Source organism: Cannabis sativa, chromosome 6 (assembly GCF_029168945.1).
Source record: "Cannabis sativa cultivar Pink pepper isolate KNU-18-1 chromosome 6, ASM2916894v1, whole genome shotgun sequence".
NCBI lineage: Eukaryota > Viridiplantae > Streptophyta > Magnoliopsida > Rosales > Cannabaceae > Cannabis > Cannabis sativa.
In genome coordinates, this window is record NC_083606.1 from 72,587,540 (window position 1) to 72,657,226 (window position 69,687).

General features: G+C 31.7%; 11 protein-coding genes and 2 non-coding genes across 25 annotated transcripts; 5 read left to right on the forward strand and 8 right to left on the reverse strand.

Annotated features, from left to right (window-relative positions):
* Positions 1-2,842: 2,842 nt before the first annotated feature.
* Positions 2,843-2,914, reverse strand: TRNAM-CAU (transfer RNA methionine (anticodon CAU)). The gene has a single exon. It is a non-coding gene; the product is annotated as a tRNA-Met (tRNA).
* Positions 2,915-7,793: 4,879 nt separating this feature from the next.
* Positions 7,794-7,865, reverse strand: TRNAM-CAU (transfer RNA methionine (anticodon CAU)). The gene has a single exon. It is a non-coding gene; the product is annotated as a tRNA-Met (tRNA).
* Positions 7,866-8,267: 402 nt separating this feature from the next.
* Positions 8,268-11,855, reverse strand: LOC115725469 (leucine aminopeptidase). The gene is made up of 4 exons (XM_030655002.2): positions 10,694-11,855; positions 9,244-9,477; positions 8,827-9,153; positions 8,268-8,741 (listed from the first exon to the last, which is right to left on the reverse strand). Exons 1-4 carry the CDS (start codon positions 11,675-11,677, stop codon positions 8,445-8,447), a joined length of 1,842 nt encoding a protein of 613 aa, XP_030510862.2. The 5' UTR covers positions 11,678-11,855; the 3' UTR covers positions 8,268-8,444.
* A 2,706-nt stretch (positions 11,856-14,561) lies between these two features.
* LOC115725595 (glucan endo-1,3-beta-glucosidase 4) lies at positions 14,562-19,170 on the reverse strand. 6 transcript variants are annotated; one of them, XM_061117601.1, is made up of 8 exons: positions 18,998-19,127; positions 18,751-18,822; positions 18,604-18,648; positions 17,832-17,916; positions 16,658-16,804; positions 15,307-16,554; positions 15,059-15,086; positions 14,562-14,957 (listed from the first exon to the last, which is right to left on the reverse strand). In XM_061117601.1, exons 5-8 carry the CDS (start codon positions 16,719-16,721, stop codon positions 14,813-14,815), a joined length of 1,485 nt encoding a protein of 494 aa, XP_060973584.1. In that variant the 5' UTR covers positions 16,722-16,804; positions 17,832-17,916; positions 18,604-18,648; positions 18,751-18,822; positions 18,998-19,127; the 3' UTR covers positions 14,562-14,812. The 6 variants fall into 6 exon arrangements, with proteins under 6 accessions (XP_060973584.1, XP_030511036.2, XP_060973586.1 ...); XM_030655176.2 differs by lacking the exon at positions 18,751-18,822 and having other exon boundaries at positions 18,998-19,170; XM_061117603.1 differs by lacking the exon at positions 18,751-18,822 and having other exon boundaries at positions 17,837-17,916; positions 18,998-19,150.
* A 3,301-nt stretch (positions 19,171-22,471) lies between these two features.
* LOC115695692 (ent-kaurene oxidase) lies at positions 22,472-26,734 on the reverse strand. Its single transcript, XM_030622757.2, has 8 exons — positions 26,418-26,734; positions 26,166-26,326; positions 24,928-25,089; positions 24,679-24,819; positions 24,152-24,409; positions 23,636-23,797; positions 23,332-23,526; positions 22,472-22,956 (listed from the first exon to the last, which is right to left on the reverse strand). The coding sequence occupies exons 1-8, from the start codon at positions 26,575-26,577 to the stop codon at positions 22,645-22,647; spliced, it is 1,551 nt and encodes a 516-aa protein (XP_030478617.2). The 5' UTR covers positions 26,578-26,734; the 3' UTR covers positions 22,472-22,644.
* A 3,831-nt stretch (positions 26,735-30,565) lies between these two features.
* On the forward strand, positions 30,566-34,684 carry LOC115724874 (pentatricopeptide repeat-containing protein At2g26790, mitochondrial). 5 transcript variants are annotated; one of them, XM_061117617.1, is made up of 4 exons: positions 31,165-31,231; positions 31,365-31,416; positions 31,510-31,554; positions 32,203-34,684. In XM_061117617.1, the coding sequence occupies exon 4, from the start codon at positions 32,225-32,227 to the stop codon at positions 34,343-34,345; it is 2,121 nt and encodes a 706-aa protein (XP_060973600.1). In that variant the 5' UTR covers positions 31,165-31,231; positions 31,365-31,416; positions 31,510-31,554; positions 32,203-32,224; the 3' UTR covers positions 34,346-34,684. The 5 variants fall into 5 exon arrangements, with proteins under 5 accessions (XP_060973601.1, XP_060973600.1, XP_060973599.1 ...); XM_061117618.1 differs by lacking the exons at positions 31,165-31,231; positions 31,365-31,416 and adding an exon at positions 30,566-30,779; XM_061117616.1 differs by lacking the exon at positions 31,365-31,416 and having other exon boundaries at positions 31,470-31,554.
* LOC115724873 (receptor-like protein EIX1) lies at positions 34,428-38,520 on the forward strand. 3 transcript variants are annotated; one of them, XM_061117613.1, is made up of 4 exons: positions 34,441-34,562; positions 34,822-34,894; positions 35,442-38,202; positions 38,309-38,520. In XM_061117613.1, coding segments are annotated over exons 3-4 (2,430 nt in total). In that variant the 5' UTR covers positions 34,441-34,562; positions 34,822-34,894; positions 35,442-35,773; the 3' UTR covers positions 38,310-38,520. The 3 variants fall into 3 exon arrangements, with proteins under 3 accessions (XP_030510093.2, XP_060973597.1, XP_060973596.1); XM_030654233.2 differs by lacking the exon at positions 34,822-34,894 and having other exon boundaries at positions 34,428-34,562; XM_061117614.1 differs by lacking the exon at positions 34,822-34,894 and having other exon boundaries at positions 34,430-34,562; positions 35,447-38,202.
* Positions 38,521-40,788: 2,268 nt separating this feature from the next.
* On the forward strand, positions 40,789-43,122 carry LOC115724875 (uncharacterized). The gene is made up of 2 exons (XM_030654240.2): positions 40,789-41,013; positions 41,329-43,122. The coding sequence occupies exon 2, from the start codon at positions 41,349-41,351 to the stop codon at positions 42,870-42,872; it is 1,524 nt and encodes a 507-aa protein (XP_030510100.2). The 5' UTR covers positions 40,789-41,013; positions 41,329-41,348; the 3' UTR covers positions 42,873-43,122.
* A 21-nt stretch (positions 43,123-43,143) lies between these two features.
* On the forward strand, positions 43,144-46,988 carry LOC115724876 (receptor-like protein EIX2). Its single transcript, XM_030654241.2, has 2 exons — positions 43,144-46,250; positions 46,358-46,988. Coding segments are annotated over exons 1-2 (2,835 nt in total). The 5' UTR covers positions 43,144-43,416; the 3' UTR covers positions 46,359-46,988.
* A 1,332-nt stretch (positions 46,989-48,320) lies between these two features.
* LOC115695528 (receptor-like protein EIX2) lies at positions 48,321-51,745 on the forward strand. The gene is made up of 2 exons (XM_030622585.2): positions 48,321-51,174; positions 51,271-51,745. Coding segments are annotated over exons 1-2 (2,826 nt in total). The 5' UTR covers positions 48,321-48,349; the 3' UTR covers positions 51,272-51,745.
* On the reverse strand, positions 51,630-52,472 carry LOC115695529 (mitogen-activated protein kinase kinase kinase 20-like). Its single transcript, XM_030622586.2, has one exon. The coding sequence runs from the start codon at positions 52,470-52,472 to the stop codon at positions 51,630-51,632; it is 843 nt and encodes a 280-aa protein (XP_030478446.2).
* Positions 52,473-55,477: 3,005 nt separating this feature from the next.
* LOC115725578 (serine/arginine-rich SC35-like splicing factor SCL33) lies at positions 55,478-58,861 on the reverse strand. 2 transcript variants are annotated; one of them, XM_030655147.2, is made up of 6 exons: positions 58,686-58,861; positions 57,971-58,131; positions 57,733-57,810; positions 56,687-56,851; positions 56,044-56,175; positions 55,478-55,893 (listed from the first exon to the last, which is right to left on the reverse strand). In XM_030655147.2, the coding sequence occupies exons 2-6, from the start codon at positions 58,111-58,113 to the stop codon at positions 55,668-55,670; spliced, it is 744 nt and encodes a 247-aa protein (XP_030511007.1). In that variant the 5' UTR covers positions 58,114-58,131; positions 58,686-58,861; the 3' UTR covers positions 55,478-55,667. The 2 variants fall into 2 exon arrangements, with proteins under 2 accessions (XP_030511007.1, XP_030511008.1); XM_030655148.2 differs by having other exon boundaries at positions 56,044-56,172; positions 58,686-58,854.
* Positions 58,862-61,360: 2,499 nt separating this feature from the next.
* Positions 61,361-65,023, reverse strand: LOC115724683 (receptor-like protein EIX2). Its single transcript, XM_061118319.1, has 3 exons — positions 62,274-65,023; positions 61,620-62,226; positions 61,361-61,509 (listed from the first exon to the last, which is right to left on the reverse strand). The coding sequence occupies exons 1-2, from the start codon at positions 64,163-64,165 to the stop codon at positions 61,623-61,625; spliced, it is 2,496 nt and encodes an 831-aa protein (XP_060974302.1). The 5' UTR covers positions 64,166-65,023; the 3' UTR covers positions 61,361-61,509; positions 61,620-61,622.
* Positions 65,024-69,687: the final 4,664 nt, after the last annotated feature.

Consider the following 69,687-nt stretch of genomic DNA (forward strand, 5'->3'; position numbering starts at 1 on the left):
CTAATAATAATTTCTTGTTTGGTATAACTAATTTGTTCACTTATAAATATATAGTGGACAAGTCATAAATCTCAGAATAATATAATCTACATGAGGTCATAACAAAAAACAAAAATGAGTGCAGTTGAGTTATATATAAAGGTTAATTATTAGACATTTATAAGAAGACTTAATTATATATAATATAAGCTAATAATTAGTAACATGCTTTAAGATTTAAATATGACTTAATTTATAGAAATACCATGAGCCTCTGCCAAAACATATTAATTATGTATAAGTTAATCAAGTGTTAGATTTCTTTATTAATATTCTTGGCTTCCATAGAAAAAAACAAACACCTTAAATGGTTAGATTCTTATTGTGATAAGATTGAAGATTCCATATATCCAAAAATAAGTTCAAAAAAAAATTACTCAAATTCAAATTGCATAACAACAAATCTCTATGAAGCATACAATTTAATTTAACTTAAATAAAACATTAAATCCTAATAAAGATAAATTAATTTAGGTAATAATAAATCAACGCAATATGTAATTTATTTAATTTAGATTTTATTTTTCATCACACTCAATAATATCATTAAAAATAATATTAATTACAAATTATCACTCTATTAGAATCATAGACTATTAGGTGAATATCAATTCTAAGAAAATAGTAGGATTATGCAAAAACTACTATAAAAAACTGCTACTTTTAGTGACAATTTTTTAGTCACAACATAAATTTTTTGTGACTTAATGTGACTTTTAGTCACAACAAAAAATTATTTGTGACTAAAACATACCATTTAGACACAAGTTATCACTAATTTAGTTTTAACAAGTATTGTGACTAAAAACACATTTAGTCACAACAAATTGTAATTTTTGTAACTAATACCTTTAGCCACGGAATTTAGTCACAACATAAAAATAATAATTTATAATTAGTCACAACTTTTTTTACTTTTAGTCACAAATTTTGTTGTGAATAAAAGTAAATTTTTTTGTAGTGAACTTAGATACCATTTGGTAACACTTTTACTTTTTAATTTTTTAATCAGAAAATGAAAGTAAAATTTTTGTTTTTGAAAAATAAAAATACGTTCTATAAGCTCTTTTATTTTTTAATTTTAAAAACAGAAAACAAAAGTGTGTATAGTAAAGTTCATTTTCATTTTTTTAATTTTATTTAAGTCGGGTCTAGGTCCGGGATTGAATTCTGCTTCGGGTCAAAGGCCGAGTTCGGTGCCCGAGCCATAGGGGGATTTGGGTCCGGGTCTAGTCGGAGTCCAAAATATTGATTAAGAAAAAAAAAAAACTGTTTCAAAGAATATTGAAAGTGACTTTTTCTTATTTTCAAAATTTTAATTTTCAATTAAAAAATTGGAAAGTAAAAATAGTTTTATAGAACATGTTTTTAAAAAATATTTTCACTTTTTCAATTTAAAAAAAAAAAAAAAAAAAAAAAAAAACTAATTAAAAAAATGTTACCAAACGCAGGGTCGGCCCTGAAAATATATGGGCCCAAGACGAATTAAATTTTATGGCCCTCAAAAATATATTAAAAAAAATATAAAAAAAAAGTGTTATGGAATTTGAACCCATGACTTTAGACATTATGTCATCCACTTCAACCAACTAAGCTATAGATATTTGTTACTTATAATACACTTAAATTTTACTTAAATAAAAGCCTAATAATTTTTTCTATTTTTTTATTTTGGGCCCCCGGAAAATGTGGGCCATAGGCACGGGCTTAGCCCACCTATGCCTAAGACCGGCCCTGCCAAACGCCACCTTAATTAGTTGTATGCCTAACAATTAAGATATTGTTATTATATATTATTAATAGATGTTCAAATCACCAAATTAATTATCACCATAAATATTTAATTGTATTTCTCTTTATTAATTATATTGATTTAGTTTCTCATTCTTTTAGTCTTATTCTTGTATAAATAGGTATTCACCCTATGGGATTCGAACCCATAACATTATATAATATGTGATACACCTTAACCAACTAAGCTATGAATATTTATTATTTACAATATACTAGATTTTACTTAAATAAATTTTTAATAAATTTTTTTTATTTTTTTATTTTGGATCTCCGAAAGGTGTAGGCTCTAGGCACGAGCCTAGCCCATCTATACCTAGGGCCGGCCCTGCACCCATCGAATAGCTAAATAAGTGCTAGATTGTCTAGCCTAAATGTTGGTGTTTTCCAAAAAGAAGGAATAGCTCCCTTGATTCTATTCTTCCTAATTTTATGAAGTGTTCCTTGAATAAAAAAAAAAAAAACTTGTGTTTAGAAGTAACTGTGTAATTACTATAGTTTAATTATTATAATAGTAATTACATTATATCTTAAAATATAATGTGTGTTTAGACATTAATTTACTAGTAATTATTTATGGATTCCTAATTTTTTATTTAGCTAAATAATTAGTGATTAGACCAAAAAATAATAATTTTAGTACATATTATCCAAAATAAAAAGTTTTAAGTAATTACACGAGGATTAGAAGGTGCAATTGAGGTCTCTTAATTACACAATTATAGTATAATTACGTGGTCAAACAAACACACAAAATTATATAATTACTTTCAATTATCCGCAATTCCAATTCTCCCTTCACACTTTCCAAACACACTCTTAGTAATGTCACCATTAAACTGTGTCGTTACGCTTTTCAGTTAATAAATTTCAGTCATGACTCATGAGTAGCAAGTGAACTTACTTAGCCTTACAAAACGATGTCGTTACGTAACTTATCAAAGACAAAAACGACGTCGTGTGACAATGAGAAAAAAAAAGGTTAGTGGCAAGCGGATAAGCTACTCGTATATATCAGAGCCAGGTTTCGATCCTGGGACCTGTGGGTTATGGGCCCACCACGCTTCCGCTGCGCCACTCTGATTTGTTGTTCTTATATTTATCATTATTTATAAGAAACATGCCTAAAAAGTGAGTTAAATTTTCAAAAAGTAATAATCTATTTCTTTTTAAATGAAGAAGGATTAATTAAATAAATAAATAAACATGCTTAACAATAATTATTTGTGTTATTACATTTAAAACATGATATTTCTCATATTTAACAGTTCCAATCCAAGTGTTTTTACCTTTTTCATGGAAATAATTACTTTTGAAGTACTTAATAATAACCTATTTAAACGGTACTTCAAATAAATAATCTTCAAGCTAGAGATATGTTTTAACAGTTGGATAAATGTATATGACATAGTACAGCCCAAACTCTTATATAGAGTTATTAACTCTCCACTTGCACTAAGAAATAGAATCACTAATTATCCAACATGTAAACATGCATCTTCTAGAAAATAGCAACTAACCAAACCACTACTTACATAGTCATCTAATTACACGTATTAACAAAAAAAAAACATAATAAAGATAATTTTTCCAACATTCTTTCTCTTAAGCTAATGTGTTTATAAACACTCAATTGACATTCTCTTAAACTTAATCTTCCAAAGCACATACTCCTAGCATCTTTTTTAGTTTCTGAAATATATACCAAAAACTATAAATAAGTTCAATAACGCCTTCTACAGTGCGTTTCCTTAAGTAATGATACTTCACATCAATATGCTTGCTTATTATACCAAGAAGAATTAGATTTTTAAAAAATTTAATTGTTGAGCTATTGTCACAATAAATTATGGTGGCTCGCCACTAGCTTGAAGTGTAACTCTTCAAGAATCTTTCTCAGTCAAACAGCTTGACAGGCACTAACTGTTGCAGCTACAAACTCTACTAGTTGTTGATAAAGTGACAATTGCTTGCTTCTTTGAAAATCATAAAATTGCTCCTGAGCCCATCATAAAAATATAACAAGATATGCTTCTTTTATCATCCATATCTCATGCATAATCACTGTAAGTAAAACCAATTAAATCTACTTTTTCTCCTTTTTAGTAGAAGAGCCTGAAATCAGTTGTGTTGCGCATGTACCTAAGAATTCTATTTGCAACAAGAAGATGTATCTCCCTTGGATATTCTATATACCTGCTAATATGACTCACACTATGCATTATATGTGGCCTTGTTGTTGTCAAGTACATCAAACTTCTAACTATTTGCTTATATAGAGTGTTGTCAACCTTCTTTTCTTCTGGATCTTTGATAAGCTTCAAACCAACTTTAGTTGGAGTGCCCACAGGATTGTAATTCTTCATTTGGAACATGTCTAAAAAAATTCTTTCGAGAACGAAAAATACCATCATTAGTTTGCACCTCTTCTATTCTAAGAAAATAGTGCATTAATCCAAGATCAATCATTTCAAATTCAAGCATCATGGATCGTTTAAATTTTTTAATCATGGCACTATCATTTCCAGTATAAATTATATCATCCACATATAAGTAAATAATGAGCATTTTACCTCCATTTGAAAATTTGATGAAAAGTGTGTGCGATCATATGGACATTTATGAAAACCTTACTTTAAAAAATAAGTTTCAATACGACTATACCAAACCCATGGAGGTTGTTTTAGTCCATAAAGAGCCTTTTTTTAATTTATACATTTTATGCTCATTTCCAATCTTAACATAGCCATGAGGCTGATCAATAAATACATGTTCCTCTAGGTCTCCATGTAAGAACGATGATTTTACATCTAATTGGAAGATAGGCCATGAGTTATGTGCAGCCAATGTAATGACCAATCTAATTGCATCATGTCTCGCTACTCGAGCGAAAAATCCTTTGTAGTCCACACCAAACTCTTGCTTATATCCTTTAGCCACCAATTGCGCTTTTTGCTTGTTAACTTCACCATTTTCCTTCAGTTTTGTCTTTTACACCCACTTAACACCAATAGTCTTTTTCCCTTTTGGAAGCATCATCAACTCCCAAGTATATTTTCTTTCTATGGCTGAAATTTCAGCATCCATCGTCTTTCTCCACTTTTATTCTTTAGCACCTTCTTCATAAGCTACTTCATCACAATCTGAAAATAAACAAAAATGTGTGAGTAGATCCTCTTCAGAATCATCAGAACCAGATACCCCATAATCCATCATCCATGCAGGTCTTTTTCTCTCTAGTTGAGGCCTTTGTTCATGGGTGCTTCATTAGCAGGTGGACTTTGAGTGATTATTGTTGTTGGTTGTTGGATTGTCTCTATAGGTGGCCACTACTGTCTTTTCTCTTCATCACCATCAAAATCTACTGGAATTTGTTGCTGAACAATGTTCTCCTTCCATGCCCAGATTCTTTCTTCATCAAAACTTTGGTGTTAGGATTGTATAATTTGTAGGCTTTTGATTGATCACTAACACCGAGAAAAATGGATTTTTCTCCTTTGTCATCTAGCTTCTTCCTATTCTCAAATAATCTACCACTGGTCTTCGTCCACTCCATGTTTCTTCTGGTGTCATATTTTGAACAGCAAAAGTGGGGCTTCTGTTCAAAATATGAATACTCCAATTGACTGCTTCTAGCCAAAAAAAAAAAAAAATTGGAAGTCCACTCCTCAACAAAAGGCTTCACACTATATTAATAATAGTGTGATTTTTCCTCTCACATACTCCATTTTGTTGGGGTGTGTATGATGCTGTGAGCTGCCATTTGATTGCATGAATCTCACAAAAATTTGAAAATTCATGTGAGTTGTATTCTCCACCACGGCTAGTGCAAAGAACTTTGATGGGGCTGTCAACTTCTTTCTCAACGAGCACTTTAAAACTTTTAAAGGCTCCAATAGCTTCAGATTTTTCCTGCAAAAAATAAACCCTATGTTTTCTAACTAAAATCATCAATGAAGATAGTTATATATTTTTTTTACCTCCATTAGAAGATGGATTGATTGGCCCACACAAGTCTGAATAAATCAACTCCAATAGTTTGTTTGCCCTCCATGATTGTCCATGTGGAAATAGATTATGTTGTTGTTTGCCAATAACACATTCTTCCCACACTTCGGCGGGAGCTGTGATTGAAGGAAAACCAGTCACCATATTCTTCTGTTGCAAAGTTTTCAGTCCACCAAAATTCAAGTGACCATAGCGAAAATGTCATGGCCATGATGCATCTTTCAATTTTGTTGATAGGTACGAATGAATGGTATTGTAGGGATAAAGTGGGAATATTCAATTCGTCATCATGTTAACTTGAGCAATTAGGCCTAACTTTGCATCTTCAATTTGTCTATTCAAATTAGCACGACATTCATATTTATAATGTCTGTACTTATGAGATATGTAGCATTCCAAATTAAACTTGTTTGCTGACTTCGGTCTATTTGATTGGTGGCCTCCTCGTCCTCGCCCTTGTTCTCATCCATGTGAGTCATGGGAATAATTATCTTAGTTTTGGTATTGTTGCTGAGTTCCACGATCATTTTCAACTCTGCTTCTGCCTTGACTCTGCTTCCACCTCATCCTCTGTCTCCTCTTGGCTTTGAATTATTGTATGTTGAGGCTTTTGAGGGTTGCTCTTCCTTTTCCTTCTCCCACTGGTTGAGTTTGTGCTCATGAACTAACAAAGAACCTTTCAATTCATCAACGAAAAGTTCATTAATATTATGAGTGTTGGAATTAATTCCCCATATAAGTCAACCTGTAACAATTACTAAAGTCAAAACAGTTAGTTAAAATCCTAACTAACCTATCCGTATTGCAATCCCACATCAAGACAGTTAGTAGTTATTTTCTAACTAACAACATAATTAAATTTTGTCATCATTGTTCGTAGTATTTTCTTAACAACGGTTAAGTTCTCCGTCGTGTCACCGTGGATTCACATTTGTTCACAGTCGCCATTGTCCAAGTGAGATAGTATGACATTGATTCTTCCATCTTAAATTATTCGAAGTGTTTTGAACTCCATATGAAGTGATTGAAATTGCTGTATCTTTGCCTTTGTAGAGCCTTGATATTTCCTCTTTATAGAATCTCAAATATGCTTGGAAGTGTCCTTACAAAGAATGGTCTCTAAGATTGTGCGATCAATAGTTTCGAAAAGATAATTCTTTGCTTGGAGATCTTTCAACTGTTGTGCTTCTAGCTCCGCTCTTTGTGCATCTGCCACTACTATGCCAGCTACTGGTTCAATAATTCCTTCGGAGACAACTTGTCAATACTTTACATCTCAGAAAATTTCCATCAATATGCTCCAATAATCAAAGTGACCATCAAAACAGAGAATATCAATATGCTCCTATGATCAAAGTTGTCAGCCATATTTTTACTGCAAAACAGAAAAGAAAGTTAAATAAAATTAAATATAATTACTGCTATAAATATTAAATATATCATCTCACAATCACTCTCTCACATGCAGTTTTTTATTTATTGGCTCGGATACGACTATTAACTTTTGAAAAGGAAAATATTTGATAAACTTGAAACAATTTTTATTGTTTTTACTCACCACAATTCGCTTACAGCCCAAACTCTTTATATAGTTATTATCCAACATATAAAATATTTATAAACAAAATAGAAACATAATAAATATTTATTAAATGAGAAAAAACTAAAACAAGACAACATCATAAATGAATGATTGATAATTAATTATTTTTTTTTACGAAAATTAAATAAAACAAAACAGAGAAGGCTCTATCAAGTGGCAAAAGTATATATAAAAAAAAATCAGTTCAACAAAGCCCCTATCAGATGAGTTAAGTTATTAAAACGACGTCGTTTGAATAAGGAAAACGACGCCGAGCAATTGAAACGCAACTTCGATACAAAAACGGCGTCGTGTAACGTGAAAGGCAAGATGGAAAAAAAGGTTTGTGGCAAGCGGATTAGCTACTCGTATATATCAGAGCCAGGTTTCGATCCTGGGACCTGTGGGTTATGGGCCCACCACGCTTCCGCTGCGCCACTCTGATTTGGTGATAGTAACTGTTACCGTAATATATATATTCAACAAACTTGAAGTATGAGACATTCAATACCTTCTCTCCTTAATTAATTTTCTTTTTTCTAAATTTTATTTTATTAAATTCAACTTAATAATTATTAAAATTACTTAAAATACGTGATTTTATTCTCTCTTTAATATCTTTTTTTTTAAAAAAAAATTATTAGTTAATAAATTAATATCCAACCATATACCTTCAATATTTCATCTTTCTTAGCAAAAAAAAAAATATTGGGTTGATGGGATACATAATATTCCCAACACATTACAGAATAGATATGATGAGGTAAACCGAAAAGAAAAGAAAGGGATCAGTGTACAGAATTTCATTTTGTCTTGAGCTGTTTTTCAAGTTACATTAGCTTTGCAATTGGAAGACAACAAAGTATTCTGATTGATAATTTGGTGAACATTTTCAACTAGAGTGAGAAAACAAGTCTTATCTAAACGAAAAGCTCCACAACTATGGAGATGAACACTACCAGAGAAGCAAAACATAACAGTTAGCTTCAGTTCATAATTTATTTACAGTCTATCATACACTGTTCTACAAGTGCTTGCTGAGGATGGATTCGACAACACCTTGTGCAATAGGATGATAACAATCGCGAGCCTCTGCAAACACCCTTTTCGAGAAAATCTTCTCTTCTTCCTTCCCGTTCCCTTGGACGAGCGCAGTGTAGAGTGGACGAAGGTATTTCATCCTCCCAACTTCTTTGAGAGTTTTCTCCACCTCGCCGTAGTAGTCTCTGCACTTGGCGGTAATGGCTAGCTGCAGAAACCCCACCTTCACCTCGTAATCTTTTGATTCTGAGAGCCTGTAGCGCTGGTCCAAAGCTATGATCTGCAAATCCAAACCAATTATAATGATAAGCTAACCGAAAAGGATAATCAGGTCAGTAAAAGGCAAAGAAGAAATGATACAGTACCTGTGAAGCTTCAACAGATTTGGGCAAGTTTTCCAAGTATAGCTCCCACTCTTGTCCTCGCCAATCAGCAACTTCATCCTCCCTCGGCATCCTACCAAGGTTGAATTCGTTCGCAAGAGTGACAATCTGTGTGTATAGGCTGGATACCGGTTCATAAGCATCTGGTGGGATACCGGTACCCTCTGTCCACAAAACTAAGTCAACATCTTTCTCTATGCCGGGGATGTTAGCTTTCAGAAAGTCAAGGAAGGTATCGGTATCAATCGACTGGAACTTGAACGTTGCAATATATTTCTTCAGAAACTCGTCGAATGCAGGCCTTCCAACCTGAGACAAACCCAATACAGAATCAGGTACATTCATTGGCATTATTGTGTGTATCTAAAATGAATGAAAACATTACCGACACAAACATACCTGGCGTTCGATTCGCCATAGAAACTGAAAACCTTTCTCGTATGGAACCTGAGAATACACATCATCAGGGTCAACTCCTTCTTGATTCATTTTAAGCTTTGTAAACTCCATGTTGTCCTTGAATCTCTCCATTTCCTCATTCAAACCCCTCCAGCCAATTCCAATATTCAGAACAGCTTTCTCTTCTCCTTGAACCACCTCCACAATTCTCCTCTCAGCATAAGTAGTAAAACCCTTAAAAACAATAAATAAAACTTATCAAAACCCACTTGCATTTGCAGCAAAGAAAATAGATATCAAAAACCACTCACACCATATGCAATATGCATACAATTTATGCTAATTCTCACTCATGACTCGTCCCATTCGATACAACATACATTTTTCTAGTCTTCCTAGCCATAACATGAGAGATAGCATCATTTAGCATGAGCTCCTCACTACATAACCTGCAAATCAAGCTTCATAATTCCGAAAAAGAAACATATGTCTGTCAGTCAAAAACCCCATGTTCGTTTTTAGGTTCAACAACTTCATTTCAGTAGTACAAAGAATTTGATCTAGATTCAAACTGATCAATCAATTCCTTCACCACTAAATTTGTAAATGCAAACAGTGTTTCATATGATCCATAAACAAAAATAACCTGCAATTCAAGCTTCATCATTTAGCCAACTTTCCCACTACATCAACAAAAAAAGGTTTGCGTAAATTGAAATCGAATATGTCAAAAACATTTGAAGAAACATCAACCCAATGACCCTTTCAATCAAATTCTTCAGTAGTACAAAGATTTTGCACTAGATTCAAACTGAATATGTCAAAAACATTCAGATAACAATCAAACCCAACAACACCCCTATCAATCAATTCTTCCATTCCATGCATTCACCACCAAATTTAAAAAATCCAAAACAGTGTCTCATATAAAACGCATAAACCTAAAAACAACCTGCATGCAATTCAAGCTTCATCATTTAGTCAACTTTTCCATGTACATAATGGGAAAAATTAGATTCAATTGTCAACCAAAGACAACCTAGTGGGAGTGATAGTGACAGTTTGATCGATAGAATCTGATGGATCACTCAAAATTCGTTAACTAGCACCACTAAAATGATAGAGAGTCTCACATTAATAATGTATATGAAAACTAAATACCATACATAAGATGCATGAGCTACTCCTCCAAACTAAACTCTAACAAGTATCCGATCAAATCCAAAAACCGGTCCAAAAAGACAGCCATTTGTGATTTGTGATTCGGGGATAGTAAGCCAGGCTAATATATCCAAGATTTCTACTTAGATGAACGTATTTTATATTATATTCAACCCAGTGATCCTTTCAATCAAATTCTTGCATGCATTCACTACTAAATTCAAATTTCAATCATAACAAAATGTATGTATAAACCAAAAAGATCAGAAATTTATAACAGTTTCATTACCTCATTCAACCAGAAATGCTCATTGGTTTTGTTAGTGATCAAATTCCCAGTCCAACTATGAGCAAGCTCATGAGCCACAACCTGAGCTCCACTAGAATCACCCTTAATCACAGTCGGAGTCAAGAACACCATTCTCGGATTCTCCATTCCACCGTACGGAAAACTAGGCGGCAAAACCAACAAATCAAACCTTTCCCATTCATAAGGCCCAAACAGCTTCTCTCCTTGCCTAATCATATCCTCAGTTCCGGCAAACTCCCTCGCCGCCGAATCCATCACCGCCGGAGCCGCCTCAGCATAAACCCTAGTCCTCGGACCCACCTCCCTAAACCCTAACTCACCAACGGCAAAAGCGAATAAGTACGGCGGAACCGGCTGCTCCATAACGAACTCCTCCACCGCCCTACCCTCGGCGCACCACATCTGATCGCCGCAGCTCAGAAAAGATCCCTCGCCGGAGATCGGAGCTCGCTTCTCCACGTGACGCGCCGCCATCACTGCCGAGAGCTGGCGAGGGATGTTCAATCGGGCGGTGTATCGCACGCGCGCCGCTGGTGTGTCTTGGCACGGGAAGACGGAGCGCGCGTGGATTGCCTGGCACTGTGTGTAGACGAGTGGGTAGGTTTTGTTGAAGGTCTGAGGCGGTGAAAGCCATTGGAGAGCTGAGGCGGAAGGGTGAGTTGTGAAGACGACGAGGACTGAGTCGTGGTTGTTTTCGAGGGAGATGGTGAGGTGGCAGCCTCTGATTGGATCGGGTACCGAAAGTGAGAAGGGAAGCGGTGTATGGGATTTTGGGTCGATGACGGAGTGGACGATGAGTGAACGAGCGTCGAGGGAGAGAGGACCTGTGTATGGGTCGGGGAAGGAGAGAAGAGCTGAGCCGTGGATTGTGGAAGATGGGAAGTCGAGGTAGAGAGAGAGGGAAATGTGAGTGGCGAATGGGTGTGTTGAGTCGGTGAATGAGTGTGGGTCAACGGGCGCCATTGACGGAAAGTTCGAAGCTTTTTTTTTTCTTTTGGAGTTGCAGAGCTGAGTAGCTGTGGAGAAGAGAAAGAGTTTGGTTTTTGTTTTTTTTTTTTAAGATTTATTTATTGAGAGAATCGTTTTTTAAGATTATTTAATGAAAATTAAATAAAGGAGTTTTGTCTAGACACATAAAAATGGTATATTTTTAAGGTAAAGAAGATCCTATTTAGCTTAGAGACTAAGTGCATGTTTGGCATCATAACTAAAAAATAGTTTTTTGTTTTTAAAAACAGAAAATTGTTTTTAAAAACAATTTGGCTTGTTTGGCCTTGTTTTTTAAAAACAGTTTTCAGAAAACAAAGTTACAAAAAACAAGAATTTTGAAAACAACAAAATGTTGTTTTCTGTTTTAAAAACCAATTCACTTTAGGTCAATATTGTTTTTAAAAATCACTAACCAAACGTGACTTGTGTTTTAAAAACTTCAAAAACTATTTTTTGTTCTCATTTCTAAAAACAATTTTTTAAAACAAAAAACAGAAAACAATACCAAACATGCTCTAAGCTTAAGCTAATTGATTTTGTTTTTTTGGAAATGTTGAACGCCACGTGTGCTACTATGATGTGTTATGTTACAAGTACAATTTAAGACAATGTATGATCTAAATACAAGTACAATTAATGATAACATTTCACCTAAAACACTTTGATGGTGAAACTACCATGTCTCATCATCTCAATCTACACCTAGGTAGTGGCATGATACCAACTCACATTTTTCATTGTCAAGATACTCTTCATCAGGGCATCATTTCGGCCTTAGCCGAGATGCATATCGTTAGGGCATCATCTTAACTCTAGCCAAGATGCACATCCTCATAACTAAATCATCTCGGCTCAAACACCATCACCTCGTACTAAAGCTTACTATCTTGGACCAAAGTCGAGAATATTATCTCGACCTCTTCACGAAAGCATCATCTTGACCTTGTGTCATACCACTACCTTAGCCTACTAATCAGTTAGGCATCACCTCGGCCTCATCTTCTCACCAACATCATTATGACTTTGGCCTCGTATTCTCACTAACATCATCATCACCTCGGCCTCATCTTCTCACCAACGCCATCATCACCTCAGCCTCCTCTTATTCTCAACATTATCACTTCAACCCATGCCGAGGTGCTACTTAGCATCGTCACTTCGACCCATGTCAGAGTCATATGTTATTATCATCTTTTTTTAGATATTTATTTTGAAAATATGATTTTATTATTATTTTGTATTTTAAACTTATCGGATTATAGTTAGGATGAGGTGCATCTTGGGTTAAGAAATTTTAAATCTATAATGTAAACCTATATAAAGGGTGTGAAGTCACATGTAAATGGACCCCCGATTTCGATTCTCTCGAGCTCCCACTCTCTTATTTTAAAAAATCACTTGAGAATTTAGCTCTTGGAGAACGTAATTCTGGAGAACTCTCCTCAAGCATTGAAATCAGTAACACTCCAAGTGTACTAGTCTATTACCATTGACAGGGTGAACCAATATAAAAACCTCGTGTTCATCTTCGTTAAATTTCTTTCGATAAACCAGTTTACTTTGGATAACGATTACTTGTGTTATTCTTGCTCATTTATAATCTTCTTAGATTTGTTGATAAAAAACTGTATCAACAATTATTTGTTATTATGCTTTAATATGCAAATTATAGAATATATTAAAGCTTATTATATATTAAAAAAAAATACAAAAACTGTTATTTTGTAACTAAAAAAATATATTAAAGCTTATTATGGATGATGAATGACAAAGTTATGTTAATTGCATTTATTGTGTGTGAAATTTAATATAATGTTATATTTTGTGTTAAATTTGGTTGATCTTTTAATGTGAGTCTAATTTGGGATATAATTTAGAGTATACACTATACTGATGTGGCGTGTTATGAGTGGTTAGCGGTTTTTTATATTATTTATTAAATTAAAATTTGTAGGACATAATATTAAATTGCACCAATAGCAATATGTCACATTTTTATGGTAGTTGGTACCTTAAGGTGCCCTTTAATATTTTTCTAAAGTTTAACATACCATTAAAAAAGCTAATTTCCTTAAAAGTGCTAATATATAGCACTATACCACTATTTAGTAGTATTGTAAATACGGGTCAGGCTTTTTGACACTGCACGAAGCTGATATGAGCCCGAAGATATGAGTAAAAGTAGACACGAAAAAATACGAATTTAGACACAACACAATATGATGCTACAAATTAGCACGACATGAGACGAAAAATATATCCTTAAGCACGACATTATACGAGTAGCACAAATAAACTCGTCTAAAGGCATGACACGTGATAAGCTCGAAAAATACAACACGACATATTAAAAATCTTATAATTTATTTTATATTTATTTATTTATTTATTTAAATAAAAATCTTATAATTTATTAATAATAAGAAAAAATGTATTTATCAATTATAAATAAATAAAATAATAATAAAATTTAAATATAGTATTAAATATTATAATTTTATAATTAAAATTATTAAAACATGAAAAATTAAAATTATATAAAGTATAGATTTTGGAAAACAAAAGTCCAAAATCTTGCAACTAAACCCAACAAAATTATACATTTTAAACTTATAGATGGAATTACAAGGCCTCAATAGACAACTAAAACAACATTCTCTTCTCTAAAATTCTCTCTATTTTGTTACTCTCTTCTTCCAAATTTGTGATTATCTCTAACTTGTCCAATAATGCCTTCACTTTATTACTAAAATTTGCATAGTAAAAGTTGCCATAAAATAAATAATCCAAGTCCCAATTTTTTCTTCTTTGACTGAATTAATAGAGATAGTCAATGAAATTCATAAACATAATTATGTTTCATGGGAAAAAGAATAACCACATTTATAACCTCAATTTCTGTATATAATTAGCACAAAGATACAAAATAAACAAACTTTTTCAGTTATGTTTTACCAAAATAAATAAAAAATGGTCTAACTGCTACTTTCAAGAAAATGACTACACTAGAACTAGGAATACAAACAACATTGAGACAAAAAAGAATTAAAGTCTTAGCTTTTACAATCTCAAAATCCTGATGATTCAGTTACACAAGCGCCTCTCGAGTCAAACAAAAACCAAAGCGAGCAATGCCGCTGGCATTAGAAGCTGAAAGTTCGATACTTGAAGGAACGAACTCCACGATCCTGGTGCAACTTCAGGTGAAAAAGCCGAGGGAGGCATGAATCCGCCGTGAGTACTTGAATTAGAACTGTTTCAAAAGAACAAACATTTCGTGTTTGTTTAGAGATTATAGATATTGGGTAACAATAAATTAAGATTTTAAAGTATAGTAAGGTTTGGATTTCTCACCTTCCTGCAAATATACAATTTCCATAACCTGCAAGAAATTTCCCACAAAATAACAGTTAAGAGTGTTTCAAGGCTTAAAGATAGTTCCTTTCTCTTTTCTATGTCCCAAACAACTGAAAAATGAGAAGCCTTTTCATTCTTAATCTCTGTTTCAATCAATGTTTCGATGTTTGCAAGTTATGATGTTAAACTGTCTCAGCTCAATCTAAATTGTATAGTGAAAGAGAGAATATTAGTCGAAAACTTACTTGGATCGACATTAGTTGTTGTGGCGGAGCCATCAAAGTCGCATGTTCCACCAGCACTCTGCATTTTTTGATAGTAATCATTATATGCATACGAAGCATGATTTTCGAGAGTATTAGGGTTATAACACGGCCGGCCAGATTGTATGGCGCTGCAATTAGCTCGGCCTTGCCCGCATGCCCAATTCAAACCGTCTTGCAACTTATCAGAATCTGCATCAGATTTCGCTACACAGAAAACAGAAGAACTGTTTCCAGTAATTTGGCCAGAAGTTCCCAAAGTCAAAGGATAAACAGAAGTTCCGTTCGTAAACAGCACACCCCAATTCTTCTCAGAAATAGGTCCCGGTCTATTGTCTTCGTTAAACAATTCGTAAATGTATGTATTTATAGGCAAGGTCGGGTGGCTCGGTGGACCTGAATTGTTAAGAACACGTCGGATCAAGTTATTATTGAATGTCTCAGCATTTTCAAGATTGGCATCCGGTTCTTTAGCACCACCGAGCCATGGCCAACCAGCTTCGGTAACAACAACAGGAATCCCCGAAAAATTTGCAGCCTCCATAGCGTAATAGGTAGCATCCACCATTGCATCAAACATGCTACTATAGTGGAAAAGAGTGTTGGGATCAACAATCTGCTTGACTGAGGGAAGTGGTCGGAAAATCGCATAATCAATTGGGAAAATGCCATCCCCTTCCGTGTATCCATAATACGGATATGCATTTAACATGTAATAGGAATTTGTGTTTTTCAAAAACTGAAGGATTTGGTAAAGAGTAGAATTCCACGAAGAGTCAAAGGTCGCAGTCGACGGAGGAAAAGCCTTTGGAATAATGTCCATGGAATGTGGAGTTGAGACTTTGACTTGAAAATTTAGGTTAGCAGCAACTAGAGCTTTATGAAGGTAATTCATAGCAGAAACCAAAACCGAAGCAGCATTTGGAACCACGGTAAGAACTTCGCTGCCAACACCAATGGCGGTTATATTAGTTGAAGGCATATAAGCTGCGACGTTTTTATTAACCCATGCTGCAGCTGTTGCAGCTGATTCTCCAATCCCGAGAACTTCCTCATTCGTGACACCGACCATTACTTCTATTCCACTGCCTGATAGAGCCTTCAACAATTGAGCATCGGCATTATAAAGGCGTACATGTGTAAACTGATGTGCTTTTAGAATTGCAACAATATCTGTATCTGATGGAAGATTAGAAACATCGGTGCCAATGTTTACCCCGACAAATGCACCTACAAAATAGATAAAATAAGCTAAGCGATTCATATCATAACTCTTTCCGTTCCACAATAGGTCCTTTCGAGTTACTATATGTCAATGAGCTTGTTATGTTACCTAGTACATTGGTGATGCCGACTAAGAGGAAAAACAGGCTGAGAAGCCATCTTTCAAGCATCATCCGATCTGGTGAAGTAAAAAATCGATCCAACACCTTAACTTTCGGTCCCTTTAACACTAAAGTTCTCCAATGACGATATCAACCTATACATAAGAACTGCAGTGAGATCTCCCGAGACAGACAAAATTTCAACTGCATTGTGTATGAAGAGAATTTCAAAATGTTCTTACAGATACCAAAGTACTTAAATTTAAAGAGTAAGAAATGTACTACAAAAGACAATTTCACCATTGATCTATCTCAAAATCATTATCATCTTTAAAATGATGCCTTGCATTGGGTCAAGCTTTATAACAATACTTGGCCCCCATACATGGTCTTACGACTTTGTGAGGACCTATGTTTTTGGTAAGCACATTTTTAAATTATTTAACCATTTCATTTAGCCAAGTTCAATATTAGTTAGATTAGTCAATATTGTGTATGTTTCGGCTAGTTTGGTATGTTGGCCCCCAATGCCTACATTGCATTTGCAGTTAAAAGAGTTTTCTAAGAAAGCTAGGATAAAAAAAAAGAGCCAAACAAATGAGAGAAAGCAATTAAGAGAAAGCAATTATAGTTTAAAAGAGCATTGATATTGGGCATCACTAGTGCCTAATACCTCTAGACATGTCACTTTATGATTGGTTAGCGATATTAACACATAGGAGGGTACTAAGTACTACGGGTGCCTTTACACTATTGCAGGCTAACATGCATTATTGTAATATAACTAAAAAAAATCCCAATAGTTCATTTCTTAACTTTATTTAACAAAAGTACTCTCTACTACTAGAAAAAGTTACCCAAAAAGAAAAAGGTCCAAAAACCATCATTCAAATGATGATAAATTAGGTAAATAATCTAATACAAGACCAAAACAAGAAAGTTCTAAATGAAAACAACAGAGTTAGGATCAATGACAATAAACTTCAAGAAACAGAAGATTAAAAATATTGTCCTAAAAAACCCACTAATACAAGAGAAACCGAAAACCCATCAATTAAGAAAAATCAAACTGATTAATGAAAGTACTCAGAACTGTAACAAACAAGCACAGCCATCAAATGCATACAACAACAAAAGTAGATTACAGATTAGGCCTTTATAAATAACTGTGATCGAACTCACCTAACCGAGAGAAGAGATGATCAATCTCAATCCAGTCCACCACGGCGAGCTGAGCAGAGTAGAAATGGTACCAACCTTCACTGACCTGTGAAAATGTGGAATAGATTACAATTACAAACACAGTAAATATAATTTTAAAGTTGGAAGCTTTACATACAAAGTTTTTAACTTTTCTTTTTTCAAAATTGGAAGACATAACAGCATTGTTTAGCCCAAGACCCACCTACAGAATCAAATCTCATAGACCCTCTTCCTCCTACATTAATTAATTATATTGTACTAAAAAGAATTACAGATCAAATCAAATCTTGTAACATGCAATTAATCAGATTTTCTTTTTGCATTATATAATAGTTTACTCCTTTCACTTTACTCACCTAAAATGGTTTTAAAATGACTTCATAATAAAAATAGCACAATAATCCTTAGTACTAGAAAAAAGATACTAAAAAGAAAAAAGAACCAAAACCCCATTATTCTAATGATGCTAAATTAGGTAAATAATCCCAGAAAAGACCAAAACCAGTAAATTCTAAAGCACTAGAGTTTGAATTAATGACAGTAAACTTACAAAGCATGATAAAAGGGTATAATTATAACTATCAGAAGCTAAGTTTGAACAAAATAAAAGTTAGGTAATCATCAACACCACCACCAACAACTTCTTTTAAAAGCTCATTATTACTTATATAACTTTTCAGGGGTTTTGGAAAAAAATAATGCTGAATAAAGAAAACCCAGATGCCAAAATCTCTCTTTAAAGAAATGATACCTGATCCAGAATTGCTCAGTAGAGAAATCCAACTCCTTGAAGCTCCTAATAATGGTTTTTTAAGAGAAATGGCAGAAAACCCAGATAAGTAAAGTGAAGTGTAGTAGCTTAGAAAAGAACTGAGAATCTTAGAAAAAAGATTTTTACTCAAAAAGAAAGCTTCACAAAGTTTGAACAAAAAAAGGCAACTTCTTTCAATGTTGGAGTCCAGAACAGCTCCTTCAAGACCCAAACAAACCCCAAAAAAAACATGACTATTCAGATGAAAATAATGGAAATTCTGACAAAATATACCCCACATTTTATTCAGCTCCTGTATTCATATTATTAAATAAATAGTTGACAAAAAATTCAAAATAAATAGAAATAAATAAAGGAAGGTAATTTCTCAAACCTTCCAATGGCAGCTTCACTCTCTCACTCTCTCTAGTCTCACACTAAACTAAACTATGTAGTGAGAAAGCAAAGGTTGAAATGAAACCTCCTTGTTGTTAAAGTTTGTGTCTTTTTGCTTCAAGAAAAAAAAAGTTTGTGTCTTTTTCTTTTTTTATAAATTATTTTTGAATTTCATTACACGAAAATACATGTAAATGGGTACAGAAGGGCATCGAGATCGTTGCCCTGTAAGGCTGTAATTAATTTACTCAATTTTTTTTCAAAAAAAAAATAAAAATTTGATTTTTATGAGATGGGAGAGCGAAAAGGTAATGAAAAGACTTGAAACTGTTAATTTTCTCATTAAATACTTCTTTTCTTTTACTTCAAAACATTCAATTATGGGTCACAGTGACACTAAAATTCTAAATCTTGTATGTATGTATAATGTATGTAGTTACCAATATTAAATGTATATTTATGTTGAATGCAATGGGTCCTCTTTTTTTAATAAAGAGAAAATTTTGGGACCAAAAAGGAGAATCTTTGTGTGTTATTTTCTTTTTTGATTTGAATATTGGTTTTTCAGTGAGAAAATTCGAAATTCCTTCTGCAAAATAAATTATGTTAAAAAGGGCTTAATGGAGAAAAGGGTTGGATTTGTGAGTCATATTGCAATTTGCAAATGGGAATTTATTCTTTTATTAAGTTTGGAGGTTTTTAGTAAGTCCTTAATCAAAGGGGTATTATTTTAAGTTATTTCGAGTTTTTTAGTCTAATTTTAATAATTATTTGCAAAATAGCCTCCCATATTGTAGACGGTTAGTAGAAAAATTTATCTTTCTATTAAGTTTATCACACCTGGTAAATAAAATAATGACATGTTTATTTAATTAATTACCACATTAACATTTTACAATGTAAATAATTAGTTAAGAGTGGCATCTGTGTCAGTCACAATAACACGATTTAAAAGTCATACGAAATAATAAACATATACACACATAATATGTGGTAATGCTTTTTAGCTTAATGAGATCATCATAAAACAATTTGATCAGTTTGAAAACTTTGTTATTTTTTTTGGTGTAAGCATATCATTGTTCATATTAAATACTAAAATTATTTATTATTTATTTTATTTTTTTAAAATTAACTTAATATATATATCATATTTGGCTATTTGTAACTGCTAGAAAAATAATAATTTTACTAAAATATATTTGCTGTCATCACTATCGTAAAATAAAATAGTGAATTATTGATGGAAACATGTCAAAATTTATGAAAAATTTATAACCAATAGTATTTTACCCATTCTACAAATGTAAGGAACCTAAAAAAAAATCTACAAATGTAATGAGAAAGACATAAATTTAAAAATAAAAATATTTGGCAAAACTAATCAAATGGGGGACCTAAAAATATTTGAAAAAAAAATTGAAATTTTTAAGTGATATGCTTAGTTGTAAAGTGGGACCAAAAGGGAACAAAACCAAACAAAACCAATAGTCAAAAAAAGAATTTTGTTTCTTTATTTTGGAACTTTCTAATTATCTTACCTTTCACCCATTGCTATCAATATTCAATGATAAAATAATAATACATAAAATACCCACTATTTATCTTAGTGTTGTAGTGGATTGCACCAACACAAGATCTACCATCCATATTATTATATCAATTATTCTAAAATTAATTCAATATATTTGTTTTTTTTAATACAGTTCAATTGTTCTAAGAATTTCAACTAGCTAGGGGTCTTAGGGTTTAGAGGCTTATTTGAAGTACAAGAGCTTGAAAAATCATATTTATAATATTAATTTTATTTTTCGTATTTTTAATTTGATAAAATTATAATTTCAATATTAACTTCAACTGAGTTGTTATTTGATTTCTATATTTTTGTGTTGATTGAATTATATAGGAAATAAATTATATATAGCTTTTCTATTTATGGAAAGTAAGTCACACTCATCTTTTTTTGATCTATCGAGTTGTGTATATTTGATTATTTGTGAGTTTTTTGATATATTTGATTAGATTTCTTGTGAAGAAAACCGAAACAAGACTTTTATTTTTTATAAAAGGAAAGTCACACTTGATGCTCACAATTCTGTAGGTACAAAAACAAAAATTCCTAGGCTGATTGATAATCTTTTTTAAGGAATTGTCTAGTGAGTTTGGCCTTGTTCAGACCATGTATGAGCTGTCAATAAGATGTATATTGATTATAAATACACCTTATAGTAACTAGGTCATATATCTCTTTTATACACTTTGAATTGTATTCATATCTTAAGAAAAAAGAGTCTTTATTTTGTAAAGAAGAGTGTGTTCATCTCTTACCCTGTTTATATGTATTTTGTATTATCTTGAGTCTGTACTCAAGTCTGCAAAAGAAGAAGAACAACAATGCTACCTTTGGGAGAATGTTCTATAAGCTTTCGGGATATTGCTTTTCAATTCTTGCCTCGAGAATAAATAAACACTCTTCAAGGAGATCGAAAGGAGTTTGAGCATTTAAAGTTTCAACAAGATTCGATTACAATGTGGAATACATTAAGCTTGCGGCATACAATAAGACAGAGTCCATTTATGCATAAGTCAATTACTTTGTATTTTTTAGATCTATCTAATAAATCTTATCTCCCGTGAACTAGTAACAATCTGCAAGGATTGCTGATACCACATACAAAAACCTTGTGCGTTTTTATTTTTCTGCACTGTTTGTTTTCTAGTTTTATTCTGTAGTTACAGAGTTGTGTTGTGTAGTAATAGAATAAACTCTTCCAGTACCATATTTATTATTCTGCATTTAATTAATTGATTAATTAAATAATAAATTAGTAATATTAAAATATAGAATTTCAACTGGCATCAGAGCTCGTCACTATACTCTTAGTGAGATCCTAAGATTATTCTATTCTGTATTATTTGTTTTGTGTGAGATGTCGTTATTTGTAGAAGGAAGTTCCATTACTCGACCACTCCCTATTAAAAGACTCGAATTATCTATATTGGAAGGTTAGAATGAGAACATTCATTAAGTCACAAGATGAGAAAATATGGAGGGCTATACTTGCATAGGGTGGTGGTGGAATCTAAGAGTCTTTATGTTATCAATGTTATTATTCATAGCAAGGTTAATTAGTCTTATCTAGGTTTGTTAGAGATTTCCTTGTTTATTGTAACCATTTTATTGATATTTCTTTCTTGTAATGTCCTAGAAGTGTTAATAGTGTGGCTCACACTTTAGCTAAATTAGCTCTTTTCTTGAATAATTATTATGTTTGGTGATCTAACTATCCAAATTCTTTTGCAGATAAACTCTTATAATTAATGATATTGTATGACACTTTTTTTCCTATTGAGATTTTTTTCATTGGGTTTACTTTTGAAGTTTTAATGAAGTTGTTTTCTCAATATATATATATATGATTATATTTGATGTTGGTGCAATTTCATATTTAATGTTATATGGTTGGAGAATGGAATAATGAACTATGTCTCACATTAAATACATCATTTGTAACATGCAAAAAAAAAACATATATAAACAACTTCTTATTTATTTTAACTACTTGTGCTTATTTATTCATATAAATAGCAATAATAGAAAATCCTAGTACCATAGAGAGCTTTCTAAGTTGATATCCCAATTTATTATTTCCTTGGATTGATAATGGCATGCATGGGGTGGAGTTTATGAGTGGTGAGACCAACAGTAGCCACATCTTCTTTTTCCCCATCTTTGAGTCTCCACTCAAACTCTTGAACCAATCTACCAATTACAGTACAAACTATCAACATAGCTTGAAGCGAACCGGCACACACCCTCTTTCCGGCACCAAATGTCATTGTTTTGTACAAATCCATTGGATCGAATTTCTCATCAAGAAATCTTTCGGGATTCCACTCTTCCGGACTTTCCCACTTTTTCTCGTCCATGTTACACCCGTATATGTTAATTGCAATCTGCGTTAAAACAACATTATAACATTAAGCCAACATTATAAAAATGCAATGAGAGTATGCATGGTGTTGGACACCATATCTAATACAAGTGTGAAGCCCACATAAGAATTTAAAATTGTAATAAAAAATTTCTAATGTAACCTTGTGAAAGGAAACTACATGTTTGATCATTTGAGCTACCTCTCTTGCGTAATTTGAATCCATTTATAATATCAAAATTAAATTCAAAATACACTTTTGACATAGTCTTATAGCAATGCTCGAGAATCCGTTTATAGTATTGCCCGGTGCTTAACAACACTGATGCCTTATAACAATGTTCTAAATTCGTTTAATAGTTACACAAAAACACAGTATTTAGTTAGCAATACTAACCTCAGTATCAGCAGGAATATAGTGGCCTCCTAATTGAGTATCTTCATGAGCATAACGCAAAGGAATGATCGGAACTGGAGAATGTTTCCTCAAAGTTTCATGGAAAACAGCCATCAAGTATGGAAGCTTGGACAAACTATCCTCTGTTAGTTTTTCCGATCCACAAAGCTCTACAATTTCTCTGTAGAGACGATCCTGTATTTGTTCGGACATAACATAACATAACGTAACATAATACAAAATATTAGAGTTAATTTAAGTGATGTATGAAGATTATTATTAAGAATGAGTAATGAAAAACGACCTGTCGTTTTGGATCTTTAGCGATTTCATACATAGCCCATTCTGCTGCAACCAAAGCAGTGTCTGATGTCTCTATGATTACTTCCCATAGCAACATACTGATTTGGTCCTCTGTCAGTGTTTTTGCTTCTGACAGCAAATAATCTATGTAGCAATTTAGTTCCTGTATGTAGTTTCATGTCATAATCATTAGACCAAACCTATGTAAACATTATTAAACTGTAGGGGTATGATTATTGGTAGTCTATGTTCTTGATTTACAATGATTATCTTTTGTTGAATACCAATTTTTGTATTTTGTTGTAATCTTTTTTTTGGGCATTAGTACTTAATGTTTGTAGAAACAATGATTTTGTTACAGTTTCTCCGTTAAATGCTGATTCAACGGAAAATTGAGTCAACATTTAACAACACTAATGAAACAGCAATAACAAAATTATTGTTTTACTATAACATTGAATATTTATGCCGCAAAAAAAAATGAGTATATTAAAGTTGTAATATAATAAAAACAAACCTCTCCGGAAGCAAGTCGCGTTTTTTGCTCTTGAATAAGGGCTTTCATCACTACTTTTCTTCGAAAAATCATTCTTTCGATTTTATTTTCGATCTTCTTATTGGGAATCCATTTAAGATAGGGGAAGAAATCTCTCCAATCCACCTCAATGGCTCCCTCCATTTGATCAATCACTAGAACTTTGAATATATCTTCCTTTGACAAATGCTCACTTAACTCCTCCACATATAATGACTGTTCAATGTCCTTCCCCAAGGCCTGGAAACCAAGTGACATTAATAGTTTATATATAATGGGAGAATAATAACAATAATAAAGTTTTTTGGAGTTAGATAATTCAGTTTTTGAGGGTGGAAAAGATTAGCCAATGAAGTTATTGAGTGTTGGAACACAAGCAATTAAGTCCCTATTGTTTACTTTCTCACAAATTCTTAGTTTTTGTCTATACACTATGAATGAATGAAAACGTGACTGAATTGGTCATAGTTACTCTTCGGAACAAAATGGAATAGTATTGAGGAACTCACCTCTTTCAAAGCTATTCCAAAGAGTTCAGGCTCAAATATCTCCCTAAAATTCACAGCTTCATCAGGAAAGTCTTTAACATGAGCATGAAATTTTCTAGAAACATTTTCTGCCATGGTGTCTCGGTGACAACGGTGTCGTTTCTGAATGAATGCAGTAAAGAACAGTGAATAATAATTATGAACACAAATAGCAAAAGCAAGAAGTGAAATGAGAACTAAAAAATTAAATCATAATAACAAAACACCCACCTGAGCATTGGCTCCAAGAACATTTCCAAGTATGTGTTTTTTCACCATCTTATGAAAATCATTATAGTCACTCATGGCTACCATAGTCTTATCAGAAGTGAGCATTTTTAGGGCACTTGACAGCTTTCTGGTAGATATGGATGAATATCTAGTCACCATTGCCTGTTTAACAAGTTCATCAAAAACTTAAAGTTCAGTTCTTGATCATCATCATCAAGTACTTACATAGATATACATATATACTAGAATAAACAATCATTATTAGTCAAATATATTGTGGAAGTTGATCCTCTGAACCAACTCATAATCCAACTCACTTAAACCAACTAACTTAACTAACTTTCTGTTATGTTAGTTAGTTAGTTGGTGCTATTTCTTTGTATGAGTTGTACCTATAAATAAGTCTATTCTTTTCACTTCAGTAGGTAGAATAAGAGAGAGGATTTGAGAGAGTTGCTTAGGGTCCTAAGCTGAAAGTTCTGTTCTTGAAGAAGGTCAAGAACAAGGGGGTACTTGGGTTATAGAGAGAAAATTGTGACTATTTTTCTCTGGTGTGTCTCGAGAGCTACAGAGCTGAGATTGCTCTTAATCTTGTAATTGTATTGATACTCTCTTATTCCACATATTAATGAAGAATTGGTGATGTTTCTCAGCTGGAGTATGGCCAGAGATCATGTTGATCTCTAGGACCGGAACCAGGATAAAATCTTGTGTTATTCTTTGTTTAATTTCTGTTTTTGATTCATTGTGTTGTTAACTGTTTTGTGTTCATTATTGCTGTCAAAGTTGTGAGTTTATTGCAGAATATAGGATTGATTCTTGGTGATATTGTTGCTGAAATTACAACATATATAACACCTCCAACTAAATACACCCCCACTTCTATAATTTATTAAAGTATTGAAATTAAAATATTTTAAATGACAAAGTTGAATTTTCTAAAGTTGCAAAATAGTATCAATATCCAATAGACTATCAAAGACATATATATTAGTCAAATATATAACACCTCAAACTCAACACCCCAATTCTATAATTTCTTTTTTTTTCTTCTTCTTTAAAAACAAATCCCACTTTATTAAAGTTTTGAAAATATCTTAAATGACAAAATTGAATTTTTTTCTTAATCATCATACAATAATTAACTTTAAGTAATCAAACTATATAAGTACATAAACCCTGTAAATAAATAGAGTGAAAATGACAATCAAAACTGAAAAAAGTGAAACTTTGACTACCTCTTTGGCAACATGAGTTGTATTGAGGACCACTAGAGTTGAAGCACCTGTTTTGATGGAATATATTGGACCATGAATATTGGCCCAATTAGTAAATGTCAGATAAGGCTTCTTCTCTTTCAATTGCAGCAAATTCCCTATCACAGGTAACCCAGGAACCCCTACACAAACAACACAACAAAACATCCAATAAAAATCCAATCTTTAATCACAAAACAAAAACCCCATTAAAACAAAACAACAAACACTTACTAGGCACAGGAGGGAGTTTGGATAATTCACTCTTCTTCTTAGTGGAAAAGACAATTCTTTTGAGGGTAATCAAGATCAGAACACCAAGAACAAGAGTGGTGAGTAAAGGTAGTGGTTCAACTTCAACACCTTGAAGAAGAAGAGTGATCATGTTAGCCATGGATGAAGTTGATAAAGGAGCAATCTTTTTTTGATGAGCAAAAAAGGGTAGTTATGTAGTCAAGTAAGTAAGAAAGGGTTTTGTGTTGTCTTTGCCGTTTCAGGCTCGCTTTCACATAATAATTTATAATAAATGTGTCATTTCCATTAGAAAATGGTCATTAAATAACAAAAGTTGATGTTCATGTCTTATAAAAATAGGTGTATGGGGCCAAAAGGAAGAAAAACAAAAGTAAGGGGTATAAAAAAATTTTAAATACTAGACCAAATTTTTTCTTTTAAAAAACAGATAAAAATATATCAACACAATTTTTTTTTTTTGTTTTTATGTTTAAATTTTTTTATTTACAAAAATATTTCTCCAATAAAAAAATTGTTTTTTTTGTTATCTTATAATTTATTGGATGATTCTACAATGCACTCCCTTAAAAGGGATGTATTGATGCACCCTTAATTTGTTTCGGCATTCAGAAGAATTTTTTAGTCTAATTTTTTTTTTCATATTCATGTACGTTATATGTATTTAAGATATCCTACAAAATTTTGAGAAATTCGGAATAATTTACAATATAGAAAACAATGTTCAACCAATCTATTTTACACGCGTGTAAAATAAAATAGTCACGCGTACAACACACTGTTTGAACGTAGTTTTCGGCGTGTTAAACTTTTTCGAATTTTTTAAAATTTTACAGGATGTCTTAAATAACTATAACGTATATGACCATGAGAAAAAATTTGACTAAAAAATTATTTCGGATGCTTAAACAGATAGGGGTGCATCAATATATTTATTTTAAGGGGGTGCATTGTAAAATTTTCTTAATTTATTTATAGTTGTAATATAATTGTCATAAGATTATTTTATAATTTATTTATAGTTGTTGCAATATTAATTTTTTATTATTTTTTTAATTATTTTCTTATAATTTGATGAGCAATAAAATTTTAGGGGCAAATTACAATTTTTTTTGACTGAAAATTTGTTGTATTATTAAATTTGTAAATTCACTAATAAAATAGCATGGAAATCACTTGAGATAAACTCCTTATTGAACTAATGACCTTAAAAAAAATATGCAGCTCAAGTCAAATACTTAACTATCTTATTTACAGATCATTTAACAGAGACAATAAAAATATTGTTTAAAAAAGAAAATAGACACTTATAATTAGAAATAATCAACCCAAACAATGAATTCTTTTAGAGTGTATAACATATTGCATAAATACTTAACAATCAATTTCAATAACAATTTGAGAAAGAAAAAAATACAACAAATATTCTTTTTTTACCAACATTGGGGGCATATGGGTGGCTGCAGTGGCGGACCCAGAATTTAAAGTGAGGGGGGCGTAAATAAATTTAAAAAGAAAATATAAAGTGTAGTTTGTGGGATTTGAACCTTTACCCTCTAACTTATTTACCAACTGTTGTGTTAAAATTAGATACGCAAGTGCACGTAGTCACAAACAAGTAATACAATGGTAAGTAAAAGAGTATCGTCTCCACAGGGACTGTGAAAATAAAATTTCTATTGCAAAAATTAATTACCAAGCAACAAGCCTAAAAACTAAAATTAAATGATTAATGAATCAACTAAAGGAGTAAGAAAAATAAGTAAATTAACTCAAAAGTAGATGCAAGATGAAAATAAAATTTAGTTGTAAGCTTTTGAAATGTGAAAGGCTTGAACTATTGAATCCCCCTATGTTTAGCAAAAACTGTGCGTTTTTGCTGCAGCAAAAAGTTAGCAAATCTTTAGCAAAAATCTCAGGTTAACAAGAACTCCATTAAGGTGCACAAAACTCTTCCAAATTTTATGCAATCAATCCTTGGACCTGTTCAAACATATTCCTATGCCAAGCAAGCTCAAGAATACCATTTCAAGCATAGTTCTCAATTGTTACACAAGGATATAACATATTCCTATGTTATTTCAAATCTAACCTAAAAAAGATTAAGAACTTGTGTCATTCAAGCTAAGTCCATTACATTTAACCTTTCCAGAATTAAATATAACTCAATAATCAAGCTATTGGTGGCCAAACAATATCAAGAAATTAGCAATACACACACTTGAATGAACATGAGAATTTTTACTAAATATTTGCATAAGAAAATTACTCAACTAAACATAGGGTTCTTCAACAGTTCAAACCATTAAAAAGTTTAGCTCATAGCTAACTCAAGAACCACCATTACAAGATAAAACTTAGACATGGAGTTTGAATGTTAAGTTAAAGAAATTAAAAGAGAGAAGAAAGTAATAGCAAACAATAATGGAGGGTTTTTCCAAAAGGATGGATGTTGAATCTTGTTGTGCTTCTCCTCTTTCCTCCTCCTTCTTCTTCTTCTTTCAATCTTCTTTTTTCTGTGTAAAAATGGCAGCCCAAACTTCTTTTTCGTTCAGCCCCTTTCTTTTCCCTAAATGGAGGCTCCCTTCTCTCTTCTCTCTCCTTAGGTTTTGTACCTTTTTACCCCAAATAAACCCTACACATGTCATGTAGATAGCCTCTCCATGTAATAGCTCCAGCCACCACTCTTATATTGCCACATCATCTCCACAAATGCCACCTCTTTTAATGAAATGCCAACTCACCCTTTTTCTAAGAAAATAAAACACATCAGCCACAAATCTGTTTGCTGCAGCAAAAACTTCACAGAATTTCAGCAAAATTAAGAACATGACTAACTTGCTATTTTCTTTGCCAATTTATGCACAAGAGTTATTGATTTTAACTAACAACTTCAAAATACACACAAAGACATAAAACACTGAAACTTTCACAAATTAAGAGACAAACATAATTTAAATGACACACAATTACATAAAAAACATGCTTAAAGTGATATCAAATAACTCTTTACTCAAGAGTTATCACCAACTACCTTAACCATTACACCAAGGTTACTATTATGTCTATAAATATTATCTTTTAATACAAATATATGTTGTAACTAATTAAAATACATATACATTTTTTTCTCGATTTTTTTTTCAGGGGGGCGACTGCCCCCCCTCGCTACAATGTGGGTCCGCCCCTGGGTGGCTGGTTTCCTTCCATAGGTGTATTGAGGTATATTTTATTTTATTTTTTGTATGTTTTTATTATTTGGATTATTTGAATATATTCATTAAATTTTTAAAAAATTTAAAATAATTTAACACACTAAAAATAAAATTAAAATAATGTGTACTTATGATTTTATGTACGGTGTCTAGGAATCCTTTTTAATATAAATTTATGTGTATTTATATACATTACCAAATTAGTTCTAAGATTAATGTCTAAAACCAAGGAACAAACAACTTGAAAAGGAAGAATCAATGTCTACCAAATTATTAATAAATACTATTGTTTAAGAAAATTAACTAATGGGTAAATATTATTTTATATTTTGTATTTTTTAAAATTTGCTTATTAGACATTTTATTTTATTAAATAATAATTTAATTATTGTATTTTTAAAAATAGCACAAAATAATATTTTGTGATTAACTTTTGTCAACATCAAACATAATAATAATAATTTTACTTGAAGTGTTATAAAAATTAACTTCAAGTTAGTTGTATTAAAAAAAATAACTTAGTCATGGTATTATTTAAAAAAATACAAAATTTAAATTATCAATTTAACAAAAAAAAAATTGTAATGACTCTTGCAAAATACATAATTAAAAATATTTTTTGCCCACTAAAAATTGTTTTTTATTTTTAAAAAAGTGAGAATTAATTTAAAAAAAAATAATTTGTAGCGTAAATACTTAAGGTTAACTCTATATATTTAAATTTAATTTTTTTACACTAATAAATTTTGGTAAGTATTAAATCATTTTCTATTGATATATTTAAAGAAAAAAATAATAATTTAATAAGATGGACCAATGTTACAATTTAACTTATTATTAGATGTAAATTATTCATTTAAAATATATATTTTTTTGACAAAAAATAAAAATATATTTAATATAAAATAAAAATAAAAAAGCTTTTCCATAAAAATCTCATTTGTAAATTACTCTCCGTAGCCCTTGACACTAGTCCTTCTTCACCACCACACAGCCGGACCGGCCTCGCTCCGGTGACCAATCCACCACCGCCACCGGTTCTGTATCCCACGCTTAGCTACCTCCAAATCCAGGCCATTTTGAACCAGAGAAAGTTTGTTTAGCTTAGCTTGTAGTCAGCTCAGGACAGGTATGTAAAAGAGATTTGAATAAATTTTTGAAGTCCAATTGTTTGATGAAAGTCCTCAAAGTAGTAAAATTTATGTGTTTGATTTTTAATCTTCCTTTCTTCTGTGGTGTTTTCATTTTTTTGAGGTTGTTTTCTCTATTTGTGTTTGGTTTAGTATAAGTGTAGTGATGATATTAGGATTTATATTAGAAAGTTCAAATCTTTATTACTAAACTTGCATATGAGGAACTGTAGATGTAGCTGAGCTATTGCTCCAGTCCAGGGACATTTCCTTCTTTCTTTTTCTTTATAAAATTTCATTTGATTAACATGGCTATTGGCTACATGGGCTGTTTTCAATTACTATGCTACACAATTTAGGCATTTTATGTGCTTTGATTTATACGGTTTGAAAATACTTCAGTTGTGGACTGTGGTGTCTTCTGGCTATGGCTTTGTCTTGTCATATTTCGGTTAGTGTTTCTTTTTTCTTCCTTAATTCTGTGTGTGGAATTTATACATTGTTACATCCATGCTCTGTTTGCTGAATATGAAATTTGGAAGTAATATTGTTGAAATCTGTTGTTTTTAATCATAATATATTAGACATGTTCAAGGGCATGTGAAGAAGGGAGTGTATGGTGTCTCAATACTCTTGGTACTTTCCAAGTTGGTTTTGAATCAACTTGAAGCTTTATTTCATGTTTATAGGACTTTTTGAGTTCTAATGGAAGCGACGACTTTTCTGCAGGCGAGTACTACAGCTTCAAAAGAGTTCCTCAAAATGTAAAACATGGTAAGCAATATGAGTCCAGTGTTTTCTTTATGTACTAGCATTCATCCTCACTTATTGCTCTCACACACGGATCATTCCATATATTTTCATTTCAGCTTGAAATCGATGCTATTATGTTAATGTTTGTACTAATCTAGATTTTTAATTTTGTTGATCGCATATCAATTATCAAGAACAAAACCGTTCCAAAAAATTGTGACGGCATCTCCTTCCGATTTATATGAATGATTTACATTTTATTGTTGATAGTTCTGTATTTCTTTCTCCCTTAATTAATTGTTACTAGTAATTCTTTTCTCATTTATTATAAGTAATGGGACTGGAATAAGGGTTATGATATGAGAAATATTAATGAATAAAGTTTCAGTTTTTTTTTTCCTGTCTAAGGTAATATCTCATTTTTGGTTTCTTTTGATTGATACTTAAAGGTTTCGGAGGAGGAAATGGTGTTTGTTTTTGTGGAAAGATTGAGCAAGATCTGATTATTTCATGTTTTATGGTCAATGTTGTTTAAAATGTTGGAACTTGTGAAAGTTCTTTGATTCTCCTTTTCTTTTGTCTTACAATTTTTTTTACAGCATTGACTGGTTTTTTTATTCCATTCACAATTTAGTAGACTGTTAACTCTTGAATCTGTATTCTTCTCAGGTCTTGAATAAGTTATATTGTGATGCAATTTTCATCTTTAGTATTGGGTTACTCTAGAAGGGTTCTTCAACCAACTGCCACTTATTGTGTGTTCAAGGGTGGTACAGCTTATTTCAACGGGGCACTTTCGTTCTCCCAAATAGCACTCGGGCAGTTGAACTGCAGCTCTTCTCATCCCATTAATGATTGTGAACAACAAACTTCCACTATCGTAAGTGTTATCAATAGCTGCAACAGCAACAATGCCGATAGTTGCACCCCCGACATTGATACCTTCAGGATTGTCGAAATCCTTAATAATATGAAAAAGGACACCAAACTTGCTTTCTCTTTCTTTTCCCAATTGAAGGAAGCTGGTTTCCAACATAATGTCTATACATATTCTGCCCTTATCACTAATTTATGCCATTCGGGCTTTCAAAAGAAGTTGGATGAGCTCTTCTTGGATCTTGTGGTCACCTATAAAGAAAACCAATGCTTGCAAATCTCTGAGTTGTTACAGACTCTCACAGAAGAAGTTGAGTTTGATCAATCATTGGTTCGAGCTTATGATGCCTTGATCAAGGCTTATGCTAGTGTGGGTATGTTTGATGAAGCCATTGATCTTGTGTTTTACATGAATAGATGTGGATTTGCCCCTCATATCTTTGCTTGTAATTATCTTATTCAGTGCTTGATTAAGCAAGACAAAGTGGATATGGCTATGGCTGCATTCAAGCAGCTTAAAAGGATCGGGGTACGTCCTAATGGTTACACTTATGCAATTATTATGAAGATGCTTTGCAAGAAGGGAAGACTGGAAGAAACACTCGATGTGTTCTTAGAAATCGAGGAAGGTGGTGTAGCCCACTCAACTATTGCATATCGAGCATACATTGAAGGTCTTTGTACCAACCAAAGGTCAGCCTTAGGTTATCATGTGCTCCAAGCATGCCAAGGAGCGAGCAGGCCTGTTGGTAAACATGCTTATGCAGCTGTTATACACGGGTTATGCAAGGAGATGAAGATTAAAGAAGCCGAAAAAGCTTTTCTGGATATGGAAACACAGGGATTAGTTCCTAATGCACACGTGTACATTGCATTGATTCATGGCTATTGCAACAGCGGTCAATTACAGAAAGCTTTATCTCTCTGTAGTTATATGATGTCAAATGGTGTAAAAGCAAATAGTTTGATCATCAGTTCGATTCTTCAATGCTTGTGCAAGATGGGAATGCATTCTGAAGTGGTGAATCAGTTTACAGATCACAAGGATTCGGGGATCTATCTCGATGAAGTTTGTTACAACATTGTAATGGATGCTTTATGCAAACTAGGGAAAGTGGAACAAGCCGTTAACTTGGTCGAGGAGATGAAGGCCAAGAAGATGGTTTTGGATATCTTTCATTATACCACTCTGATCAATGGATATTATCTCCAAGGTAAAATCGAGGATGGTTTGAATCTGATGGATGAAATGAAGGAGAAAAGTGGATTAACCCCTGATGTTGCATTCTACACAATGATGATAAGTAACTACTGCAAGATAAATTGCTTATCAAAAGCCTATGATCTCTTCCATTATATGAAAAAGAAAGGCATTGAACCTGATGTGACTTGTTACAATGTTTTGATAGGCTTGCATTGCAAGGCAGAACATCTTCATGAAGCTTTTGCAGTTTTTGATGAAATGACTGTGAAAGGATTAGAACCTGATATAGTTACCTATACAGCTCTTCTTTCGGGTTACTGTACTAAGGGAGAAATGGAAAAGGCTCGATTGCTTTTTGATGGCTTGATTAAGAAAGGGTTAACTCCTGATGTAAATTTCTATACAATGATGATAAACAGCTACTGCAAGGTCAATTGTATCAGGGAAGCTTATGATCTCTTACATGATATGAAAAGTAAAGGGATAGAACCCGATGTGATATGTTACACGATTTTGATCGACACAAATTGTAAGATGGGTAATCTTAAGGAGGCTACTGCAGTTTTTCATGAAATGGCTGAAAGTGGTGTGGAACCTGATTTAGTAACTTATAGAGCTCTTCTGTCAGGATTTTATAATAAGGGTGATGATGAGAATGCTTCCATCCTCATTCAGGAAATGTCTTCCAAAGGGATATTGTTTCATAATGATAGCCAAATAAGCTCTCTTTAATGGAGCGCCCATATCTCCCGCTGGCTCAATTCTTAAACCCCAACTGCCTCAGTTCCATTAATGGTGTTCCATTAATTCTTATCCAATTTTTCTCCACAAACACAACTGACCCATATGACCAAAACATCTCATTTCATCGAGGTTGGCAGTGGTAGAAGAAGAAAGGTCTTGCTTGAGAAGCTTCAAAACTGTAAGGACCCCAAAACATTGATCGGAGGTAATAATGCCAATAATTTTTTCTTTCATAGACTATAATATGCGCATATATAATTGAATTTCAATAATATTATGTACATAGTTTCAATTTGAATTTCAATAATAATTATAAATTTTATATAATTCTGTTCTTTTTTCCTTTCTCTGTTATTCTTTTGCTTCTTATTATTTTTTTTTCTTTCAAATCTCTAAATACTTGACATTTCCACCTTTAGTCTTGTTTAAGTACTTCATAATTTATTGACAATTTCTTTGTTTAGTTGTCAAAATGAATTTCGATATGGAACACAAAAGTACTTATAGTTGTGAGCCAAGAATTTAGTGGTTTTCAAGGTATTCCATCTTCTTCTATTTTTTCAATTGTGTATATAGACCACTATATTTAAGGGGAGATAGTTGGTTTTGTAGTGGTTAATTAAATCTCAATATACAAAAATGGCTTGGGTTTGAACATGCATGAACTTTGGAATATAATCTGTAACATACTAAAATGATCCCCATGTGCAACATACATGCCACCAAACTAATATTATTAATATATATTGCTAATTGTAATTGTCAAAGGACTTCCCCATTTCTAGCAGTTAGTAACTAATAAAAACTTATCATTGTGTTGTGTGTCAATTGACTTTCAAAGTCTTCCCTAATTAAAGAAAAAGGTGAGTTGGTTTTAGTAGTATTTTTTGTTTCCTATTTACATATATACATATAATCTAACTAATTAGATCTGCATTAACCCATAATAAGATAACTATCTCAATCACACCACTTAAAAGTATTCTCAATATGATCAAAGTTGTAGTACTTACGTTGGTGCTAACCACTAGTTTTGTATGGAGTAGTACAAGTGATTCTGATGATCATGTCCATTATTGCATAGAGAAGGAGAGACAAGCTCTTCTCAGCTTGAAGAAAGGCTTTGTTGATGATGGAAATCGTCTATCCTCGTGGACAAGTACCAGCCGAGATTGTTGTGCATGGAGAGGTATCAGGTGTGGTAACTCAACTCATCATCATATTATTAGTCTTGATCTTCATTCTGACCGTGATGTTCCAAAATCGCTTTATTTGGGCGGTGAAATTGGTCCTTCTTTGGTTGAGTTGCAACATTTGAGGTACTTTGATTTTCGTCACAATAATTTTATTAAAATTCCCGAGTTTATTGGTTCTTTAAGTAGACTCACATATCTCAACTTTGAAGACAATCCTATCATGTTCATTCCTTATTCTCAGCTTGGGAACCTCACAAGGTTGCAAGTTCTCAAACTAGATGGTACTTATAACATTAGTACTAATCTTGAATGGATTTCTCATCTCTCTTCTCTTAGAATTTTAAAGTTGAGTTACATCAACATAACGAATTCGAAATCCACAGATTGGTTTCGCTTGATTAAAAGAGCACAATCTTTATCAAGTTTAGAGTTATGTGGATGTACACTTCAACCAATAGATATCTTCACCAACAAAAATTCTTCAAACTCTCTCACCAATCTTGATATTTGGGAGAGTACCATATCTCCCAAAACACTTCCTTGGTTGCTAAATATGAGTACCAATCTAGTGAATCTCACCTTTACAGATAATGAAATAAATGGTCCTCTTCCAAATTCTTTTGGAAACATGAGATCTCTTGCGAGCATTATTTTGGCTGGAAATGGATTAGAAGGTGAAATACCTAAATCATTGGGGAATCTTTGTAATCTTCAAATATTAGTTTTGAGCCACAATAAATTCAATGCAAGGCTTTCTGATGTTTTAGAAAATCTTAGTGGTTGTGCTAAAAATTCTTTAGAAGTTTTAGTTTTTGAGGAGAACCAATTAAGAGGATCATTTCCTAGTTTGAAAGCATTCCCAATCTCTTTAAAAGAATTATGGATCAATTCTAATCAATTAGAAGGACCATTTCCCAATCTTTCAATGTTTTCAAATCTTACATTGTTGGATGCCTCTTACAATAAGTTTAATGGTACTGTACCTGAAGATATTGGTAAGCTTCATCATCTCGAGTACTTGTACCTAAACTCAAACCTTCTTACTGGGCTTGTCACTGAAGTTCACTTTGAAAAACTTTCTGAATTGAAAGATCTTTATTTATCCGATAACTCCTTAACCTTGAGGATCAATTCCAGTGCTTGGATCCCACCATTTCAACTAGACTTGGCATACTTGAGGTCTTGCAATTTAGGTCCACAGTTTCCTACTTGGCTCAGAACCCAGATACATATCTCACGCCTTGACATTTCAAACAATGGAATTCATGATGAAATTCCTGCTAATTGGCTTTTGAGTAGTCCTCTAGAATTGAATTTTCTTGATCTATCTTTGAATCGATTTCACGGTCCTATCCCACCTCATCTATCAAACGTGAACGTATTGATTCTTTCAAATAATAAATTTATTGATCTAAAGACTTTTCTTTGTTACCCCTTACAAAGATCAATAAAACTTCTTGACATTTCCAATAATATGTTAAGTGGAAATCTTCCTGATTGTCATTGGCATATGAAGGAATTGATTGTTCTAAAATTAGATAACAATAATTTGTCTGGAATAATTCCAAGATCAATTGGTTCCTCATATGGAATTCAATATTTGTTTTTGGGGCATAATAATTTTTCAGGAAATCTTCCTTCATCTTTAAAGAACTGTACACAACTTTACGTTCTTGATGTCGAATATAATAATTTAGAAGGAAATATTCCAACTTGGATTGGGGAAAGGCTTACAAATTTGATTTTTCTTCGAGTAAGATCAAATCATTTTTATGGAGTCATACCATCTAGTTTGTGTCATCTTCAATTTCTTCGAATATTTGACATCTCCATGAATACCTTAGCAGGACTTATTCCTTCATGCATAAAGAATTTCACCTCTATGGTAGATTTAGTTGAAAAGAATCAGGAACCTATGAATATTTTTGCACCAGTTCCCCTTTATGACGTTCCCTTCTATGAGAATGCATTTCTCACGTATGAAATTGTTACATCGATTATGTGGAGAGGTGCTTATCGCGAGTATAGTAGTACTCTTGGATTATTAAGAGTGATTGATCTCTCGAGTAATAATTTGATTGGTAAGATTCCTCAAGAGTTAACAAACCTTGTTGAATTGGTTCAACTTAACCTATCAAGGAATAGTTTGAATGGGACAATTCCTACGAAGATTGGGAACTTAAATAAGCTAAATTCTCTAGATTTATCGCACAACAAGCTTTCTGGTGTAATTCCAACAAGCTTGGCAAGTATTTCTTCTTTGTCTTTGTTGGATTTGTCAGATAACAAATTGTTCGGAAGAATCCCCACCGGTACTCAACTACAAACTTTTAATGCTTCGATGTACACTCATAATGATGGATTGTGTGGACCTCCATTGACCAATTCATGTCTTGGAGATGGGCCATTAAATCCTCCTCAAGATCATTCAGATGGTGATGAAGATAGTGAAGAATGGATTGACATGTCATGGCTTCATATGGGAATTTGGGTTGGATTTGTAATTGGATTTGTTGGAGTGTGTGGTAATTTATTACTCAACACTTCTTGGAGACTTAACTATTTCAATTACATGAGCACCATTGGTGATTGGCTTTATGTGACGATTTGTGTCAACACAAATTTATTGAAGAGAAGGTTTTTCAATTAGTAAGTAATAAAATGCCAACTTAATTTAGTTTTTCATATGTTTCTTAGAACTAATGTAAATTTATAGATTCTTTGTTTTTCCTAATTTTTTCTTATAACTCCATAGATGATGAGTTTGTTCAACTAGTAGCTTTGAAGTTTCAAGAGTTTGGTAGTTGAAGCACAAGGGTACTACTCACTCCACATTCATATTTATGAATTAGATTATAATTTTACTTGTATCTTTTAATTAATAATAGATAAATGTTTCTCTACTTTAATATTTGGTTACGAATAATTGTATTTGTTTATGCTTTACTTTGTGAAAGGTGTTCCTAAGTTGTAATATGTTCTTCATTATTCTTTTTTTTTTCCATTGCTACTACATATATTTTTTTTTTATTGAATCCAAGATGAACTTCATTAGCATATAATAGTCAAATCAGCCATTTTTTATGCTTTACTTTATTAATATTGCTGACATTAAACATATGATAAACTGCGAGCAAAGACAATGAGCGGTTTTGTTAGCAGATCGCGTAACAAAAGAAACAGACACATTAACCAGACAGTCTAACAACCGTTTACAATCAGAGATCAAAAGACCAAAAATAGAAGGCAGAGATAAAGAACTTCTGATAGCCTGTACTGCAACAAGTGAATTAGATTCAACGATTACATTAGACTACTTTTTCATCTTGATCCAACTTAAAGCCTCTTTGATTTTGAAAGCTTCAGCAAAGGCCGGTTGAACATGGTCGTATCTCAGCACAAGTAAACGCTTCTAGCTACTTACATACAAATATAGTGTAATGATATTACATTCACAAATAGTGCAATGACTCGTGGAGTATATGCACACACAAATATAGACAAATAATTCAATGGATGAAAACTAGAGCTTCTAATTTCATCTTCAATCTATTGTGACATTTTATAATATAATTTTAATATTTTTTTCTTTCTATTATGTTAGTGGATTTATTAAAAAAATTTATATTCGAATTAGAATATATAAATATCCTTCTATATGTAAACTTTTTACGTTTATGTGATAAAGTTAAACATGTAGAAGGTATTAAGCATAAAAATCTTAAATGCTACACAGACCATACATGTATTCTGATCCAATATCGAAGAGAAATGCTAAAGGGCACCACTGGTGCCTAGCACCCTTCTACGTGTCAATATCGCTATTGGTGTAATTAAGTATCGAGTCCCATATAGTTTAATATAATAATTTTTATGGAGTATCGCTAACCAATTGCAAGTCGACACATCTAGAAGGTGCTAGGCACCACTGGTGCCCAATAGCAATGCTCAATATCGAAATCTATGTCTAAACAATTAATTATAGCATATTCAATTTTCACTTTTCAAATTTTGTATAAAAAATTGAAATCATGAAAATAGTGACGAAGCATTCACAAGTATTAAATATCAATTGCATAGATCATAATAATGAAGGATAAAATCAATAAAATTGTATTAATCCATAGTTAGAGTTTCAAGAGACTCCATTAAAACCCTTGAAAAAGTATTTAGTTCATAATCATGGTAGAAACATCTATTAATCTTGATCAATCCTTCATCTCCATCCTCTATGAGTGTTATTTACTGTTCTAATGTTAAATTCCCTCCTTCTTTATGATTACTTGGCTAAAAACTTTAATTAACTTTAAAATTTGAAATTACAAGGCCCAGTCCATACAAACCAGTGCTCGCGAATTACTGTTGTCCAAGTATTTTTTTGCTCCGATCTATCTCAACATACACACATGCTTTTACATACGATCTCCAAATGACCTGATTCAAGATACGTTAGAAAGTTGAGAAAGAGATCTAAACTTTTATGTTTTAACTTTTTTCAAAATCTGATAAGTGCATAATCTAATTTAAGCTTGAGGTTCAAACTTTATTTTTCTTTCAAAGTTTTTCCTACTAAAAACACTAAAATAACAAATTAATATTAAAACTAAGCAAAAATGAATTAAACAATGAAAATATAGTAAAATAAACCTAAAACACTCCAAACTAACACAAATTCAAAAGATTAACGATAAAAAATAACTCTATTTTATAAAGTTAGTAGATGTATACATGGTCGAAATGCCCTCTCCCGTATAATAATTTAATATAAACTAATAAATAATGAGAATTAATGGTAAGATAGTGATAATTATTCTCTTACATTAGTTTATTTACTTTATTAAAATTAGGTAAGATAAAACTTGATTAAATAAGAGATAGAAAGGAAATACTTCCGGATTTATCTCATTATGGGTAATGACTTTTATTTATTTATATTTTATTTTTGATATTAAATTTATAATGACAATTTTATTCTTTAAAATATTTCTTACAAAAGAACTATCATATACTATAATTTAACTGGAAAGTGTAATTTAGTCAATTTAAATATTCCAATCATGTTTCTTTAAACAAAATAACATTATCGTTCCATTTTCAAATAATTTTACTAAATAAAATATTACAAATATTAATTCCAATTATTCAAAAATAAAATTCTCAATAATACATAATAAATAATAAATAAAATTATATTACATGAAAAGTTTATTTTTTTGGTTATATTATTTATTTTTTAAAAGATAAATTAAAATAAAATTCCAAATTAGGGATTGGGAATCACATTCTCTGTCCCATCCCTTTCTTAAAGGGGAAATTACCCACAGATACTGATACCCAAATGTGGAACCTTGGAAAATCGATTCATCTCCACAAACACGACTGACCCATATGCCCAAAACATTTCCTTTCATCGACGTTGCCGGTGATTGAACACAAGAAATCTATCAATTGGATTTCCAGGTAATAATGTCATTGTCAGTGTAACAATTTGAATTTCAATATAATTATATTATGTATACTTACAATGTTTTTTTTGTATAATTCTCTTTTTTCTTTCTTCGACATTTTGTACTTGAGTTTAATTAACAAATTTTGGGGTCATTGTTTAGTTGTCAAGAATGAATTTTTATGCGGAACACAAAAATACTTAATAGTTGTGAGCCAAGAATTTAGTATAGTAATTGTATTTTGTGGATAATTAAATTTCAAAATACAAATTATGTCTTAGGTTTGATTTGAATAGTTTCCCTCTAACACTCCAACTTATGAAATCAGGACGCCAAGTGTTCGACAAAATGGCCAAGAGAGACTCTGCCACTAAAATTCTGCCATCTTTGACCCCTCGAAGGTCTGCTAGACTTCTCAAGAACCACGATATTTTGGTAAGCTCTTTACACCTTTCAGATACCATTTCCAACAAACTAAGTAAACCCAGTAATGGGTTCAAAAATTGTGGATCCGAACCACCCTCTAATCTCAGACGGTCTCCCAGAATTTCCCCCAAAGATTCTGTGGGAAAAGAGGAGTATAGTAGTTGTGAGGATTTGGGTTCTGGGCTTATAAAATCTTCCAAGAACAATGACATTGGTAGGTTTCAAAATAGGCGATCTCAGAGGCTTTCTAATTGCTCTGAGAAGACTAGCGGAGATAAGGGGGTGAGTAAGGAGGAGGCTTTACATACTGGGAAAGGAAATTTAAGAGTGAAATCGGGTGAGAACTTGTTAGACAAAGGGAAAAGGTCAACGAAGAGACAAGTTAAAGAATCAGATGGTGAGTGTAGAGTGGTTAAAGATCATCAGACAGAGAAGAGTAAAGGAAATGATGACCGCCTTTCGTCAAATTTAAACACTGGGAAAGGAAAGAGTTCAACAGCGGGACAATTCAAAGAACCAGATGGTGATGGTGATGGTGAGTGTAGAGGGGTTAATGCTGGTAGGAAGAGAAAGCGAGAGGAACAAGGTAAAGAGAATGTTAATGGGTGGAATGAGGATCAAGAATTGGCACTGCAAAGAGCTTATTTAGCTGCAAAGCCAACACCGCACTTCTGGAAGAAGGTTTCAAAAATGGTGCCTGGAAAATCAGCACAGGAATGTTTTGATAAAGTCAATGCTGACCATTTAACCCCACCTCAACGTCAGCGCGGGGCCAAGAAAAGACGAAGTGTATCACCTATTCATTCTCTTGAGCTCTCTGCAAGTAAAGTGCTTAAACCCGTCGATCTGAATCTCAAAAAGCGAAGTTGTAATAATCAGAAGACTCGCATTACACAGAAAAATGCTAGGAAGTTATTGAAAGAGCATTATAATCAGAACCAAGATCATGATGCTGATCTTTTTTCAGTTCTTGAACCCAACTTGGATTTATCTAGTGAAGCTCTCCAGCCTAATCATATATTTTCCACCCCAAAGAATTGTAAACAAGGATTACTTCAGAAATATAGTGAGAGATCTACTTCAGGCAAAAAGATACCACTTCTATCAAGATTTAGTGGCTCGAAGGTGACAACTCTTGCTAGCCCCCCAGTACTGAAGGAGGTCAAAAACAAATTCTTACATGAGAGGTATATCGATCAATTACACACAAGGGATGCTAAGAGAAAAGCAGCAGCTGCTAAAAATGCCACTTTGAAAATAGGTGATGGAAAGGAGAACAATGTCATGAAAATGGATGTTGTTAGATCAGCGAAAAATGCTTTGGTTTCTGATGCTAGGGAAGCTATCACTATGCTTCGAAACATAAAGACCAATACAATGAGTAACTCTTCTGATTTGGATGATGATATTGTTAGAAGTGATGATGATGATGATGGTGAGAGTTAAAATGGAAATTAGTTTTTTTTCCCTAATTCTTCACCTGATTAGAATGTATTAAATCATCTTGTATAAAAGCGAATTTCTTAAGTAGTTTTGTTACTTTCTAATGTCTGAGAAATCATAGGCTTAGTTGCTTTAGTTTGTGAACATAAAGAGTTGTCTTGTATAGTTGTATTGCATTTAATTGGTGATGTAACTTTTGCTATAAAAACCTGAAATTCAGGGAATATAGGAACTTGAATTTGAGAAAAAGAAATGTCTTAGGTTTGAACATGCTTGAAGTAACATACTAAAAAAATGAGCCCCATGTGCTATTATTAATATATTGACTAATTGTCAAAGGGCTAATCCCCCATTTCTGGCAGTGAATAACTAATAAGAACTTATCATTGGGTTGTGTTATTGACTTTTGAATTCTTGCTAATTAAAAGGAATTGTGAGTTGTTTTTTAGTAGTATTTTATAGTTTCCTATATACATAATCTAATTGACTAGATCTGCATGCATTAACCCATATAGACTAGAGTGACCAAGTTTAAAGTTTTCTCAGTATGATCAAAGTTGTGCTGCTTATGTTGGTGCTAGTCATGAGTTATGTATGGAGTAGTACAAGCTCTTCTGATGATCATTGCATAGAGAAGGAGAGACAAGCTCTTCTCAACTTGAAGAAAGGCTTTGTCGATGATGGCAATCGTCTATCCTCGTGGAAAAGTAGTAGGCGAGATTGTTGTGCATGGAGAGGTATCAGGTGCGATAACTCAAAAACTCATCGTCATATTATCGCTCTTGATCTTAAATCTAACTACGATGATACACAATTGTATGGTGAAATTGGTCATTCTTTGGTTGAATTGCAACATTTGAGGTACCTAGATCTTAGTTACAATGCTTTTACTGAAATTCCTGAGTTCATTGGCTCTTTAACTAGACTTAGATCTCTCATCTTTGAATACAATCCTATCACATTCATTCCTTCCCAGCTTGGGAACCTCACCAGGTTGAAATTTCTCAAGCTAGCTGGTGTTGATTCAGATTCTTATGAGATTAGTACTAATCTTGAATGGCTTTCTCATCTCACTTCTCTGAGATTCTTAGAGTTGACTTACACTAATCTTACGAAATCCACAAACTGGTTTCACTTGATTAAAACAGCACCATCTTTGTCAAGTTTGGCATTATATAGCTGTGTATTTCCACCAACAGCAACAGATTTAGATATCTTCTCCAACAAAAATTCTTCAAATTCTCTAACCAATCTTGATATTGCTTATGGTAACATACCTCATAATGCAGTTCCTTGGTTGCTAAATGTTAGTACCAATCTAGTTAATCTCACTCTTAAACTTAATGACAATCTAATGAAAGGTCCTATTCCTAATTCTTTTGAAAACATGAGATTTCTTGAACGCATTGATTTGTCTTCGAATGGATTTGAAGGTGAAATACCAAAATCATTGGGGAATCTTTGTAATCTTGAAGAATTAGTATTGTTGAACAATAAATTCAATGCTACATTTTCTGATGTTTTAGAAAGTCTTAGTGGTTGTGCTAAACATTCTTTAGAAAGTTTGGATTTTGAGGAGAACCAATTAAGTGGATCCTTTCCTGATTTGAAAGCATTCCCTGTCTCTTTAAAAGAATTATGGATCAACTCTAACCAATTACAAGGACCATTGCCCAATTTTTCAATGCTTTCAAGTCTTAGATTGGTGGATGTTTCTTACAATAAGCTTAATGGTACTTTACCTGAAGATATTGGTAAGCTTCATCATCTCGAGTACTTGTCTGTCTCTTCAAATTCTTTCACTGGGTTTGTCAGTGAAGTTCACTTTGAAAAACTTTCCGAATTGAAGGAACTTGATTTATCCGATAACTCGTTGACATTGAGGACCATTTCCACTTGGAGTCCACCATTTCAACTTGAAAGACTATCATTGAGATCCTGCAAGTTAGGTCCACAATTTCCTTCTTGGATTAAAACGCAAATAAATCTTTCATATCTTGACATCTCAAATTCTGAAATTCACAGTGAAATTCCTAATGGGTTTTTCAATCAAACTTCGAATTTGAATTTTCTAGATCTGTCTTCGAATCAATTTCATGGTTGTATTCCACCTTATTTGTCGAATGTCAACATGTTGATTCTTTCAAATAATAGATTTATTGATGTAAAGTCTTTTCTTTGTTACCCATCACAAGGATCAATAAAAGTTCTTGACATTTCCAATAATATGTTAAGTGGAAACCTTCCTAATTGTCAATGGCATATGAAGGAATTGATTGTTCTGAAATTAGATAACAATAATTTGTCTGGTATAATTCCAAGAACAATTGGTCTGTCATATGGAATTCAATATTTGCTTTTGGGGCATAATAATTTTTCAGGAAAGCTTCCATCATCCTTGAAGAAGTGTAAACAACTTCAAGTTCTTGATGTCGAATATAATAATTTAGAAGGAAATATACCATCTTGGATTGGGAAAAGACTCATGAATTTGATTATTCTTCGAATAAGATCAAATCATTTTAATGGAGTCATACCATCCAGTTTGTGTCATCTTCATTCTCTTCAAATATTTGACATTTCCATGAATATCATAACAGGACTTATTCCTTCATGCATAAAAAATTTCACCTCTATGGTAGATGGAAAGAAAGAGAGCCATATAAATATTTGGACACCAGTTCCCATGTATGGCGACATGTTTTTAACGTATGAAGTTGTTACATCGATTATGTGGAGAGGCGCTTATCGCGAGTATAGCAGTACTCTTGGATTATTAAGAGTGATCGATCTCTCGAGTAATAATTTGATTGGTAAAATCCCTGAAGAGTTAACAAACCTTGTTGAATTGGTTCAACTTAACCTATCAAGGAATAGTTTGAATGACACTATCCCTATGAAGATTGGGAACTTAACTAACTTAATATCTCTCGATTTATCTCACAATAAGCTTTCTGGTGCAATTCCCACAAGCTTGGCAAGCATATCTACTCTGTCTTTGTTGGATTTGTCGAATAACAAATTGTCAGGAAGAATCCCTACTGGCACTCAACTACAAACTTTTAATGCTTCGATGTACATGCATAATGATGGATTGTGTGGACCTCCATTGACCAATTCATGTCTTGGAGATGAGTCACCGAATCGTCCTCAAGATCATTCAGATGGTGCTGAAGATAGTGAAGAATGGATTGACATGTCATGGCTTCGTATGGGAATTTGGGTTGGATTTGTAATTGGATTTGTTGGAGTGTGTGGTAATTTATTACTCAACACTTCTTGGAGACTTAACTATTTCAATTACATGGGCACCATTGGTGATTGGCTTTATGTGAGGATTTGTGTGCAGACAAATTTATTGAAGAGAAGGTTTTTCAATTAGTAAGTAATAATATGCCAAACTTAATCTAGTTTTTCATATTAATTTAATTTCTGTTTTTTTTTTTGTTTTCCTTACTAATTTTGGTTCCTTGTTATATTTTTCTCAGAACTCCATTGATGATGAGTTTGTTCATTAACTGGTCTCATATTTAGTAGCTTTAAAGTTTCAAGAGTTTGACAGTTGAAGCACTAAAGGGTACTACTCAGTACTCACTCCACATTCATGTTTATCAATTAGATTATAAGTCTACATGTTACTATGCTTTAATGTTTGCTTATGAATAATTCAGTGTATTTGTTTATGCTATACTTATGAAAGGTTGTAATAGTAGCAAAACTTATCATTTGTAATAACTCTTTTGTAAAATATTGAGTAATTTGCGGGATAAATATTTAAGTTTAACTCCCGGTTGTAAATAAATACTTAACTTTAATTTTTAGCGATAATAATACGTAAGTTATATTTTTAGAACTCTGTAGGTACCTGGGTGTTAAATGTCAAGTCATTATCCACGTATCATTTTTTATTGGTATATTTAAATTAATTTTTAAAAAATAAAAATAAAAATTCATGACTTGGACCAATCAGAAATTGCCACGTGAAAATTTACTTAACACTTAACAACCAGGTACCTATAGAGTTTCAGAAATATAACTTAAGTATTATTGTCGCCAAAAATTAAATTTAGGTACTTATTTGTAACCGAAAATTAAATTTAAGTATTTATGCCACAAATTACTCTAAATTATTTGATAGAATATTTTTTTAGGGGCTTTTTCATTTTTACACTTCAAAACAGCTTTTTTTTTTTTTTTTTTTGCATTTTTTTTGCATTTTTACGGAATTCTACATAGAAACCTCTTTTGCAACTAGCGTTGCAACTTAAATCGCAACAAAAAATCGTATTGAAACTCCTATTGCAACTAGCGTTGCAACCATTTTAAAAATCCAAACCGTAGCTTTGAAAAAAACAGTATATGGGGTAATTCTCTTGTTTTTTTATTAGTTAATAATTTGTTGCAATTCACACTTTAATGTTAAGTTTCCCTATTATAACCTCAAAATAGAATCTCCTAAGAAAAAAAAAATGGATCAAGTAATCCTGCACTAAATCTCCACTATAATGGTTTATTGGTCTAAGTGAGAGGTGATCAAAACTAACCTTAAATGCAATAACCAAAACCATCTAAGTTCTTTAACATGAGTATCAAATCATTCTTTTAAGTTCTTTAGCATGAAGTTTGTTACAACATTGTGAAAAAAAGAAGAAGATTTGAGTATCAAATGACTCTTTATGCAAACTAGGGAAAGTGGAACAAGCGAACTTCTTCAATTCCAAGCTTCATTCATATCCTCCATTAATGGCGTTCCTAGCTACTGATACCCGAACGCCAAACCTTGGCAAACTCATCTTTCATCCTATTTTTCTCCACAAACACAACTGACCCATATGACCAAAACATTTCCTTTCGTCGAGGTTGGCAGTGGTAGAAGAAGAAAGCTCTCATTCAAGAAGCTTCAAAATTAATGTTAGTAATGTTTTTCTTTCACAGACTAAAATATGTGCATATGATTTGATTTTCAATAATAATTATGTATATTTTTGTTTCTCAACTAGAGTGTTATCCCTTATAAAATTTGTATAATTCTGTCTTTTTTTCTCTATTATGCTTTTTTATTTTCTTCTTTCAAATCTTACTTACATTTCCACCTTTGTCTTGTTTAATTACTTCAGTAATTAATTAACAAATTTTGGTGTCTTTGTTCAACTGTCAAAATGAATTTTGATGGTACCATATTTAAATTTCAAAATATAAAAATGTCTTGGGTTTGAATATGTGCATGATGAGTTTTGGAATATATAATTAATTTGTAACATACTAAAATGAGCCCCATGTGCAACACACACATACCCCCAAACTTGTAACTAATTAAAAATTATCATTTGGTTGTGTTATTGACTTTTGAATTTTTGTTAATTAAAGATTAAGGTGAGTTATTTTGAATAGTATTTTTTTGGTTTCCTCTATATATAATCTAATTAACTAGATCTACCCATAATAAGATAACTATCTCATAACTTAAAAGTATTCTCAATATGATCAAAGTTGTAGTACTTACATTGGTGCTAACCACTAGCTTTGTATGGAGTAGCACAAGTGATTCTGATGATCATGTCCATTATTGCATAGAGAAGGAGAGACAAGCTCTTCTCAACTTGAAGAAAGGCTTTGTCGATGATGGCAATCGTCTATCCTCGTGGACAAGTACCAGACGAGATTGTTGTGCATGGAGAGGTATCAGGTGCGATAACATAACTCGTCATCATATTATCATGCTTGATCTTTATTCTAGCTGGAATGATACACCATTGTATGGTGAAATTGGTCATTCTTTGGTTGAGTTGCAACATTTGAGGTACCTAGATTTTAGTCACAATAAGTTTATTAAAATTCCTGAGTTTATTGGTTCTTTAACTAGACTCACATATCTCAACTTTGATTGGAATCCTATTATATCCATTCCTAATTCCCAACTTGGGAACCTTACCATGTTGCAAGTTCTCAAACTAGATGCAAATAATTCTTATGATGTTAGTACTAATCTTGAATGGCTTTCTCATCTCTCTTCTCTTAGAATCTTATCGTTGAGTGACATCAATATAACGAATTCGAAATCCACAGATTGGTTTCACTTGATTAAAAGAGCAAAATCTTTATCAAGTTTAGAGTTATATAGATGTACACTTCAACCAATAGATATCTTCACTAACAAAAATTCTTCAAATTCTCTCACCAATCTTGATATTTGGGGCAGTACCATACCTCCTAAAACAGTTCCTTGGTTGCTAAATATGAGTACCAATCTAGTTAATCTCACCTTTATAGATAATGAAATAAATGGTCCTATTCCCAATTCTTTTGAAAACATGAGATCTCTTGCACACGTCGATTTATCTTCGAATGGATGTGAAGGTGAAATACCAAAATCATTGGGGAATCTTTGTAATCTTCAAATATTAGTATTGAGCAGAAATAAATTCAATGGAACACTTTCTGATGTGCTAGATAGTCTAAGTGGCTGTGCTAAATATTCCTTAGAAACTTTAGATTTTGATCAGAACCAATTAAGAGGATCATTTCCTAGTTTGAAACCTTTCCCAATCTTTTTGAAAGATTTATGGATTGGTTTCAACCAATTAGAAGGAACATTGCCCAATCTTTCGATGTTTTCAAATCTTAGAACGTTGGATGTACCTTACAATAAGTTTAATGGTACTTTACCCGAAGATATTGGTAAGCTTCATGATCTCGAGTACTTGTCTGTCTCTTCGAATTCTTTCACCGGGCTTGTGAGTGAAGTTCACTTTGAAAAACTTTCTAAATTGAAACATCTTTATTTATCCTATAACTCCTTAACATTGAGGATCAATTCCTCTTGGATTCCACCATTTCAACTAGATAGACTATCATTGAGATTCTGCAAGTTAGGTCCACAATTTCCTACTTGGCTAAACACCCAAATAAATCTTTCATATCTTGACATCTCAAATTCTGAAATTCATGATGAAATTCCTAATGGGATTTTCAATCAAACTTTGAAATTGAATTTTCTAGATCTATCTTCGAATCAATTTCATGGTCGTATTCCACCTTATCTGTCGAATATCAGCATGTTGTTTCTTTCAAATAATAGATTTATTGATCTAAAGACTTTTCTTTGTTATCCATTACAAGGATCAATAAAAGTTCTTGACATTTCCAATAATATGTTAAGTGGAAGTCTTCCTAATTGTCATTGGAATATGAAGGAACTAATTGTTCTGAAATTAGATAACAATAATTTGTCTGGAATAATTCCAAGATCAATCGGTTTGTTGTATGGAATTCAATATTTGCTTTTGGGACATAATAATTTTTCAGGAAATCTTCCTTCATCTTTAAAGAATTGTACACAACTTCAAGTTCTTGATGTCGAATATAATAATTTAGAAGGAAATATACCATCTTGGATTGGAAAAAGACTCACAAATTTGATTATTCTTCGAATAAGATCAAATCATTTTAATGGAGTCATACCATCTAACTTGTGTCATCTTCAATTTATTCAAATATTTGACATTTCATTGAATAGCATAGCAGGGCTTATTCCTTCATGCATACAAAATTTCACTTCTATGGTAGATAAAAAGAAACAGAGCCATATAAATATTTGGACAGAAATTCCCATTTATGATGACATTTATTTAACGTATCAAATTGTTACATCGATTATGTGGAGAGGTACTTATCGCGAGTATAGCAACACTCTTGGATTATTAAGAGTGATTGATCTCTCGAGTAATAATTTGCTTGGTAAAATTCCTAAAGAGTTAACAAACCTTGTTGAATTGGTTCAACTTAACTTATCAAGGAACAATTTGAATGGCACAATCCCTATGAAGATTGGGAACTTGAATAAGCTAAACTCTCTAGATTTATCCCACAACAAGCTTTCCGGTGTAATTCCAACAAGCTTGGCAAGCATATCTACTCTGTCTTTGTTGGATTTGTCGAATAACAAATTGTCAGGAAGAATCCCTACCGGCACTCAACTACAAACTTTTAATGCTTCGATGTTCATGCATAATGATGGATTGTGTGGACCTCCATTGACCAATTCATGTCTTGGAGATGAGTCACCGAATCGTCCTCGAGATCATTCAGATGGTGCTGAAGATAGTGAAGAATGGATTGACATGTCATGGCTTCGTATGGGAATTTGGGTTGGATTTGTAATTGGATTTGTTGGAGTGTGTGGTAATTTATTACTTAACACTTCTTGGAGACTTAACTATTTTAGTTACATGGGCACCATTGGTGGTTGGGTTTATGTGAGGATTTGTGTGCAGACAAATTTATTGAAGAGAAGATTTTTCAACTAGTAAGTAATGAAATAGTAACTTAATTTAGTTTTTCATATGTTTCTTTAATTTAACTAATATGAATTTTGTTTACTTGTTATTTTTCTCACTACAAGATTGGAATTAGTAGCTTTGAAGTTTCAAGAGTTTTGGAGTTGAAGCACTAAAGGGTACCAACTCCACATTCATGTTTATTAAGGAATGTTAAAAGGGCGCGACAACACTACTACAAAATGTCATACTGTTAATCTGATGGTGGTATTGAGCTCTTATGAGTTAGATTATAGCTCTCAATAATGATAATTTTATTTTTACCTTTTAATATTTGTTTATGAATAATTCAATGTATTTCTTTATAAATGATAATTTAATTTACCAATTAAACATAATGAATAAAACAACATTAAAAAAAAACAATTTAGTTTGCTTCAATATATTATTACACGATTATAAACTACTATTTTCATCATCTTCTCTAGACGTCTATTATAAATGGATGGTTTAGAAGCATCGTTGCTGTTGGTCTCTTTGATGGATTAGTTTCAAAGCAATTTAGCAAAAAATCTTTTGCCTCTTTTGAAACATGTCTAGTTAACTTATCATTCCACTTCCTTCTTTTCGTAATCATAGATAAAACAATGACACCCACTGCCCAAATATCCGAACATTGTTCTTGAATTTTGTGTTTACTCCAACATTCAGGAGCCCTATAAAATGTAGCGCCTCTAGGAGGAGTGGGATTTGTTCGATCATTAGCCATCTTTGCCAATTCAAAATCAGCAATTTTGGCTACAAAATAGTTATCATCTTCTCGCTCTTTGACCAATAGTATATTGTCGGGTTTGAGATCACAATGAACCATACCCTTCTTATGAATGTACTCAACTCCTTTTAAAATTGACTTTATGTGTCGCTTGATTTCTTTGGACTCGTTGTACAAAGGTGAGTTATTGATAAAATTATCCAAGGTCCTACCAGACGCATATTCCAAGAAGACATTATAAAATGCAAATTTATTACCATCATAATCAAAATCGATAGTTGTATCGTCTCCATAGCATTGAATAATGTATGGACAACCAACAAAAAGATCGAGAATCTTCTTCTCATTGAGTAAGTCATAGTTTTCGAAAGCATAAGTTGTTTTTACGACCATAACAGGGTGGTAGCCATTGATTCGAGACTCTTGTGTGGGTCGTCGAATCATTTTAGCCATATAAATTGACGAATGTATCCCTTCTTCAATTAGAAAACCCCTAACCCATATATCATTGTTATTTGGGTGAATACTCACCTCTCCTTTATCACTATTTCCCATTTTTTTTCTTTCTAATTCGAACTCTATCTACTTCTCTCTCTCTCAAATATAAGTTGACTTGAGTGTTGAATATATATTAGTAATATTTGGACATAATCCTAATGTTAATCATTTTTTTTAAATTAAAATAAAAGATATCGTTTAATTTTTTATCTTTTTTTTTGTTCGATATAGACATTTTTTTTTTAATCTTTTTATATTCTTATTATTTTTTTTTGAACAATTTTATATTCTTATTTAGTAATATATTTTATTTCATGATTCGTAAATTAAACTAAATTTTGTTATAGTATTAGTAGATATCACGAAGGAACCAAATTAATTATTTAAACCTAAATGAAAAAAGTGAATTATTTGAGATTTTTATTCATCTAATTTATCTGATACTCCACCATTTGCGTTTGAGTACGTAAGTGTAATAAATTTGTGATATTTTTTTATCTTTTCGAAAAATATCTTTGTGATATTTATAATGTAAGTCTGATTAGAAATTATAATAATAAGATTTTAATAAGAGACCAAAAATTTACTAAAATTTATGAACACAAAATTCTTTTTATCTTTATTATTTGATTTTTTTTATTTACAAAAATATCTCTTCAGTCAATTTATTTATAGTTAATTTATAGTTGTTGTGAGTTTGATTTTGATTTTTTACTTTTTGCTGAACAAAGTGTATTTTAATAATTTTAAAATTTTACAAGTGTATTTCTTTAATTAAAAATTTTAGGCTGGAAAATTATAAATAAAATATAAAAGAAGGTTTTATAAAATTTAATTTTTTTTTTTTTGAAAGTGAAAATAAGTTAGTAATATGTATATGTTAACAACTAGTTTGTAAAGCTGAGCTCTCTTATTCTTTGTAATCTTTGGCTTTGTGAATAAAGATGTTCATTTTTTTTTTAAAGAATGAACTAGTTTATGTTTTATAAGTAATAATTAATTACTGAAATTATTAATTTATATCAATCTCTATTTGTATCTGTATTTGTATCGAAAATTTCTAGCATGTAATTATTTTCATCATCTAAATAAGAATCTTCTCTCTTTATCAATTTCTTCATCAAGTTTTAAAGCTTTCTATCTCTTTTAAAAAGCTAGGTAGTACGTATTTTGTACTTCATTTTCTTTAGTACAATTCTCAAATTAATCATTTATTTTATATAATGGTTATGAATTGTAATTTCATTCTTGTAACCTATTAGGTACACAAAAAACTATGGTTCACACTCACATAACGAACTTTTCATAATAATAATTATTAAATTAAAGTATATAAAATCTAATATTCAATTACATTTATAATTATTATTTTTGGTACCAAAAAAATAGAATACTTAACTATCTAATTAAAATAAATGGTGACGGGGCTCTTTTTGATGCTGAAAATCGATTTGGAATTGGTGTTATAATCCGAGATGGAGAAGCCAAAATGGTTGAAGCTTTTTCGAAAAGCAAAATAGGGAAGGTCTCTCCTGAGGTCGCTGAGGTGATTGGTGTGAAGGAGGCTTTGAGCTGGATAAAGCAAAAGGACTTATCTGACGTGGAAATTGAAACTGATTCTTTAGTAGTTGTTCAGGCTATTAATGGCTCAGTTCAAATACCATCTCAGTTTGGCCTTCTTATACAAGATTGTCAAAGCTTGATCTCAGAATTAAATAATGTTTTTGTTTCTTTTGTCAAACGATCTGCAAATAGGGCGGCTCACTGTATTGCGAGGTGGTCTTGTTTTATGTCAGATTGTATTTATGATGAGCTTTCTGTTCCTTCTGATTTACTTTCGATTGTAAGGGATGATTGCTTTTCAAGTTGATTAATAAAAAATTCCCTTTTTCAAAAAAAAATTAAAATAAAATATTTGATAGCAAAATTCAATTTACTCTATGATGCCAAATTTAAGTGTTATATAATTGACTAGAATAACACGACATTAGCTCAAAAATAATTTTAATTCTAAAAATCAAATGTAAAAGTGACTTTGATTCGAAGAAATTAAAGCTTTTCTTCATTAATACTGAAGAAAATATGGTCATTAATAAATCTAATTATTTATACTGTATATATATATTTTTATAAAAATTGGTTCCAAACTTCTTGACCTTTGGCTCAACTAGTGCAGGTTTGTAATTTGTATTGCCACTTGAGTTGCTTAAATTATGATTTGGTTACCATTTTAAATTGCGGCTTGAATTGCGATTAAGGCTACAATTTGTTACATTTTGGACTGCAACTTGAATTGCCATTAAGATCGTGACTTAATTTGTAATGCACATTACGATTTAAGATTACAAAAATGAATAATAGAAGAGGGCTTTCTAAAGTTAGGCAATTATGAGTGGTGCAAATGAGACAAATCCCATTTTGGCTAAGAAAGAATGAGAATGATAAAAGAACACATACCCTAATTAAGCCAACAATATCGGTTGCAATGATGATTTAGTGTTTCAAATTCTTGAAATTGAGGGATACATGGGAATTGGATTTCAATTTTAGAAATCTTGCAGTATGAGTGGAAATTTAGGATTGCAAAAAAAAAAAAAAATCAGATATTAATTCAGAAAACTCTACTAAAACCATTTTAGGCTTTTGGGGTCACTAAACCACCTTTTAATCAGATATTATGAAACTAAAATTCAATAACATTTTTACCACAAAAGTTGCTACACAGAAAAAGTTCAGAGAAAAAGAAGACTTTAGCTGTTAACTCTACTGAAATTCAAGAAGAAGAGTGAGAGACTAAAGAACTGAGGAAAATAGAAAGAGACCGTAAAACTGAAATAGAAAAACAGTTTATAAAGTAAAAGTTTAAAAGCCAAAGTATAGAAATAGAAGACAAGAAAAAAGGTTGTAAAAATAGAAAAAGAATTAAAAAAAACAGCTCCTTTAAAGGTTAGAAGGGATATGAGATATGACTTGTTTTTTTTTCTTTTGTTGGTCAACATAAGAAGTGTGACCAAACAAAAACCTTAAATGCTATCAAAGTTATTTAGCATGAAGATCAAACGTTAGCAGCACAAATTCTTTCAAGGATAGAGAATCAATATTTTCTAACATCAGATGTCATAATCCTCTCTAATCTGAACAGAAATCACAAACAAGTTTAAGAAAATCCCAACAATGGCGGCTTGACAAACAACAACTCGGTTTATATTACCTACATGAAATCAGACAACAACAGCATATCGGGGGCTTAACTCATGGAGATGGAGACCTACTACCATTTGGTTCATCTGGGTAGCGATTTGGACTTCGGCTAAGGCTTCTCTTTGGGCTTCGGCTTCGGCTTCGACTATGGCTTGGACTTCTAGCTCCACTTGGACCCCTAGCTGGGCTTCGACTTGGGCTCCTTGATCCATTATATGGTGGAGAACGAGAGTACGACCTGTCTCGGCTGTACCTTCTCTCCTGTGGAGACACAGATCTGGCCCGAAGAGGGAGTACGAAAATAAATGTTTACACATTGAAATATATTAAATGCATGTTTTCTCCTATTGCTAAAGATCCCACATTTTTAATGCCGACTAGAGAAGTTGAAAAGATATACTTGGAAGAGAATATAAACACGAACTACCTTGAGTAATTCCTCCTTTTAGGTGGAGAATAATAGTCTCGGCTATGAGATCGTGATCCTGCTAGACGTGGAGGTGGAGATCGAGAATAGCGAGGAGGAGAACGTCTTCGATCACGATAGTTTCCACGGCTGCTGCATGACAGAAAAGCAACTTAAAAACATTCAATTACACAAAAAAAATGTGATATTAACAATTAAAGCAAGGAAATGGATCAGAAGCATTCTTAAGCTTCATCAGGTTTTCAGTATCATTGCTTAATTTCAAATGAGCTTCAGGCTTTACAGAATGTATCACAAATGTTTCAAACACATAGTAATGTAAATGTAATAATACTTTGCACATAAGCACAAATCTAATTACCACATACAGTAATAATTACTAAAAATTGAAAGGAAATCATGATAAAGTAACTATTTTGTTGTGATGAAAGAAAACTACGAAAGAATTCATAAAATTTATCAAGAACTAGATTGAAGTACAATTAGATTCCCACAATAAATTAGTAACAAGCTCTAGATATCGAACAAGTATCATGAATATCACACAGTACAGAGAATAGAGCATTTAACACATGCATAAATGGAAGAGAATTCATTTAGTGAAAATATAATAAATAACGGAGAAAATACATGCAATAGTTACCTTCCTCGCTCCCGTGCCCTCATATCAGATGGCTTCTTCCTATTCTCCTCAGCAAACACAACAGTAACCTCCCGACCAAGAAGAATCTGGCCATCCATATGATATTTAGCCTCAGCAGCATCTTGCGGATCTACAAATTGGACAAAACCAAATCCACGCGGTTGCCTGGAGAAAAATATTATAAAACAAAACAAAATAATTGTCAGTTCTTGACATTGTAGGACAAGAGCTACAATGAAGGACAAAATCGTGAGTTCTTGATAAAGTCCTTTGCATACCATAGACCTTTTACTAGAAAAATATATTTCCCCAATAATTTGGACGCTCATGATAAAAGAGCAAGCACTAGGCTGCTGACCTTGCAAGTGTCAGTTTTAAGATGACTTGAAATTCTTCAAGACTTGGGAACATCTTCACATTGTAATCAAATCAACTTCCTTCATATCTTCACTATCATTAACATCATCTCCAAAAGAACTCTAATTACTTGATTGTTGTCTTCAAAACTTTAAATTCACTGTTAAACCTCAACAACTTCAATAAACGCACCCAGCTAATGATAACAAAAAGAGTAGAAAATAAAAGGAAAAAGATCCCTATATTAGAAAAGATTCTATAGAAGAAGCACAACAAAACCTGCGTGGTCATATCTCACATATTGCTTCTTCAAAGTTTTTATTTTCTGGTTTGTCAAAAAAGAAAAAAATAAAAAAAATAAAAGACCCTATGTATGGAATATTATGATTGTCTAAGGCTGGCTATCCCTTATTCTTCATAACTAAAATCAAGACAATCTGACTGTGGCTCGTGCATATAAACGGTACGAATTTCATTAAGGACTTCAAACCAAAGCTGCCCCAGAAAACACAAATACAAATTTAAATGTCCTTCCCCTCGACAAAGATGAAATTCAAACCAATATGGCACGACTACACAAAAATACATGAATCTAAATATTAATTCTTCATAAAATTAGTACATCAACGAAAATTTGATCATCAAAAATATTCAACAGGCATAATCACTGATAACATGCTATTGCTCACCCAGTATGATAATCTTTTGGCAAATAGATATCCTTAAGAGGACCAAACTGTCCAAATGGCCTGCGAAGATCATCTTGCCTGCAAAATAGCACATGTTAATAATAGTAAGAAAGGGATACTATAACACTCATGCATTGGTACATACACAGCATTCTGTTAAATAAAACAACAGAACAGAATGTTAACCAAATATTTCTGCTATTTAGTGTTACAAAATTGGAATTAGAAGCGTTCCTACCTACAGTCATGGCGAAGATTACGGACTAGAAGACTAGTAGGAAGATCTCTGCTACGACCCCCATAGCGACCCCTTGGGCTTGGACTTCGTCCTCTTCGACTGTAACCCCTTGGTGGCGATGGAGTGTAGCTCCTTCCCCTCATATTGCACAAAATTGTGTCCTGTTCAGGTTCAATTTGTTACAAACCCAAAGAAAAACAAGCAGTAACACAATGTAATAGCATGAATAATGAAAATACACTTTCCTTAGTGTCCTTTGTCCATAGTATTACCTTTGAACACAACTTGATCAAAATAAATAAATAAGATAACACAACTTTTGAACACAATGTACACATTCTAACTTACTGAATAATGCTGATATTAGTTGTTACATCATATACAATAGAAAATGTAAGACCAACTTTCACAGCTATAAATACAACATATCAACTTTTGTTAAATCAAAACCCATATCAACTTTGATTAACTCATTTTATGAAGAAAAAAAAACATCAAAGAAGAATCTCTAGTGATATATGTACAAAGATTATGCTGTTCATTCATGCCAAAAATAAAAATTCAATTTTCTTTAGTGTTATATAGAAATAGATAATCCAAACAAGAAATTGGAATTTTTTTTCTTTCTTACGGGAAAATCATTCGAACATTTAAAAAACCCAATTAGCTAAAATCTCATCAACAAACAAAATATGTTATAGGTTTATAGAATCACCGCAAATCTGAAAATCAAGCGAGAACGACGGCCAGCGCGTGGTGGAACGACGATCGGCGATGAAGATGGTGCGGAAGAGAGAGAGAATGAAGCTAAGTGCGGCGAGGAGAGAGAAAGGTCCAAAATGAAGAGAGGAAGAAGATGGGAATACTTTCTAGGGTTTCTGAAATCTATATTCGATATCAATACGACGTCGTTTTTAAACTTCCTTTGAATTGTTTTTTTTTTTCTAGAAAAATTAAAAATGGAAAAATTGTCATTTCATCACAAAATTATTGTCGTTTTTATCTTCTTGATGTCGTTTATAATCATTTGTCTCTTCTTCCAAATTACTATCGTTTTCTCACATTAATGTCGTTTTATTAGAAACATCGTTGGTTCTCCAAATTATTGTCGTTTTTCAATCTCTCTTCCCTCTCTTTTATGTCGTTTGGTAACTTTGCATGGTTTTTGCTCCACAAACAAACTATTGGAGAGATATACAAATACAAGCAAATTATTGGCTGTTTTTCTTTGGTTAGTACAAAAAAATACTATTTGTGTTTGTTGAAAGTTGTGGAAATTCAATTGTTGGTTTGACGCAAAATTGCGCAATTTTAATTTTGGGAGGTGTTTGTGTAAGTTGGGTGTTGACGCAAACTACTAATTTGTGTTGGTTTGGAGATGACGTAAAACATGTTAGAGATTTGTGTTAATTGAGAGTTGACACTAACATTCAAGATTTAACCTAACATGTTTAGGTTAGTGTCTAATTGATAACATATTTACACCATTAATGTTATACGAACGCAAACAATATATTTTTGCGTTAGTGCTCAACTTGAACTAAAACAAATTGACGCGTTATAACGCCTTTTTGATATTTGGCTGAAATTAAAACTCTAGAATATGTGAATTTACTTTGTTACCTCATGATCACGGATAATGTTATTAGTTTATCTCTTAAAACAGTTTTTAGAAAATATTAACTAAATGCGTTTTTTATTTTAAAAATTACAAAAATTATTTTTTATTCTTATTTCTAAAACACAATTTTAAAGAGAAATTTGAATTTATATGTATATATTTGGGGTACATTAAATTTTTGAACACAAACTTACTAAAATTAAAAAAATAGGCACACTTTATATTCATATCCATTATACCCTTCTCTCTTCTTTTCTCTTATAACTTCACCATCCATACTCCTTATTCCCATCTATACTGATGGTGGTCCGATGGGGTCTGATGGTGGCCCGATGATACCCTTTTTTTTTATGTATATATTTTTGTACATAAAAAAGTAACATCAGGTGACCATCGGACTACCATCGAACCACTATCAGACCATATCTGCTACCCATTTTTTTTTTAATATTTTTGTACATAAACAAAGTAGCATCAGGTGACCATTGGACCACCATCGGACTACCATCGGACCATATATACATTTATAGATGTTAAGCTCCATTCATTAAGCTCGTCAAAAAGGCATCGGACCACCATCGGACCTCATATCAGACCATATCATCGGCTACCATCGGACTACCATCGGACCTTCGTCTTCAATCTTTACTCATTTTAACAACAGGAAGGCATTGGACCACTATGAGACCATCGGACCACCATCGGGCCTGACAAAAAAACCAAATTTTTGTCCAAAACTCAGATCTTGCCATTTTCGACCCTAAATCTAATATATACTCATAGATAACAAGCATTAATCATACAATTTATTCCTTTGATAAACATCATTTTATTATTATATGGCCTTGATAGGGCAAGGGAGTACACAGCTGGGCCCCTATCATGTTGGTTCATAAGTTACCAGGTCACCCCCCTAAAGAGCTTAATGGGGTTTCAAGGAATTTTCAGGAACATATATGATTATAGCTCTCTATACATATTTGAATGGAAATACAAAAGAAAGAAAGCTAATTAACAAAAGTCTCCCCACCCCAATGAGGTGCTTGGTGCAAGACTTGACTAATGATCAAGCACCAAAGCATGCTCATGTTACAAAATGGCTCCATTGTGAGTGTGCCATGGTGCAGCACACCACACTATGCAAGATGTCCCTCGAGAAGGTTCTTGTGCAATGGCTTAGTTTCGAGATGAGGTTGCTTGTTATATCGAGGCTTTCGCAAGGTAGCTAGTCGCACCCCCTTCGAAGTTGATATTTCACTTGTGATACTTATGAAAAGAATTTCTTCACACCTATTAGTAATAATATTGTTGTGCTTAATTAATTATATAAGATTTACTTGTAAACTAAATAAATTAGTAAAATAAGAAATGCATTAATTTAATATAACAAAGTTTACAAAATCTAACAAAATTTGAAGAAAGCTAAAAGTTCTGAATTAGAATTACATTTTTGTTATGCATGAATTAAATACTCAACAAAAGTTAATATTAGAGGGAAAATAGTACATACCTTAGAAGCCAAGACGATCAGAAAGAGATAACACTGATAGAACAATTTGAAATTGCATGACATAATTTAATACATTTTTTAGAGTAAAAAGAGATAATTAATTTTGTCAAGCATATTATATTAATCAATGCAACTAAATATTGAAAACATATATATTTTATAAGTTTTGGAAATTATTGTATATGTAATTTCATAAAGTAGAGAGGATAAAAGTACAACAATTAAAAATCAAAATTATTCACTCACAAGCAAATTATCAAACAGAGAATCCTTTTTGTAATATTACAAACACAAATAAATAAAAGATGATGATGATTTTGGAGTCTCCTTTATTACTGTTTCCAATTGCAATCTCTTCAAGCTTGAAAGCAACGAACTCTCCACCTTAATTATTATTGTATTAATATTCTAATAAGAAACAAAACAAGGAAACAAAGTTAATTAAGAAATATGAAGACATGCATGTGCAACTAATATATATATGTATATATACATGAAAAGCTATAGTACTTCATTACCTTCTAATTGTTAATGAACCTTCTCTTCAGTAAATTTATGTTGACAGAAATAGTCACATAAATCCAATCTCCAATATTTCTCATGTAATCGAAATTGTTGAGTCTCCAAGAAGTGTTGAGTAATAAATTACCACAAACTCCAACAAATCCAATTACAAATCCAACCCAAATTCCCTTGTGAAGCCATGACATGTCAATCCAATCTTCACTATCTTCATCACCACCCAAATGATCTTGAGGACCATTTGGAGACTCATCTCCAACATATGAATTGGTCAATGGAGGTCCCCACAAGCCATTGTTATGAATGTACACCGAAGCATTAAAACTTTGTAGTTGAGTGCCGGTGGGGATTCTTCCTGACAATTTGTTATTCGACAAATCCAACAAAGACAGAGTAGATATACTTGCCAAGCTTGTTGGAATTACACCAGAGAGCTTGTTGTGGGATAAATCTAAAGAGTCTAACTTCTTCAAGTTCCCAATCTCCATAGGGATTGTATCGTTCAAATTATTCCTTGAAAGATTAAGTTGAACCAATTCAACGAGGTTTGTCAACTCTTGAGGAATTTTTCCTGTCAAATTGTTACTTGAGAGATCAATCACTCTTAATAATCCAAGAGTGTTGCTATACTTGATGTAACAATTTCATACTCTTCTTGTATTTGAACCCGATTCTCTTCGATGACAACTGTTGTCGAGATATCAATATTGCTCTCTTGCCTTTCATTTACCATAGAAGAGGTGAAATTTTTTATGCATGAAGGAATAAATCCTGCTATGGCATTTATGGAAATGTCAAATATTTGAAGAATTTGAAGATGACACATACTTGGTGGTATATTTCCATAAAAATGATTTGATCTTATCCGTAGAAAAATCAAATTTGTGAGTCCTTCCCCAATCCAAGATGGTATAGTTCCTTGTAAATTATTATATTCGACATCAAGAACTTGAAGTTGTGTACAGTTCTTTAAGGATGAAGGAAGATTTCCTGAGAAATTATTATGCCCCAAAAGCAAATATTGAATTCCATTCAACAAACTGATTGATCTTGGAATTATTCCAGACAAATTATTGTTATCTAATTTCAAAACAATCAATTCCTTCATATTCCATTGGCAATCAGGAAGGCTTCCACTTAACATATTATTGGAAATATCAAGAACTTTTATTGATCCTTGTAATGGATAACAAAGAAAAGTCCTTAGATCAGTAAATCTATTATTTGAAAGAATCAATATGCTCACATTCGATAGATGAGGTGGAATAGGACCACGCAATAGATTTGAAGATAAATTTAGAAAATATGGCGGACTACTCAAAAGCCAATTAGCAGGAATTTCATCGTGAATTTGAGAATTTGAAATATCAATTGAAGAGATATTTTTTTGGTTTTCGAACCAAGTAGGAAATTGTGGACCTAACTTGCAAGACCTCAAATGTACATAATCTAGTTGAAATGGTGGAACCCAAGTGGAATTGAAGCTCAATGTTAAGGAGTTATCAGATAAATAAAGATCCTTCAATTTGGAAAGCTTTTTAAAATGAACTTCAGTAAGCAGCGTGAAGGAGTTTGAAGAGAGATATAATGTCTCAAGACGCTGAAGCTCACCGATACTTTCAGGTAAAGTACCAGTGAAAGAGTTTGAAGAGAGATCCAATTCTTTAAGATTTTGAAGCTCACCAATACTTTCAGGTAAAGTACCAGTGAAATGGTTTGAATCGAGATACAATTCTTCAAGATTTTGAAGCTCACCAATACTTTCAGGTAAAGTACCGGTGAAAGAGTTTGAAGAGAGATCCAATATCTCAAGATGTTGAAGCTCACCAATACTTTTAGGTAAAGTACCAGTGAAAGCGTTTGAATAGAGATCCAATGTCTTAAGACGCTGAAGCTCACCAATGCTTTTAGGTAAAGTACCAATGAAAGAGTTTAAAGAGAGGTCCAATATCTCAAGATGATGAAGCTCACCAATACTTTTAGGTAAAGTACCAGTGAAAGAGTTTGAATAGAGATGCAATGTCTTAAGATGTTGAAGCCCACCAATACTTTCAGGTAAAGTACCAGTGAAAGAGTTTGAATGGAGATCCAATATCTCAAGATGTTGAAGATCACCTATACTTTCAGGTAATGTACCGTTAAGTTTATTGGAAGAGACATCCAACACTTTAAGGTGTGAAAACATTGATATATATTTGGGCAATGGTCCTTCTATTTGGTTACCACTCAAGTATAATTCCCTTAGAAAGATGGGAAATGCTTGAGGATTAGGAAAGGATCCTCTGAGTTGGTTATCTGACAAATCTAAAATTTCTAAGGAATCTTTAGCACAACCATTAAGACTTTCTAAAACATCAAAAAGAGTTGTATTACAATTCGATAATCTTAACTCCTGAAGATTACAAAGGTTCCCCAATAAATTTGCTATTCCACCTTCAATTTGATCGGCCCCTAATTCAATTCGCTTTAGAGAATTTGGAAGAGGACCATCTATTTTGTAATCTGCGAACAAGTAGGTGAGATTAACTAGATTGGTACTCATATTTAGCAACCAAGGAAGTGTTTTGGGAGGTATGGTACTGTCTGAAATAACAAGATTGGTGAGAGAATTTGAAGAATTTTTGTTGGTGAAGATATGATCTATTGGTTGAAGTATACATCCATATAACTCTAAACTTGATAAAGATTTTGCTCTTTTAATCAAGTGAAACCAATCTGTGGATTTCGAATTTGTTATATTGATGTAACTCAACCTTAAGATTCTAAGAGAAGTGAGATGAGAAAGCCATTCAAGATTAGTACTAATGATGTTATCATAAGTACCACCTAGTTTGAGAAATCGCAACCTTGTGAGGTTCCCAAGCTGAGAGGGAATGGACAAAATAGGATTGCCTTCAAAGTTGAGATATGTGAGTCTACTTAAAGAACCAATAAACTCAGGAATTTTAGTAAATTGATTGTAACTAAAATCGAGGTACCTCAAATATTGTAATTCAAGCAAAGAAGGACCAATTTCACCACCCAACTGGTCTTTGTAGGACTCAGAATGAAGATCAAGAGTGATAATATGATGAGTTAAGTTATGACAGCTGATACCTTTCCATGCACAACAATCTGAGCTACTACTTGTCCATGAGGATAGAAGATTGTCATCATCGACAAAGCCTTTCTTCAAGTCGAGAAGAGCTTGTCTCTCCTTCTCTATGCAATTACTACTACTCCATACTGGACTACTACAGATCGTGGCTAGCAACAACAAAAGTATAACTTGATCATATTGAGAAAGTAATATAATAATAGATTATTAATTATATTTAATTATGGATTCATATATAACATATATATAGGACTCCAAATCCTCGTACACCACTACAAACCACAATCACTCTTTTTCTTTCTCATATATTATTCTATATTAATTTTATATTTAATTAATGTTATTTTGTTGTTTTTATTTGTAATACTACAAGTGATCATGTCACATGCACTATTCAGTATTAAATTTTACGTATTTTAATTTAATATATAAGTAATATATAAGCAGACCCATACATATAAAGGAACAAACAGTTAACTTTGTTTTGATGATGATAATTAAGCTACCTTAATTATAAATATAATAAAACGCCATATGCTTAAAATTCAATATTTACTTAACTTTAGTATCAATAAAAAATGATTCTTTTAAGATTTTTAAATTTTTATTATCCATAAAAGATGAGCATGTCTTACATTTTTTTTTGTACTTTTAATCACAATAAAATTTACGATTAAAAATAAAAAAAATTGAGACTAATTATAAATTATTATTTTTATTTTAATGAAAAATAAATATTATTAATAATTATTATTTTTTTAAAAGAAAAAATTGAAAAATGAATATTAGTCAAAATCTTTGGAGCAAAACATTTTTTTTTTAATGAAAAATGACTAGTCAAAGTCTTTGGAGCAAAACAAAAGTTAATTTGATTAAAATCATGATGAGATTTCAATTCAACACTATTATTAATTTCTTGGGGCCATGGGAGTTTCCTCCAAAATCATTAATATATAACTATGAAATTTACATTAAATATTAATTTTTTTCTAAATTTTATATTTATACTTTGATAAAAAAAATAACTTCTCTACTTAATATTTATATTTTTTCTACTTAATTTTTTTTACATTTTTAGTCAAAGTCTTTGGAACAAAACAAAAGTATGATTAAATTTATGATGAGATTTCAATTCAATACTCTTATTAAATTTTTGGGGCCTTGGGAGCGAAAACTCCCTTTTCGCGAGAAATTTATACCAAATATTAATTTCTTTTTTTCAAATTTTATATTTATACTTTTACAAGAAAAATTTTACATTTATATTTTTTTTACTTAATTTTTTTTTACCATTTTTTACTTATTAAAGCATCATAAAAGCTTTTTTTTTCCTCTTTATTTTTAAAATTAGTTTTGAGTGACTCTATTTTTTAAGTCAGTTGATGACCTTCTTCTCTCTCTCTTTCTCTCTTTATTTTTTTTCTCAATTTTTTTTATCTTTTGTATGTATACAAATATATATATATATATATATAAATGTATATTTTCATTTCTCGTTTTTAACTCTCTTCCTCTCTTACAAAATTACTTAGTCTTCGAAAATTGTCCATGAAAAAAAAAAAGAATGTAATAGTGCAAAAAGATAAATCAATTGTTATCAAAACTAAGTAAAACAAAATTCGTAGTACAAAAACATATTGATGAATTGATATGATTTTTCTTATTGCAATTAGGTCAATATTTTGTTGTTTTTCTGTTGCTTTGTAGTTATATTTTTGTTGTTTTATAATTATGATCATGTTGTTCATTAAGTTGTTTTAGGATTATCTTTTTAGTTATTTTTGAGTTATTTTTTTTTTAATTTTACTTAAACATATTATTTTTGTAATTTTAAAATTTTAAACATAGTATTTTTGTAAAGTTGGTTAGTACAGTAAAAATGTAAAAAAAAAACTCCATGTCATAGTATTTTTGTAATTTTATTTTATAGTATTTTTGTTAATTCCCCTATAACTTTCTACAAAGAAAGAAATGCTAAGATTGTAAGTACAAACAGTGGCAGACTCAGGATTCATGTTGAGGGGGGAGGGGGGGGGGGGGACGACACTTTTTTTTTTTATAAGTGAAGGGGTGCGCCTTTTTTTTTTTACATTGCATAACATGTTAAAAATTAATGCAAATTTATATTTTAGTATTAAATATAGTATAAAGTAAAAAAAAAAGATAACAATAAAATATATTTGGTTCAATAATTAAAACATTATATTATTGGTAGAGGTTCAAAAAGTAAAATACTAAAGTAAACATGCTTTTATCGGGATTAGAACTCATGATCTCCTTTAGATACATAAAATGACTTTACCATTATACCAAAGCTTATTTTATATATATAGATATCACTTTTATTTATAAATATATGCTGTAACTAAGTAAAATGCATATACATTTTTTTTCCCGATTTTTTTTTTCCGGGTGGGCGACTGCCCTACCTCGCCTCTATGTGGGTCCGCCCCTGAATATAAACACTATAAGATATAACATATATATTGTTATTGTTATTGGTGTAAATTAATATTAAATCATATATTTTAATTTAATAAAAAATATATAAAAAAACAACTAACGCACCACGTTAATATGATGTTGAGCATCATTAAGTTCATAATAACAATTAATGCTATTATACAAAGGGAAATTTTATTTACACCCCAAAAATTTCTAAAGGCACCCCATTTTAATAATTTTTATTTTATATAAAATTTATATCTTCAATTGTACTAAATTTTTTTAACTTTTTTTTTCCAATTCATATTCTTAAAAAATATACCTATCAAACAAAAATAAATTATATTTTAAATATTATGAGAAAAAAATTAAAATAAAAAATTATATAAAATTTTCTTAGAAAAAATTAAAAAAAAATATACACGAGTTAGAAAAAATTATGAAAATAAAATCAAAATAAGTATTGAAATTAACATAAAATAATGTGAGAAAATTTTTCTAAAAAAATATTAAGAATAATTTTTAAAAATTATTTAAGTTTATATTTTTTTTAATAATGGGGTGTACTTATCATTTTGTGGGGTGTAAATAGAACTCCCCTTATACAAAATGTTTCATTTTGTGTAAAAAATTACCCTAAAGACCCTACACTCATTCAATACATGTGTCAAGAAACAAGGTGGTAAAAGACTTAATTAACCTCTCATCTAAAACCAATACGCGTATGTATGAATGTATTATTATTATTATTATTATTATTATTATTATTATATATTGCTATTAGTTATAATATTAAATTATATGAAGTATTTATGTTTTTTTTTTCTTTTTTGTTTTGTATAATAAAATTAAGGAATTTTTTTTTTTTTTTTTTTTTTGTATTTTCACGAAAATGCACCTAACAATCTACATAACAACTAACAGAACAACCTAAATCGTAACTAATCCACATAGCAACCCACATAAAAATTACTAGAGTAACCCAAATAGTAAATTTAAAAAAATTTAAAAAATAGTATATATGAGATAATTTCCCTTAATTTTATATTTCTAGTCAAAACATTACATAAATATTAATTTGTATATTTCTAGTCAAAACACTAAATAAATAATAAATTTTACATTAAGTTTTATAATTGTTAATAAATAATATTTGGTAATCTTTAAAAACACTATCCACTACACCAAAATATGGATTTCCTAACATTTAAAAATGTCATTATTTCTTATAGTTTTAATCACATTTGTTATTTTAGTTACATTTCTTACAAGTGTAAGATATACCAGTGTAAAACTACAAATGTCACTATATTTCTTTTCGTATCATTTGAAAAATTGTCACTAATCAACATTTTCCATTATTATTAAATTATATATTATATATAATATTTTATTTATTAAAAAAAATGTCACTAACGGATAATTGAGGAAATATAATTTTTTTTCATTGGAATGTAAATTTGTAAATATTCTTGTAAAACAAAACCTTATAAATATTATTGAACAATTTAACATTACAACAGAATTTATACCGTGTATACACCTAGTAAAAAAATATATAATATTGTATTTACAAAATAATTGAGGTTTGAGACATTGAAATAACTAGAAGTTACAACTTTTTTTCTTGTCTATTTTCTTCAAAGTAGTCTTGGAGTCTCTTAATTTTCTTCTGCAAATCTGCATGACTGCATATATACTCTGAATGTCAACACGCACCGTTCGAATTTTGCCGTTAATTAACATTCCAAACAAAACACAAAAATAACTAAATACCACAATCAATTCACCTTAGGAAACAATTAAACAAAATCACAACAAAAAAACATACATAAAAATAATTAAAAAGGGCAGAAAAAAATTGCAACAAGGGTTGAGCAATTAGTTAACTAATTAAGGGACTGCAGAGTTGAGCAATTAGTTAACTTGCGTCAATAGTCAACTTTAAATTAAAATATAGTCATAGCAAGTAGTAGTAGCTTATAATGTTGCATCACTTTCTATATTTATTATTGATAGAAATACCATCAAATTCAATCTAAATAGAATTATTGAGTAAATTTGTCTCTGGCCATAATATCAAATTTTGGCAAAGACTTGCGTTAAGAGTCAACTTTAAATTAAAATATATAATCATAGTAAGTAGTTGTTGGTTGTAGCTTATAATGTTGCATCTCTTTTCATATTTATTATTGATAGAAATACTATCCAATTCAATTTAGATAGAATTATTGAGTCAATTTGTCTCTGGCTATAAGATCAAATTTTGGCAAAGACTTGCGTCAAGAGTCAACAATTTAAATTAAAATATAGTTATAGCAAGTAGTTGTAGCTTATAATGTTGCATCACGTTCCATATTTATTATTGATAGAAATACCATCCAATTCAATCTATATAGAATCATTGAGTAAATTTGTCTCTGGCTATAACATCAAATTTTGGCAAAGACTTGCGTCAAGAGTCAACTTTAAATTAAAATATAGTAATAGAAAGTAGTTGTAGCTTATAATGTTGCATCACT

Coding starts and splice junctions, on each gene's coding strand:
- LOC115725469 (XM_030655002.2), bottom strand. CDS start 11,677: ATGGCGCCCGTTGACCCACACTCATTCACCGACTCAACACACCCATTC. Junction 9,478..10,693: donor AGCATTTCTGGTTGAATGAG/GTAATGAAACTG, acceptor ATTGTTTTTAAG/GGTTTTACTACTTATGCTGA. Junction 9,154..9,243: donor TATGGCGAATCGAACGCCAG/GTATGTTTGTGT, acceptor GGTTTGTCTCAG/GTTGGAAGGCCTGCATTCGA.
- LOC115725595 (XM_030655176.2), bottom strand. CDS start 16,721: ATGATGCTTGAAAGATGGCTTCTCAGCCTGTTTTTCCTCTTAGTCGGC. Junction 16,555..16,657: donor CGGCATCACCAATGTACTAG/GTAACATAACAA, acceptor TCTATTTTGTAG/GTGCATTTGTCGGGGTAAAC. Junction 15,087..15,306: donor AACAACTAATGTCGATCCAA/GTAAGTTTTCGA, acceptor AATTTCTTGCAG/GTTATGGAAATTGTATATTT.
- LOC115695692 (XM_030622757.2), bottom strand. CDS start 26,577: ATGGCTAACATGATCACTCTTCTTCTTCAAGGTGTTGAAGTTGAACCA. Junction 26,327..26,417: donor CAAACTCCCTCCTGTGCCTA/GTAAGTGTTTGT, acceptor TTGTTTGTGTAG/GGGTTCCTGGGTTACCTGTG. Junction 24,820..24,927: donor TTCTTGGAGCCAATGCTCAG/GTGGGTGTTTTG, acceptor GCATTCATTCAG/AAACGACACCGTTGTCACCG.
- LOC115724874 (XM_061117618.1), top strand. CDS start 32,225: ATGCAATTTTCATCTTTAGTATTGGGTTACTCTAGAAGGGTTCTTCAA.
- LOC115724873 (XM_030654233.2), top strand. CDS start 34,460: ATGACCAAAACATCTCATTTCATCGAGGTTGGCAGTGGTAGAAGAAGA. Junction 34,563..35,441: donor CCCCAAAACATTGATCGGAG/GTAATAATGCCA, acceptor ATTATTGCATAG/AGAAGGAGAGACAAGCTCTT.
- LOC115724875 (XM_030654240.2), top strand. CDS start 41,349: ATGGCCAAGAGAGACTCTGCCACTAAAATTCTGCCATCTTTGACCCCT.
- LOC115724876 (XM_030654241.2), top strand. CDS start 43,417: ATGATCAAAGTTGTGCTGCTTATGTTGGTGCTAGTCATGAGTTATGTA.
- LOC115695528 (XM_030622585.2), top strand. CDS start 48,350: ATGATCAAAGTTGTAGTACTTACATTGGTGCTAACCACTAGCTTTGTA.
- LOC115695529 (XM_030622586.2), bottom strand. CDS start 52,472: ATGGGAAATAGTGATAAAGGAGAGGTGAGTATTCACCCAAATAACAAT.
- LOC115725578 (XM_030655147.2), bottom strand. CDS start 58,113: ATGAGGGGAAGGAGCTACACTCCATCGCCACCAAGGGGTTACAGTCGA. Junction 56,852..57,732: donor CCAAAAGATTATCATACTGG/GTGAGCAATAGC, acceptor ATTTTTCTCCAG/GCAACCGCGTGGATTTGGTT. Junction 55,894..56,043: donor AAAAGGAGGAATTACTCAAG/GTAGTTCGTGTT, acceptor TCTTCGGGCCAG/ATCTGTGTCTCCACAGGAGA.
- LOC115724683 (XM_061118319.1), bottom strand. CDS start 64,165: ATGAGTACCAATCTAGTTAATCTCACCTACTTGTTCGCAGATTACAAA. Junction 62,227..62,273: donor CGGGTTCAAATACAAGAAGA/GTATGAAATTGT, acceptor TGGATTATTAAG/AGTGATTGATCTCTCAAGTA.